Source organism: Elaeis guineensis, chromosome 7 (assembly GCF_000442705.2).
Source record: "Elaeis guineensis isolate ETL-2024a chromosome 7, EG11, whole genome shotgun sequence".
Taxonomy (NCBI): domain Eukaryota; kingdom Viridiplantae; phylum Streptophyta; class Magnoliopsida; order Arecales; family Arecaceae; genus Elaeis; species Elaeis guineensis.
In genome coordinates, this window is record NC_025999.2 from 23,444,093 (window position 1) to 23,516,181 (window position 72,089).

Here is a 72,089-nt window from a genome sequence, read left to right on the forward strand (position 1 = left end):
ATATTTGCCTTTCCTTCCAAACACCCAATCTTGAGTGTAAATCAAGGCCTCAGTAATATTTGATTTAAGTGCACCATGAAACTTATCAAATACTCGTCCATCAATACTAAAAGTAGATTCTAAGACAACTGTAAATATTAGAATACTTAAAATATCACGTGCCATAAGAGAGAGTTGGGGATATCGAAATTTATTAACTTTTCAAAAATCAAAAATATCCAAATTGGACTCCTATCAACTTGAGGCTCATCCAAATATCATTCAAATTGACACTTTTATGTAGTAGTAATAAAATCAAAGCTTTCAAAAGTATCAAAATCCTATATTATTGGAAAAATGAAATAAGTTATGTATCGAAACAATACCATATACAAGGACAATAAATTTGTTTTGATAAAAAAGTTTTTATGTTATCTTAAAAATATTTGCTTTTCTATTTGATCAGAAGTCTCACAAGAACTACCATTCTCCATGTCTCTATGACTTAATGTGCTAATTGTTGGAGCTTTAGAGGAAAAAACCATATATTGATTAAAAAGAGCAAACATATAAGCATGGATATACATGTTCTCGGTACAACCATTTCTATTTAACTTATTATAATGATACTCTACAAACTAAAATTTATATTAAGGATCTAAAATAGCTACCATGGTCAATATTAAGCAATGATCTAACCAATACTTTTCAAATTTTTGATACATCATCATGTCATTTTTTGCATGAAAACATCTACACTCTGTATTTCTTGCCTTAAAGTAAGCTCAATCAAAAAAATATATAAAAAAAATATAGGATTAATGTAGGATATTTAACTTCAGAAAATACTCGAGTAGCATCATAGAACATATTCAATAACTTACTAATCTTTTTAATTTTATTCCACTCCTCTTCATATGGATAATGCTTGTAATTAAAGTCACTTAATTTTAAATAAAAAAAAGTATGATGATAAAGAAGAGCACTTTCTAGTGTCAGAAAAATCAAATTCCATCTTTTAGGAACGTCTTACTTTAAGCATTGTTTACTTTCTAAAGAAACTTATCTAACATATTCCAAAAATTTCTATTTTTGAAATTGTGAACCTCTGGTATATTTAATACTTTCACGAACCTTAAAGATAGCTTTACCTATCTCCTTTAGTCCCTCTTATACAATTAAGTTGAGAATATAAGCATAATATCGGACATGAAAGAACTCACCATTTAAGTAAGTGCATTCTTCAAATTAAGTTAAATATTTAGCATATCAATAAAAATATTATTTATGGAGGCATTATCCAAAATTATGCAATACAAATATTTTTCAATCCTCCAATCAATCAACAAACCATAAATTGTTTCACATAAAGAGATGCTATCATGTGGAGGAGGCAAGAAGGTGAAAGTTAAGAACTTTCTTTTACAATATCCAATCTTCATCAATAAAATGGGTGATTAAACACAAGTACCCATTAGTAGTAATAGATGTCTATAAATCTAAAGTCAAGTTTATTCTAAAAGGAATTAAGTGCAGCCAAGATAGTAATTTTTCTTTTTTTTTATATATATAATTTAGCATATCTATCTTTACAGTATTCCTTGATACTAATTTGACATCCTCATAAATATACACAAATAAAGATCTAATGCTTTCATACTCAACAAACTGAAATAATAGATCATGCTTAATAATTGCATGAGTTACCAATTCACGAAATTTCTCGAAACCAAATTTATCAGAATGCATAGACATAGACTCTTAAGATTGTGATAGGATCATCTATTGCAGCACCCCATCCCTTATACCAGATGAGGGTACAACAAAAGCTGTAGCTGAGCTGAACTCAATTAACATTCTATGCTAATCAATTCAATCAATTTTTCAATTTGCTAACATAAACATCATAATTTAACTCATCATTTCTCAAATTAAATCTGTTGGTGCAAAAATCCGCCGGCGTCGGAGAAGCTGGAGTCGAGGGAGTCGCGGTCGCCGCCGGGACCTGCAAAGAAAGTCTAAACCAGAGTTGGAGGTGCTCTGACAAGACCCTCCGATGCTCAAGTCAGTTCTCTGCCTCAACAAGATGGAGTGCTCGAATGAAAATTTTAGCAGAGTTTCGAGATAGAAATTAGCGCTTAGAGAATAACGTATCTGGGATCCCCTTTTTATAGGCGGAGGGTGCAACAGACTGATAGCAACGTTTGTAACCACCTGGTAGTGGACCGTTCGAGGTCAGGAGGAGTTTGTTATGAAGAGTAGTGGGGTGGAGTCGTGGCCATCACCGTGGCCTGCCATGTGGAGCCTGTTGCGGGGAGTGGAGCAGTGTCCGTTGTCGCGACTTGCTAGAGAGTGGTGGAGCCACGCAGAATCCATCACAGGAAGTGGAGTAGAGTCGTGGCCATTACTGTGGCCTGCCAGGGGGTCCAGACCTGTCGGTCGAAGCTCGGTTGAGGTGTCTGGCTGAGAGAGGTAGCTATCCATCTGAGAGGAGCTCAGATGTCACTGGCGAGCCTTCTACCGTTGGGTGCCTTGGGCATTAATACTGCAGGCGAGGGCCATTTGCTGTAGGAGCTCGGTCAGAGGCTTTCCGTAGATGAAGTTCGGTTTCATGCAGAATTCGACAACGGATCGACCGGCAGTGGATGTCAGACGATGCTGGAGAGGTTCATCCGCTGAGGGGGATCTGGCTGCTGGAGTCTGTGTGTCGTAGGAGTTCGTCCGGAATCTGTCTGCTACAGAAGTTCGGTCGGAGTCCGATCTCCGTAGAAGCCCGGATGGGGATCATTTATCGAGGAAGCTCGATCGAAGCCTGCCTGCAATAGAAATCCAGAAGGAATTCATCCACAATGGAAGTTCGGGTGAAGGCTTATAGTGGTAGTCCGACGCGGACCACTCGTAATAGAAATTTAAAGTAGACCGCTTGTAGCAGAAGCTCGGAGTCCGACCCTTGTAGGAGTTCGGATGAGGTCTACTTGCAACAGAAATTCAGGACAGAAGTCCGGCTCCCGTAGGAGCTGGGACGGAGTCTACCTTCAGTCGGAGTTCGGAGACAAAGTCCGGCTCCCGTAGGAGCTCGGACGAAGTCTACCTACAGTTGGAGCTCGGGGAAGAAGTCCGACTCCCGTAGGAGACCGGATGGAGTCTACCTGCAGTCGGAGTTCGGGGAAGAAGTCCGGCCCCCGTAGGAGCCCGGACGAAGGCTACCTGCAGCCGGAGTTCGGGGAAGAAGTCCGACTCCCATAGGAGCCCGGACGAAGTCTAGAAGGTGGTCGACCACCGTAGAAACTTGGATGGAGTCCATCCGTCGTGGAGAATCTGGTCGACACTGGTGGGGGTTTATCCGTCGGCAGAACTCGGAAACGTTGCGGAGGCTCGACCGCCGGAGAGGTTCGGAAAGATGTCACTGAAGGTCGGACGTCGGTAGAATACCTGGAGGATCACTCCTGACACGAACTTCAGCTGGGGGGTATTTTATACCCAACACCAGTCTCCCTACTTCTGAGTTCGAGTTTCGAATGAAGGAAGTACAGAGAAATTTTTACAGCCGAAGTTGCCTCCTTGAATTCTGCGCACGACCGCCCTCGAAAATCCTGGCATTTAATGCGCGTATGTTGAAGTCTTTTTCCAATTAGGGCGATCCGAAGAGTCCTTTCGAAATTTTCACTGGAGCGTAGTCCCAAGCATCACACCATAATGGTCCCACCAGCAGTCAGCCCTACGCCACGGTGAGTGGGACAAGTGGCGGGCATTGGTTGACCTAGGGATATCCACCACCATAACTGTGCCAGGCCCTGTCGCTTATTTAAATCCCCTCCTTCCCTCCAGGGACTTCATTTTGCCTGAGAGTCCAGATGACGCCTTTCTTTTGGCTGAGAGTTTAGCCACCCATCGGTGCCCTTTTCGACCCTAAGCATTCTTCGCGCCAATCTTTGCCATCTCCGTCGGCTCCCCGCCGCCTTTAGTCTTCCGAGCCTTTTTGAGGAGTTCTCCCACCGGGGCTTCTGCCCCGGAGGTCAATCTCGAGAGGATGCTATAGATCGAGAGGAGTAGGAGCGGGAAAACAGTGGCCTGCAAGTTCAACGGCTGCCGAACTGCCACTGAGGGTTCCCACAGCTTCGAAGGGGGCTCGAGGGAGAATTTTTTCAACAACAGAGATTTAATAATGGAACCAGTCGGTGAGCGCATCCTGCCTGAGAATTTTGAAGTAGTTGAACGGGGTGACACCAGTCAAGGGGTAGAGTTGCCATCATAAGCTGTGGTGGGTTTCTTGACGTCGTCGGGTTCGAGGGACCAGAGGCGGTCGGCGCTGACGGCGAGACAGTAGAACTTGTTGCGGGGGCGGTGGAAATAGCGCATGCCGACTTCGCCGAAGTACCTAGGATGGTGGTTGTCGGGGAGCACACGGTGGTGGTGCATGCCTCCGGCATCATCGCGGCCTCTGGGGTACTTTCGATTCTTCCCGATACAGGTCATCGTTGCCGTTGCCGTCGCTGCCGCCGCCCCTTGAATTCTATCCCCCCCTTTTCCCCCTAGGGTTGGGGTTTCGGCAATGGAGCGAAACGAGGCGGGGGGCGAGAGCTGATGGATTCATCACACGCACTGGGAAATACTGTTGAGAAGAATGGAACCGGAAGGAGAAGTCGAAAGCTTGAAGCGGTTTCTAATGTATTCTTTTCAAGTCTTGTAGTAATGTTCTTTTTTCCTCGGTCCTCAGGGCTTTGTAACGTACGCCTTGTTAATCGAGAATGAAAAGGAGATTTTTGTTACCTTGTCTGCACTTTGCATCAAATTATCGCCTGTCGAACTTCTTTCATTCACTATTGTTATTGTTGTATTCCCCTTTTTTTTTTTTATTCGATGCTGATGTTGTCTGGAGGTTCCTGATCGTCGCCACGTCAACTTGCTTTTCTTGTCATCTTTCTTCTTCAGCCTCAAGGGCTCTGTAATGCATACTTAGTTAATGACGTGAGAAGGGAATTTTTCGTTACCTCTTTTACTCACGTGTTGAATTGTCGTTTGCCGAGCTTCTTTCGGCTTTTACCTTGTTTGATATCGACGCCGTTCGGAGGTACCCGATCGCCGTCGCATTGACCCATCCTTTTGTTTATGGCCACAGATTTATCCGGGACCATTCGAATTTGATGCCTCTTTTCAGAGTTCGAGCTCGGAGGTCTGAGCTTCTCGTCACCCCGAGGAAGCCGTCTTATCCTTGGCCTGTGTTGAGAGCTCTCTTGGAGATCGAAGATTTTGATAAGAACCTCAATCCTCGCTGAGACGAGGCTCCCTGTATCTTTGATGTAATTTGTTTTCCATTTGTCGCTGATGTAGTTCGTCGCTTTCCTTTTTAACCCCCCTCCCCTTTTTCTTTTTCTTTTCTCGAGTGAGGGTTTTCCCTCTGCTCTTAATGGGGTCGCGGGAGCGCGGAGGGGCCGCTGAGGAGGTTCCCTTTCTCTTATCTGGTCTTGAATGACCAGACCTTAATTGGTGTCAGGATGAGGTCCTTCCCCTATTTCTGATGTAATCGGTTTCAGCTCAGGTTAGGACGAGGTCCTCCTTCTGTTCCTAATTGAGCTGCGGGGGCACATATGGGCATTGCAGGACCTCTCCCCCCATCCGGTCTAAGGGTAACCGGGCCTTCGCCTTTGCTCATGTTAGGGCGAGGTTCTTCTTCTGTCTCTAACAGGGCTGTGGGGGCACATATGGGCGTTGCAGGGCCTCTCCCCCCATCCGATCTAAGGGTAATCGGGCCTTCGCCTTTGCTCATGTTAGGACGAGGTTCTCCTCCTGTCCCTAACAGGGCTGTGGGGGCATATATGGGCATTGCAGGGCCTCTCCCCCCATCCGGTCTAAGGGTAATCGGGCCTTCGACTTTGCTCCTGTTAGGGCGAGGTTCTCCTTCTGTCCCTAACAGGGCTGTGGGGGCACATATGGGCGTTGCAGGGCCTCTCCCCCAAATCCGATCTAAGTGTAACCGAGCCTTCGACTTTGCTCCTGTTAGGGCGAGGTTCTCCTCCTGTCCCTAACAGGGCTGTGGGGGCACATATGGGCGTTGCAGGGCCTCTCCTCCCATCCAGTCTAAGGGTAATCGGGCCTTCGATTGTGTCGAGATGAGGTTCTCCTCCTGCTCCCGATACGGTTTGTTTCGATTGTCCTGTCGATATAGGCTCGTGCCAAGAGAGAAGACATGTGGATATAAAACTTTTATTTAAAGTAAAGTTATCGGTAATATATTCGTAAATTTTTCGAGCTCCATGATCACGGGAGGTCTGCTCCTCTGAGCTCCTTGAGGTAGTAAGTTCCGGGCCGGACTACCTCCTTGACTTCGTATGGGCCTTTCCAATTTGGGGCAAGCTTTCCTTGATCCTGAGGTTGCGAGATAGTCGCTCGTCGAAGCACTAGGTCTCCTACTCTGAAGACTTTGTTTTTGACCCGAGAGTTGTAATAGCGGGCGACTTTCTGTCTGTAGGCTGCCATCCGAACTTGAGCTATCTCCCGCTTTTCTTCTAACAAGTCAAGGTTGGCTTTAAGACCTTGCAAATTGTGATGTTCGTTGAATGCCACGACTTGTGCCGACGGGAGTTTGAGCTCAATTGGGATAACAGCCTCCGTTTTGAAGGCTAGAGCGAAGGGAGTTTCCCCTGTGGGCAATCTTTGGGTAGTTCGGTATGCCCACAACACATGATAAAGTTCGTCTGTCCAAGTTCCCTTCACTTTTTCGAGCCTTGTCTTGATTCCTTACAGCAGAGTTCTGTTGGTCACTTCGGCTTCACCGTTGGCCTGAGGATGGGCTACCGATGTGAAGTTGTGGGAGATGTTTAGGTCTTCACAAAATTCAGTGAATCTCGCTCCAGTAAATTGTTGCCCATTATCAGTAATTAGGGTTCTCGGTAGGCCGAACTTGCAAACGATTGACTTCCAGACGAAGTCTTGCACTTTAGCTTCTGTGATTTTCGCCAGTGGTTCGGCTTCAACCCACTTGGTGAAATAGTCAATTGCTATCAGGAGGAACTTCCTCTGCCCCGACACCATAGGAAAGGGTTCAAGGATATCCATTCCCCATTGTGCGAATGGCCATGGGGCGCTCAAGGGTATAAGCTCGAAGGCGGGCTGTCTCTGGATGTTGGCATATCTCTGATATCGGTCACACTTTCTGACGTACTCAATGGAGTCACGATACATTGTCGGCCAGTAATATCCTTGGCAGAGCAACTTGTGGGATAAGGATCTAGCCCCCAGACGGCTTTCGCAGATTCCTTCGTGCACCTCCCACAAGGCATAATCAGCTTCCGAAGGTCGGAGATATTTTAAAAGGGGCAGAGAGTACGATCTCTTGCGCAACTTATCCTCATAAAGGATGTATCAGGAGGCTTGATTTTTGAACTTCCAAGCCTCTTTTGCATCATAAGAGAGAACCCCGTCTCTGAGATATGCCACCAGTGGGTCGAACCAACTGGGTTCATGGTCAATTTCCATCATGGGCCGTGATTCTTCTATACTTAGGCACTTCAGAACTTCAAAGAGAACATCTTTGGGCAATTCAGCCGGAGCCAGCGTAGCCAACTTGGAGAGAAGATCGACCCTGATATTTTTCGTTCTTGGAATCTGCCTGATGTTGAAGCTACTAAAGGCGAGGATGAGCTCCTTTACCTTTTCAAGATATTTAGCCATGCTGTCCTCTCGTGCTTCGTAGTTTTTGCTGACTTGTCCCACTACCAATTGGGAGTCGCTATAAACTTGAAGCCGATCTACTCCTAATTTTTTGGCGATCCTCAATCCTACGATCAGAGCTTCGTATTCTGCTCTATTATTCGTTGCGAAAAATTCGAAGCGCAGTGCGTACTCCACGACGATCCCCTCCAGACTGATCAAAATCAGGCCCGCGCCTGCGCCCGACATGTTGGAGAATCCGTCCACATAGAGGGTCCAAAAGTAATCAGAGGGGTCTGTTTCTTCTTCAGAGGAGTTCAGTCGGGACTTCAGGCCGTCAACTTCACCTTGTTCAGGTTCGACCTCCTCCAAGATAGTGCATTCTACTATAAAATCTATCAATATCTGGGCTTTTACTATCAGCCTAGGTTGATAGTTGATGTCGAATTCTGTGAGCTCGATCGTCCATTTTGCTATCCTCCCGGAAGTATCCGTCAGGTGCAGAATCGCCTTAATCGGCTAGTCGATGAGCAACGTTACGGTGTGCCCTTAAAAGTAAGGTCGGAGCCTCTGGGCTGCAATCAATAGGGCATAAGTTAGTTTCTCTAATTTAGTATACTTGGTTTCGACGTCCCTCAACGTGCGACTTATGTAGTAGATCGGCCATTGAATTTTTGCTTCTTCCTCGACAAGAACTGCTGCGAGGGCCATAGGAGAGACCGTCAGGTACAAGAACAACTCCTCCCCGGGCTCGGGCTTCGCCAATAGTGGAGGCGAGCCGAGGTAGCTCCTTAGTTCTTCGAACGCCTGTTGACACTCAGTGGTCCTCGCAACGAAGTGATTCAGGGCTGCCACCCTCCCTGTAAGGCGCTGAACCTCTTTTATCGACTTCGGGGCGGCCATCTCCTGGATGGTGCAAATTTTCTCTGGATTGGCTTCAATCCCGTGCCCCGATACCATGAAGCCCAGGAACTTCTCCGAGGTCACTCCGAAAGCACACTTAGTCGGGTTTAGCTTCATCTTATATTTTCGGAGGGCGCTGAAGGTCTCCTCGAGGTCGGCGATGTGGTTCGTTGAAGATTTGCTTTTCACGAGCATGTCATCCACGTAGACCTCCATGTTGCGACCGATCTGCTCGAAGATTTTATTCACCAGCCACTGATAGGTCGCACCTGCATTTTTGAGGCTGAAAGGCATGACCCTATAACAGTAAAGACCACGATTAGTAATGAAAGCAGTCTTTTCTTCGTCTTCTGGCACCATTCTGATTTGATTATAGTCGGAGAATGCATCCATAAAGGTGAGAAACTCATGGCCCGAGGTTGCATCCACCAGTTGATCAATTCTGGGCAGAGGGTAGCTGTCCTTTGGGCAAAATTTATTCAGCTTTTTGAAGTCTATACACATCCTCCAATTGCCATTTGCCTTTTTGACTAGGACAACGTTGGAAATTCAGTCAGGATAATTGACCTCTCTAATGAATCCGGCTTTCAGGAGTTTATCCACTTCCTCGGCTATCGCTTTTTGCCTTTCCGGTGCATGACCTCAGATTTTTTCTTTCGTCGGTCGATGCTTTGGATCAACGGTCAGACGATGTTCCATGACCTCTGCGTCAATCCCTGACATGTCTGCTGGAACCCAAGCGAAAACATCCACATTCTTTCATAGGAAATCAATGAGCTGCGTCCGCACCTCTTCCCCCAGATTGGAACTGATCTTCACCACATGCTCTGTATTCCCATCATCCAAAGGGATTGAAACTAGATCTTCGATTGGCCCACCCCTTTCCTCAGCGAGATCGTCGTCGGCGTCCAATCCATCGACCGGACAGAGGTCAGATTGGTCACTTCTTTGCAAGGCTATGCTGTAGCAGTGTCTGGCCAGGGCTTGGTCTCCCTTGACTTCTCCGACCCCCTTGTTAGTAGGAAATTTCAATTTCAGATGGTAGGTCGACACCACGGCCCGGAGGGCGTTGAGGCCAGGTCGGCCGAGGATTGCGTTGTAGGCTGACGGTGCCTTCACCACCAGAAAATCCACCAAAGCCCTGGATTGTCTTGGGTATCGACCTGCAGCTATAGTCAAAGTTATTACCCCCTCCATCGGGATAGCATCGCCGGTAAACCCTACCAGAGGGGAGCTAATCGGTCCTAAACGACCGTCAAGGATGGATATTTTTGAGAAGGCATCGTAGAACAAAATATCGGCCGAACTTTCATTGTCGACAAGAATGCGGCACACATCGTAATTAGCTATATTTAAAGAAACTACAACTACATCATTGTGGGGGAATTTAACTCTCCGAGCATCTTCCTCAGTAAAGGTTATGGATTCCTCAATCCTTTGTCGCTTGGGAGGTCTGGCCAATACACTGATTGTTCCCTGTCGGGATTCTCTCGAGATGGTGTTGGTGAAATCGGTCGGAGGCCGATCATCGGACTGCTCCATGCCGACTGCTGTCGTCAGAGGAAGAGGAGCCTGGGAAATCAGAGATGGGGTCGGGGCTTGCGGAGCTCGCTGAGATCTGGCCGCGGAGGCCATTGACTGCCTGGAGGATGTCCTTCGGAGAGGCATCAGGTGGAGATCAGACAGGAGACTGGAGGAGAGGATGTCGGAGAAGATGACCGGAGGCGGTCCTATTGAGCGCTCCTTTAAGAACATGGGTACTGCGAAGACACAGGCTCCTTCCTCTAGCGCCAATCCTGTTGGTGCAAAAATCCACCGACATCGGAGAAGCTGGAGTCGAGGGAGTCGCGGTCGCCACCGGGACCTGCAAAGAAAGTCTAAACCGGAGTTGGGGGTGCTCCGGCAAGATCCTCCGACGCTCAAGTCAGTTCTCTGCCTCAACAAGAATGGAGTGCTCGAACAAAAATTTTAGCAGAGTTTCGAGATAGAAATTAGAGCTTAGAGAATAACGTATCTGGGGTCCCCTTTTTATAGGCGGAGGGTGCAACAAACTGATAGCGACGTTTGTAACCGCCTGGTAGTGGACTGTTCGGGGCCAGGAGGAGTTTGTTATAAAAAGTAGTGGGGTGGAGTCATGGCCATCACCGTGGCCTGCCACGTGGAGCCTATTGCGGGGAGTGGAGCAGTGTCCGTTGTCGCGACTTGCCAGAGAGTGGTGGAGCCGCATGGAATCCATCACAGGAAATGGAGCAGAGTCGTGGCCATTACTGTGGCCTGTCAGGGGGTCCAGACCTGTCGGCCGAAGCTCGGTTGAGGTGTCTGGCGGTGAGAGGTAGCTATCCATCTGAGAGGAGATCGGATGTCGCTGGCGAGCCTTCTACCATTGGGTGCCTTGGGCGTTAATACTATAGGCGAGGGCCATTTGCTGTAGGAGCTCGGTCAGAGGCTTTCCGTAGATGAAGTTCGGTTTCACGCAGAATTCGACAGCGGGTCGACCGATAGTGGATGTCGGACGGTGCTGGAGAGGTTCATCCACTGAGGGGGGGTTCGGCTGCTGGAGTCCGCGTGTCGTAGGAGTTCGTCCAGAATCTATCCACTACAGAAGTTCGGTCGGAGTCCGATCTCCATAGAAGCCCGGATGGGGATCATTTGTCGAGGAAGCTCAGTCGAAGCCTACCTGTAATAGAAATCCGGAAGGAATTCATCCACAATGGAAGCTCGGGTGAAGGCTTATAGTGGAAGTCCGGTGCGGACCACTCGTAGTAGAAATTTAAAGTAGACCGCTTGTAGCAGAAGCTCGGAGTCCGGCCCTTGTAGGAGTTCGGATGAGATCTACCTGCAACAGGAGTTCAGGGCGGAAGTCCGGCTCCCGTAGGAGCTCGGACGGAGTCTACCTTCAGTCGGAGTTCGGGGACGAAGTCCAGCTCCCGTAGGAGCTCGGACGAAGTCTACCTGCAGTTGGAGCTCGGAGAAGAAGTCCGACTCCCGTAAGAGACCGGATGGAGTCTACCTGCAGCCTGAGTTCGAAGAAGAAGTCCGACCCCCATAGGAGCCCGGATGAAGGCTACCTACAGTCGGAGTTCGGGGAAGAAGTCCGGCTCCTGTAGGAGCCCAGACGAAGTCTAGAAGGTGGTCGACCACCTTAGAAACTTGGATGGAGTCCGTCCGTCATGGAGAATCCAGTCGACACTGGTGGGGGTTTATCCGTCGGCAGAACTCGAGAACGTTACGGAGGCTCGATCGTCGGAGAGGTTCGGAAAGATGTCGTCGAAGGTCGGACGTCGGTAGAATACCTGGAGGGTCACTCCTAACACGAACTTCGGCTGGGGGGCATTTTATACCCAACAAAATCCAAGAATTCATTCATCATATTATGTTCTATACAAATAGCTCCAAAATAATACATTTAAATATGTCACACTCTACTCTGCATATCTAGTTTAAAAAAAAATAACTATGTTTAATATTTACTGATTTCATAACTCAAGCACATATAATACATCTCAATATACATTCATCTCACATACTATCATGACAAGATGGAATACTTCTCTCACTTAACGTGGCTAAGAGTTTCTAAATCTGCAATAGAAAGAAGTGAGGGGGGATGAGACCTAAGAATAAACCATTTAATTATGGAGACACAGAAAACTAGCTATGATACTCATGATACATCATAAACAATTGTTATGCTTTCAAAACTTTGTATGCTAAACAAAAATAAAGCTATGTAAATGATCATCGAAATAAAAAACTGTCGAGCTACCACTGGTTACGCTACAGCGCACCCCTACTATGGGCAGTCGAAATGGTGCATCTGATACTGCTGGACCTCATTGGGCATAATATTTCGTAAGGAGGTCCCAGTTGGGCTCCCGCCAACTATATCACAGTGCGCCCCTACTATGGACAGTCGATATAATACATCTGATACTGCTAGATCCCACTGGGCATAATATTTTGTAAGAAGATGCCGACTGGGCTACCGTCGACGATACCATAGTGCACTCCTACTATGGACAGTCGATATGGTGCATCTGATACTACTGAGCCTCACTGGGCATAATATTTCATGAGGAAGTGTCGGCTGGCACACCCATAAGTTGATCACTCCTATGGGTAGCCTACTGAAAATATATTCGATAAATTTTTGAATGCTAAAAAGTTGATTTGAAATAATTTCAAGCCAAAAATGCTTTATTGTCCAAACTTGTAGCATACATACATACGTACTCTGAATAACATTTCAATAAGGTTCATTTTCTGTTTTCATGCTTGCATATATATATAAGCTGTAAAATAACAGAAATATAACTTTTTTTCTAGAATCAATGTTCTTATATAGCAAAATATAGTAAAAGAATACCACCATTAAATGGGAAACCCACTCATCTCATAATGGCTATGGTACTATCTTGATGCTTAACTCACTCAAGGCACCCCTTGAGTCCTTCTTCCCCTATAAAGTTGATACACATTGATTAATACCATATTAACATGATACATGAGCATAGGAATACCTACTTTGCTTTTTTATGCTTACTCTTTAATTAGTCTTTCTATCACTTGCTTTTATTCTATTCTATTTTGCCCTACTTAGAGTTAGCTGAACCCTAATATAAACTTAAGAATTCTTAGCACATTAATTGTATTTCATTTTCATAATTTATCACAACTTTAGTCCATATAAATTTCATCTATTTGCTGAAATAATTCAGACTGGTTTCATTAAAATTTTGACAGCAGTAATTACTCTCAAATTCTAGATTAAACCCGTAATTTAATTTACCAAAACATCAAATCTAATAATCATTATTCAAGATTAAAATTTAGTTCTAGTTTAGAGATCAAAATTCTTACCTCAATTGATCAAAATTCTGCTAAAATCAATACTAGTTCTTTTCTTTTCCCACAATTAGAAATTTCAACAACTTCCTTTCTTTCAATCCAAAACCACTTCTTCCAGCTGAATTCTTCTTATTTTCTAACAAAAAATATGACCCTCTCTAACTCCTCTTTCTCTATCCCTTCTGATTTAACTAAGAGATTAAAACTACAGCAAGAAAGAACCGATGAATAGGCTTGGAAGTAAAATAAAAAAAAGAGAGCTGCTTGCCACTGGTCACCCTCATAAAGATCTAAAATTAATGCATTTGCTGATGTGTTATCAAGAGAAATTTCAGTCCTTTTTCTTTATATAACAAGCCTATTGAGTTGTTCCCTTAAGAATCCATTTTTAAATCAAACCCAAAACATCTAGGACCCACTCTATTTTCGCTGTTTTGCAGTAGATGAGTTGGCTCATCTGAATCTTGAGTCGGCTCACCACACACTGTCACCTATTATATATATAAATTTATATAATTTTAATCTAATTAAATTCTTCAATTCTATCTCTGATTAATTGTTCATTTCAATCTAATTCAACTTTAATTACTTTGCATCTTCAATTTCATCTAAGCTATGACTTTCTCATCAACTCTAAGCTGATTTCTCCTTCAACTTACTAAGCAAATTTAATCTCAATTATACTATAACTCTGGTATTTCTCACTATTTCTTCATGCTACTAAGGTCCCAATGCCATGATATAATTCTGTACCTTTCCTCTATACCACTCTAATTATCAGCTCATTTTATTTTCAATAGTCAAAATTCAGCTTCACTATCACTTATTGATTCAATTTCTTAATCTCAAGAGTCAAACAGATTTATTCTTTATTAATATTAATCAATTAAAATTTTAATACCAAAGTATATCATGAATGAAATACCATGTCATATATATAAATAAATACCTCATATGAATACAAGTTTCAAATGTTACCATATTCTTGGTTCGGGGTGTTAGAATTCTTCCCTCCTTTAAAAAATTTCATCCCAAAATTCGGTTATCTTTAGTCTAAATATTTGCTTTTCATTTCATTTTCTCTTTCTTATACCATAGTTCTAGCACAAAATCTTAACTAATGGTATAATCCAAGAATGCAATTCTTTTCTTCTTTTTACTCAAGATTTGCACTCATTCTTTTGGATAAGATAATTTTTTTTTTTAATTCAACTAGTTTGAACTATATAACATATGATGTCTTATGAGATTAACCACTCTTGTCAACTTGTCCTGGTCTATCCCGACTTCATACCTTTATCTTCTACTGATGGTTACTCTTGATCAAGTCTTGATCTTGTCTGTATCATCTTTCTACAAAATATAATTCAAACAATCAAATTCATTATCCTCAAAAATGATTTAATAATTTTTAAATATTGAAACATAAGAGTATATTATTATTTCTCAAATTTTTTTAGAAATACTTTTGCAGATGAAAACCACCTTTAGTGTGAAATTAGAACCAATTAAGAATACCTTGAACAAATTAGACTTGAATTGGAAATAAATTCTATATAAAAATATCACTTGAAGAAATTGAGTCGGCTCATGATAGATTGGAGTCGACTTGGGCATAATTCTGAAACTGGCATATAGGTCTAGCACGGCATCGAGTCGACTCGAACTTAAGTCGAGTCGACTCGAACTTAAGTCAAGTCGACTCGAACTTAGGTCGAGTTGGCTCGAAGACCACTTATCTTATTTTTAAGTTATTTGTTAAACAACATAATTTGTAATCAATTATGCTATGCATATACCCATGCAAACTATATCTTTTGTTTGAATCCTTACTTTTCTCTCCACAACATTACCATAATCAGAAAGTACCAACTTCTTTCAAAGAATGATAGCTTGATTCTTACTCACCACGTACTAATAACATACATAATTATACTATTTTTTTAAATGCATGAATACCACTTTGAGTTTTTCAACACAAGCTAGCACTCAATATAAACTCAAATTAGAATATTTTCAGTTATCAAGTGTGCAAAACTTAATCTGAATAATAATGAATCATACCTTTCCTAGTTCCTCTGATTCCAGTTGCTTTACTCCGCTTGACTACCATCGACTTTCAGCTTCATGAGACTCCTTTTTCATCATAATATTTACATAAGATTGCACATACAGCCCATACCGCCCTTTATCTTATTTGTGCCCACATACAAATCCAACTAGTCTTAAACTTCTAATTATCTTAACCAAAATAATATTTAGGGATATCTCGACCACCTCTATTGCTTTATAATTACCATCATAGAAATTTAATTATCGATACGAAATGACTATCATGATATACATATGAGGATGAATCCCAACTAGATTATAAATATATACAAATCGATTCTCTTCTTTTAAGGTTAATCATCATATATCAAAGATTTTTACATACTCAATAGGTCATAATTCCATCACGCTTTCACTACACTACACTAACTCATTTATCTTGCTAAACACTAAATACTTATGGAATTTATTCATATCTTCGAATATTTATATTGTACTTGCCAATACCATGTCTTAAACATCTGAGTTCATCTTGTCTTCTTTTAGTTTGAAACTATAAAACATAACCTTACAAATTTTGAAACTCTCAATACATCGCAATCCTTAATGGTTGTCATCTAGTTTTCTATCTATCAACATAAGTCATACCAACTATCATCCACATAAGAACACTATCCCAACTTCCACCAATTGATAAACAATATTTAGTATAAACAGAGAATATAAAAATTCACATGTTTCATTTATCATAAGAACTATCAACAATTTAAATATACTTGCTCAACTTATGCTCATTAGCTAAAATATCCTTTTCCTAAATTGAGCAAGAGAATGACAATCGAGCAGAGGTCCGCTAGCATCTTGTGCTCGGGATCACAGGCTACCAGTAATCCTGTCCGTCTAGCATAACTTGTCATACTTCAGATCATTATATCTCAATCTGTAGAAAAACTTGTAATCTTATTTATCTCAAAGATATGCATAAGAATTCATAGTATCACTAGAGATTGTATCTTAATTTTTGATAACCATCCAGCTTATGCTCAAGATATATCATCTTCAAGGATCTAAAAAAATACTTATAATTGGACCACTACTTTCCATATTACTTACATCATAATCTCTAGCAATCATAACCCAAATTCTCATACCACTTAAATCATAATCCCAACTGATCATAAACCTAGGCTTTGATACCAAACATACAGCACCCCACCCCCTGACCGGATGAGGATTTGGTACAAAATCATAGCTGAACTGAGCTTAATTAACATCTTTCATAAAATACTATAAACCTCGATCATCTTCTGACAATCTGCTCTCATTTAATTCAATTAACTTTCTCAATATGCTAACACAACCTTTTCAATTTATTTTATTATTTCTCAAAATTAAACCCAAGATATCATTCATTAAACTATGCTTAGCACATATAGTTAAACTATAAAATACATTTAGTTTTTACTGATTTTCACAACTCAAACACATAATATACATCTCCAAATACCCTCCTCTCACAAGCAAATATGAATAATCTTTTCATATAACACCCCACCCTTAGACCAGGCGAGGGTGCCCCAAAACAATAGTTGAGCTGAACTCAATTAACATTCTATGCTTATTAATTCAATCAATCTTCCAATTTGCTAACACAAACATCACAATTTAACTCATCATTTCTCAAATCAAATCCAAGATTCATTCATCATACTATGTTCTATACAAACAGCTCAAAAATAATACATTTAAATATGTCACACTCTGCTCTGCACATACAGTTTAAAAAAAAATAACTATATTTAATATTTACTGATTTCATAATTCAAGCACATATAATACATCTCAATATACATTCATCTCACATGCTATCATGACAAGATGGAATACTTCTCTTACTTGGCTAAGAGGCTCCAAATTTGCCATAAAAAGAAGTGAGAAGGGATGAGACCTAGGTCTTAGTGAGTGAATAAACCATTTAACTATGAAAAAATGAAAAACTAGCTGTGATACTCATAATACATACATCATAAACAACTGTTATGCTTTTAAAATTTTGTATGCTAAACAAGAATAAAGTTGTGTAAATGATCATTGAAACAGAAAATTATCGGACTACCACCGACTATGCCACAGTGCACTCCTACCATGGGCAGTCGATATGGTGCATTTGATACTGCTGGACTTTACTGGACATAATATTTCGTAAAGAGGTACCAGCTGGACTACCGCCAGCTATAGCACAGCACACCCCGACTATGGATAATCGATATGATGCATCTGAGACTGCTAGACTCCACTGAGCATAATATTTCATAAGAAGGTATCAGCTGGACTACCATCGATCACACCACAATACACCCCTACTATGGACAGTCGATAGGTGCATTTGATACTGCTGGATCCCATTGGATATAATATTTCGTAAGGAGGTGCCGGCTGACTTTGGCACATCCACAGGTTGATCACTCCTATAGATAGCCTGTTGAAAATATGTTCAATAAATTTTTGAATGTGGAAAAGTTGATTTAAAATAATTTCAAGCCAAAAATACTTTGCTGTCCAAACTTGTAGCACATATACATACATACTCTGACTAATATTTCAGTAAGATTTATTTCATGTTTTCATGCTTGCATATATATATATAAGTTGTAAAATAGTAGAAATATAACTTTTTTTTCTAGAATCAATGTTCTTATATAGCAAAATATAGTGAGAAAATACCACCATTAAATGAAAAATCCACTCACCTCATAATGGCTATTATACTATCTTGATGCTTAACTCACTCAAGGCACCCTTTGAGTCCTCTTTCTTCCCCTATAAAGGTGATACACACAGATTAATACCATTTTAGCATGATACATGAGCATAGGAATACCTACTTTGCTTCTTTATGCTTACTCTTTAGTCTTCCTATCACTTACTTTTATTCTATTCTATTTTGCCCTGCCTAGGGTTAGCTAAACCCCAATATAAACTCAAGAATTTTCAGCACATTAACTGTATTTCATTTCTATAATTTATCCCAACTTCAGTCCACACAAATTCTAACTATTTGCTGAAATAATTCAGACTGGTTTCATTAAAATTCTGGCAGTAGTAATTACCCTCAAATTCTAGATTAAATCCATAATTTAATTTACCAAAATATCAAATCTAATAATCATTATTCAAGATTTAATTTAGTTCTAGTTTAGAGATTAAAATTCTTACCTTAACTGATCAAAATTTTACTAAAATCAATATCGGTTCTTTTCTTTTTCTACAATCAAAAATTTCAGCAACTTCTTTTCTTTCAATCCAAAATCACTTCTTCCAGCTGAATTCTCCTTATTTTCTAACTGAAAACATGACCCTCTCTAACACCTCTCCCTCTCTATCCCTTCTAGTTTAACTGAGAAATTAAAACTACAGCAAAGAAGAACCCGTGGATAGGCTTGGAAGAAAAATAAAATAAGAAAGCTGCTTGCCACTTGTCACCCTCACAAAGATCTGAAATTAATGCATTTGGTAATATATTATCAAGAAAAATTTCAGTCTTTTTTCTTTATATAACAAGCCTGCTGAGTTGTTTCCTTAAGAATTCATTTTTAAATCAAACCCAAAACACCCGAGACTCACTCTATTTTCATTGTTTCATGGCAGATGAGTCAGCTTATTTGAATCTTGAGCCGGCTCACCACACACTATCATCTATTATATATATAAATTTATGTAATTCTAATCTAATTAAATTCTCCAATTCTATCTCTGATTAATTGTTCATTTCAATCTAATTCAACTCTAATTACTTTGCATCTTCAATTTCATATAAGCTATGAATTTCTCATCAATTCTAAGCTGATTTCTTCTTCAACTTACTAGGCAAATTCAATCTCAATTACACTGTAACTCTAATATTTCTCACTATTTCTTCATGCTACTAAGGTCCCAATACCATGATATAATTTTGCACCTTTCCTCCATACCACTCCAATATCAGCTCATTTTATTTGCAATAGTCAAAATTCAACTTCACTATCACTCTTATCGATTCGATTTCTTAATCTCAAGGGTTAAATAGATTTATACTTTATTAATACTAATCAATTAAAATTTTAATGCCCAAGTATATCATGAATGAAATACCATGCCATATATATAAATGAATACCACATACGAATACAAGTTTCAAATGTTATCACATTCTTGGTTCGGTGTATTACATCCATTCTATATCACGATTCTTTCTACAACTCTCTATATGCTATTTCAAATTTTTGGTTCCAACCTTACAACCAAATGCATATTCCATACCACATTTTATGCATTTGCATCTTTGGGTTGTTTCATGTATGTGGAAAATTAATAAACGGAAGAAGTTAACTTTCTTTTATGTTTACTATTGGTGCAAAAATCCACTCGCGCCGGAGAAGCTGGAGTCGAGGAAGTCGCGGTCACCGTCGGGACCTGCAAAGGAAGTCTAAACCGGAGGTGGGGTTGCTCCGGCAAGACCCTCCGACGCTCAAGTCAGTTCTCTGCCTCAACAAGAATGGAGCGCTCGAACGAAGAATTTAGCAGAGTTTTTGAGATGAAAGATGAGAGCTTATTGAATAACGTATCTGGAGCCCCCTTTTATAGGCGGAGGGGGCAGTAGCCTGACAGCGACACCTGTAACCGTCTGGCAGTAGGCTGCCCAAGGTCAGGCGGAGTTTACTGCGAAGAGTAGTGGAGTGGACCCGTGGCTATCACCGGGGTGTGCCACGTGGAGTCTGTCGCGGGGAGTGGAGCGGCGTCTGTTGTCGCGACTTGCCAGCGGATGGGAGAATCGCGCGGTATCCATCGCAAGAAGTGGAGCAGGATCGTGGCCGTTATTGTGGCCTGCCAGGGAGTAGTGGAGCTGCGCGAGATCCATCGTAGGAAGTGGAGCAGTGCTGTGACCGTTACTGCGGCCTGTCAGGGAGTGATGGAGCTGCGCGGAATCCGCCGTAGGAAGTGGAGCAGGATCGTGGCCGTTATTGTGGCCTTCCAGGGAGTGCAGATCCGTCGGCTGAAGTTCGGCAGCGGTCGGAGCTGATGACGGAGTCTGGCTTCCGTAGGAGTCCGGGCGGAGTCCTCCTTGCGGTTGGAGTCGTGGGCGGAGCCCGGCTCCCGTGGGAGTCCGGGCGGAGTCCTCTCGGAGTTGAAGTCACGGGTGGAGCCCGGCTCCCGTAGGAGTCCGGGCGGAGTCCTCTGCAATCAAAATCAGGTGCGAAGTTCGGCTCCCGTAGGAGTCCGGACGGATCTTACCGGCAGTCGAAGTTGACGACGGAGCCCGGCTCCCGTGGGAGTCCGGGTGGGGTCCCCCTTGAGGTCGGAGTCGTGGGCGGAGTCCGGCTCCCGTGGGAGTCTGGGCGGAGTCCTCTCGGAGTTGAAGCCGCGGGCGGAGCCCGGCTCCTGTAGGAGTCCGGGCGGAGTCCCCTGCAAATCAAAATCAGGTGCGAAGTCCGGCTCCCGTAAGAGTCCGGACGGATCTTACCGGCAGTCGAAGTTGGCGACGGAGCCCGGCTCCCGTGGGAGTCCGGGCGGGGTTCCCCTTGAGGTCGGAGTCATGGGCGGAGTCTGGCTCCTGTGGGAGTCCGGGCGGAGTCCTCTCGGAGTTGAAGTCGCGGGCGAAGCCCGGCTCCTATAGGAGTCCGGGCGGAGTCCCCTGCAATCAAAATCAGGTGCGAAGTCCGGCTCCCGTAGGAGTCCGGACGGATCTTACCGGCAGTCGAAGTTGGCGACGGAGTCCGGCTCCTGTGGGAGTCCGGGCGGGGTCCCCCTTGAGGTCGGAGTCGTGGGCGGAGTCTGGCTCCCGTGGGAGTCCGGGCGGAGTCCTCTCGAAGTTGAAGTCGCGGGCGGAGCCCGACTCCTGTAGGAGTCCGGGCGGAGTCCCTTGCAATCAAAATCAGGTGCGAAGTCTGGCTCCCGTAGGAGTCCGGACGGATCTTACCGGCAGTCGAAGTTGGCGACGGAGCCCGGCTCCCGTGGGAGTCCGGGCGGGGTCCCCCTTGAGGTCGGAGTCGTGGGCGGAGCCCAGCTCCCGTGGGAGTCCGGGCGGAGTCCTCTCAGAGTTGAAGTCGTGGGCGGAGCCCGGCTCCCGTAGGAGTCCGGGCGGAGTCCCCTGCAATCAAAATCAGGTGCGAAGTCCGGCTCCCGTAAGAGTCCGGATGGATCTTACCGGCAGTCGAAGTTGGCGACGGAGCCCAGCTCCCGTGGGAGTCCGGGCGGGGTCTACTTGCGGTTGAAGTTGTCGGCGGAGTCCGGCTCCCGTAGGAGTCCGGACGAAGTCTGTCTGCAACCGTTGGAGTCGAGGACGAAGCCCGGCTCCCGTAGGAGTCCGGGCGGAGTTTTCCTGCAATTAAAGTCAAAGGCGAAGTCCGGCTCCCGTAGGGGTCCAGACAAGGCTTACCGGCAGTTGATGTTGAGGACGGAGCCCGGCTCTCGTAGGAGTTCGGGCGGAGTCTACTTGCGGTTGAAGTTGTCAGCGGAGTCCGGCTCCCGTAGGAGTCCGGACGAAGTTTGTCTGCAGCCGTTGGAGTCGAGGACGAAGCCCGGCTCCCGTAGGAGTCCGGTCGGAGTCCTCCTGGAGTTGATGTTGCGATCGGAGCCCGATTTCCGTAGGAGTCCGGGCGGAGTCCTCCTTGAGCTGATTCTGCTGAGGACTTCGGCTGTGGGTATTTTATACCCAACATTTACCATTTATAGAACCACCTACTACAATTGTATTAAAACCAACAGGCGTTGATTCATTTGTCCTGTCATCGTCATTCCCCAAATCTACATCTATGGTGAACTCTTTATCCATCTATATCATATAATTTAATTATATTAGAATGCTAATCTAGAAAAAAATGATTGGATTTTAGAAGAAAAATAATATAATTCACTCTTGTACTAGAATTATAAGATGTTAGATCTATAAAGAAAATTAATCATGCTACAGAAATTTAAAAAAAAAAATAGAGACCAGCATATATAATTATTAAATAATTAGAATAACAAAGAAGGAAAGCGGAAAAGAAGGCTCAGATTTATTATTTAATATATAGCTAAATCAAAATGACTGCAGCCAGTTCACTATAGGAAAAGAGGGAATTGCCAACTTTTATTTGGTGATGCTAGGTATAAGCATCAAAAATTTTTAAGCCTTCCATAGTTGGTAGGTGGGAGTTTACAATGACTCTTATAAATATCATCGGGATCCATAAACCCCAGCATCGTTCGGAGCCAATAAAACCCAGTCCACCCTACCCTAAATATTCTCATCTTCCTCAATCCTCTCCTCCTTTTGCCTTCACTATCGATCTTCCTCTAGTGCCCTAGATCCTTCTAGTGCCATATGTAAATATCTTTCTAGTGCCCTAAATCTCCACTACCACCCCATACCTCTCCCATCTGGTCTTCTTCATCTCTGTCGGCTTCTCCTCCTTCTCTGGCTTCTTCTTCTTGTCCTGAGCATGGTGGAGCTCCTTCACTATTGATCAGGCATGATTTTTTTTATTTTGTTCATCTTATTTATATATTTCTATTTTTATGCTATTTTTTTTAATTTATGATTTTATGGTTTATGAAGGATCACTGAACTCCATTAGTGGAGATTGCGAGGTTTTGAAAATCGGATAGTCTTTTTCCCTTGTATACACTCAAGGTGAGAGCTCCAATGATCATGAGTGATGATCTAGGGCTTCTCTCTATTTATAATGCCATAGGATGTTATTTTTTTAGAGTCATCCCTTACTGCTGATCTTGTGAACACTTGAGGCCCCTCCCCTACCATCGGACCTAAGAGCCCTTCCTTATTGTCGGGTTAAAGAGCCATCCATTGCTGGCTTCTTGTCCTTTGCCACCAAGCTTGAGATCATCCCCTTGTCCATTGCCATAGAGCACCTTCGATCATCCCTTTAGACAGCCATTGTCATTGAATCTGAGAGTTATTTTGATGTTCGATTAAAATTTATTCATAGATCTAAGAGCTTATGATGAGGATATTCTGATCTGGTAAGGATCTATAATTACTAGTGTGAAAATACCCCCTGATCTTTTTTTTTTTTTGGTTTCTTAATTTGATCTGCAAATTTTTCTTCATTGTTCCATAGCCCTTGACCTTGGCAAGCTACAAATTTTCCTTTTTTTTTCATAATCTTGAACTGATTCTAGAGAAATTCTCATTGATCAGTGTTCTCATTCTCTAATTTGATCTACAAAATTATGAAAAAATTCTCTGATTTTGAAGTGAGTTGTGCTGCAGTGCTCTTCTAATCTGAGTTCTCTTCTAACCTCAGTTTGTGAACATATTTTTTTTTTATTTTTGTTTTTTTTCTCTCAAAAGTTTATTTGTGAGCACTGTAGAAGTGGGTGCAAGAGTGAGTTTCCAGGGAGGTTTCAAAGTGGAAATTGTACTGCAGATGGTATTATACTAGTATTGGTAGAAGTTTGAACTACAGGTGGTAAAACATTCCTATCCTATTGTGTATAAGTCCAATCAACAGTTTAGGATTAATAATGCCCATCCTGCATGCCTAAGTATGAAGACTTGGCAATGCAAATGTTAAATTGTCATATAGAATTAAAGCACTGGGTATCGAGTATAAACTCTTGCATATGTGGATAAGTAGTGAAATCCTAGGATCATTTGTCAAGAGATTTCCCCTATTATGATTGAATATGCTTTTACCATAGGTCATGTTTGTGACAAAATGGTTTGGCTAAAAATAATCTGTGAGGATATTACTGCATATCCTGAGATGAAAGCAGAGTAAGAGATTTTTTTCAATGGATCATAAGCAACCACTTCACCTCAATTTACAAGTGCATCTAAAAAGAGTAGACTGTAGTTGTACATGAGTGGAATGGAGCATATTTAACCAGTATCTAGTATTGACCATAATTTTGGAGTTTCTTCATTTTCAGCTAATCTTTGCCAATTTGGATGAGATGGAACTGTTAGATGCCAAATAAAAGAGAAATTGAAGAAAATAAAGATTAATGCAAACTTAGGATTTACGTGAAAAATTCTTTGAATCAAAGAAAAAAATCACGGACAGAGATAGAAATTTTTCACTATCTTCAATATTAGAGATTATGGAGTACTATGCAAAATATCCTTAAAAAGCACTATATCAATAAAACCATCCAATAAGATGGAAAGGCCTCTATTAACTCTCTAGCCAGTGCTAATCTAAATGCAGAACACCTCTACAAATCTCCATCTTAGCTTACATTTATCCAATTTACATAAAATGTTAAACCTCTCACCAACTCCATGTCAGCCCCCAAGGGCTCCATCTCAACAGTTGCAAACTCCAACCAAATCCAAGCAATGCCTAAATTTGCTTGTGGTTATGGGCATTGTCAATATGTCTACAGGATTGTCATCTGTACTCACTTTCTTCATCAAAATTGTTCCCTGACTTACAACTTCTCGAATGAAGTGAAATCTAATATCAATATATTTAGTCTTCTCATGGTACATCTGATTTTTAGTTAGGTACATAGCACTCTGATTGTTAGAATACACAATAAACTATCTAAGCTGAATATCCAGATCATCAATAAAATCTTTCAACCATATTCCCTCCTTCACACCCTCTATCAATGCCATGTACTCAACCTCTATTATAGATAAGGCAATGGTGAATTACAAAACTGCTTTCCAACTAACTGTACAATCAGAAAGAGTAAAGATATAACTTGTCATAGACTTCCTTCGATCTTTATAAGTTGCATAGTTAGAATCTATAAAACCAATGACACTACCATATATATATATCAATATCGCTGCAGTTAACCAACCCAACATTCATAGTATCTCTGAAATAACAAAGAATCTACTTCGCATCTTGCCAATGTTCTTTTTTAGGATTTTCCATAAACCTACTAACAATACTAGCAGCATGTGTAATATCTAGCCTAATGCAAACTATAGCATATATAAATATTGCCTTCAGCACTAGCATAAGGAACTCTAGATATATACTTAATCTCATCCTGATTAAGAGGTGGCAAAAAGGTAGAAAGATTAAAGTGTGAGGCAAGTGGAGGACAAACTGGCTTTGAATCAAACAAATTAAAATACTATAGTATCTTTTCTAAGTATTTTCTCTATGACAAATACAACTTATCTGTAGCTCTATCTCTACTTATCTTTATATTCAAAATCTTCTTTGCTACACCCACGTCTTTCATCTCAAATTCACTATCAAGTTGAGATTTTAGAATATTAATATTTTTTATATCATGAGCAGCAATCAGCATGTCATCAACATATAACAAGAGATAAATAAAGCTGCCATCTTATAATTTTTTATGATAAATACAACAATCAAAAATATTTTTAGTAAAACTATGACTAATCATGAAAGTGTCAAATCTCTTATACCATTATTTGGGTGATTGCTTAAGGCCATATAAAGACCTTTGTAATAAGCATACATGATCTTCCTTTTCAGGAACAACAAATTACTCTGGCTGCTATATATAAATCTGCTCATCAAGCTCCCCACATAAAAATACTATTTTGACATCTAACTGTTCAAACTCTAAGTCATACAAAGCAACCATGGTAAGTAAGACTCTGATTGAACTATGCTTCACAACTGGTGAGAAAACTTTATTAAAGTTCACACCTTTTCTTTGAATAAAGCCTTTTTCCACCAAATATGCTTTAAACCTTGCACTCTTAACTCTAGGGATTTCTTCCTTCTTCTTGAAAATCCATTTACTCCCAATAATTTTTTGACTACCAGGAGGTTTCACCAACACCCATGTTTTATTTTTTTGAAGAGACCCCATTTCTTCTAACACGGCAACACTCCACTGTGCATATTTATCATAAATAATAGCCTCACGATAGTAGCTTGGCTCCTGTCCATCAATTTTCTCTACCACATTCAAAGCATATGCAATCAAAGTAGTATATCCAAATCTCTATGGTGCTTTTATCTCTCTTCTATGCCCACTTCTGACAAGATTATAGTCCCTCAAACTCTATGGTTATTGCTTCTCTGAAGCTTCAATCCAAACATCCTATACTCCAGACTAAATCTCAGGAGCTTGAATTTCATGCTCCACCTGCTTTTCAATGCTACAGTCTGAATCTCCATCAATGCACTCCTTGTACTCTTTAAACATAGCTAATTCATTGAAAGCAACATCTCTACTAATAAGAAATTTGGAGGACTTACCATCAAGACACCATATTTTGTATTCTTTTACTCCATCTGCATAGCCAAGAAAAATGCACTTTCTTGCCCTTGGCTCAAGATTGCCTGCCTCACATGAGTGTATGCTAGACATCCAAAAATTTTCAAATCAGTATGGTTTGTAGAAGAACCTGAGCACTTCTCTTCAGGAGTCATGCACTCAATTGATGTGTCAATGGAGACTTGTTTATCAAAAATACTACAATATTACAAGCTTCAGCCTAGAATTCTTTTCCCAAACCTACATTAGATAGCATATATTGAGCTCTCTCCAAGAGCACTCTATTCATCCACTCTGCTATACCATTCTACTATGGTGTTCTCACAATAGTGCAGTATCTCACAATTCCATGCTCATTGCAGAACTGGTTGAATTCATCACTATAGAATTTTAGTTCATTATCTATTTTCAAGTGCTTAATTGACTTTCTTGTCTACTTTTCAATCATTATTTTTCAATACTTAAATTTCTCAGACATATCTTTTTTTTTTGTTTCAAAAAATATGCCTAAATCTTTCTTGAATAATCATCAACAAAGGTTAGAATATATCTGAGACCACTTTTAGATAGCACCTAAGAAGGATGGCATAGATTTGAGTGAATATAGTCAACTATTCCTTTGGTTCTATAAACACCTATACTAAACTTTTGTTGGGGATCTAGTACTATTTGTTACAGCAGAAAGAAAGAAGAAATAAAAATAGGACACAATCAAGTATGTGGATTAGACCAAAGTCTACCTCTACGGGGCATGCAAATGCTTCACTATGAAAGAAAATAATTACAAGAGGAGATCACATACTCTCAACTCTTATAAATCTTTTTCTTTCAACAAGAAGCTTTCACCTTTCATCGCTTACAAAAGCTCTCACAAAAATCTCAAGAAGACCCTCTGTCGACTCTACCTAAGGCTCCAACCGCTGCTCCTACTCTCTCTGTAGCTCCTCTGCCTCTCAAGTGCTAACTGCCAACTCCAATCGACTACACTGGCATAGGGCTATCGGGGCCCTTTTATACGTATAAAATTCAACCTCAATCAAAATCTTACCTTCGAAAGGATCCAAATTACCTTCTTAGCTGTTGGATCTTCCCCGCTCGTGTGCCTGGCCGCTAGATTGTGCAAAAAGCCTCCCAAATCACCTTCCAACTGTTGGATCACACTGTGAGCCACAAGTTTTGACTTATGAATCGGGTCGATCCACGACACTCACATGGACCGCACCATCCCACGTAGTCCATCATGGACCACACCAAAACTAGCCTCAGGGAAGCACCGCATGGCACCGCATGGGCATGTGCGTGTCCTAAGCCACACACCCACACTGGCTTGGGCGAGCCTAGGCCGTGGGTCCCGCTAGCCTGCATGCACTTGTGGGCCCTGCCTTACTGTGGGCCTATGCACACTGTATCTCCGGGCTCCTCCACATCATGGGTTCTCCTACAGACTTCTCCGTCTTGAGTTTTTCTCCGGTAGATCAAATTTGAGGTGCCAAATCCCAACAACTTTACCCTGCATTATTTTTCGAATGCACAATGCTTACAGAAGTCCAGCTTCCTTATTTTCTAACCATATAATAGTCTTCGTTTGCTTAGTTTTGCCAACCCACTCTCACTTATGTGTCCCAGATGCATGTGCCACAGCATATTAGTAAGAGACTCTTGCTCTATAGATCCAATTATAGTAGACCCTATAGCAGTATTGTTCCAGAGAAAATACAGTTCATTTCACTTAATTCCCTTCATCACAACAACAACACCTTTAGAAACCTTCATGACTCCACCTCAACCTCTAAACTCATAGCCAATAGAATCTAGCACACCCAAGGAGATCAGATTTTTCTTCAGTTTTGGTACATATCTAACATTTATCAATATCCTCTTAACACCATCAAACATCTTGATTCGAATTGTCCCTATTTCAATAAACTTACAAGCTTTATTGTTTCCCATTAAAACTTTGCCACCATCTATTGATTGGTAGGTAGCAAAAGATTCTCTATCTGAGTATATATATGATAAGAACAACTGGAATCAAGAATCCACTCAAAGCTAGATTATACAACATTTATTGTAAGAATACGAGTGCTTACATACCCATAAAAATTCTTCTCAGTCACTATTTTTAGAACATCACCACTAATAGACTCATTAAAACTCTCCTCAGCAACATTACTAGAAGATTCAGCTTTATTTTTTTTGCACTTTGGACAATTTCTCCTGATATGGCCATTCTCCTTATAGTACCAGGAACTTACTACTCTCCCCTTAGATTTACTTCGAGACTTTTCTTTGTTATGTGACCCTTTATTCTTGCTTTTGCCTCTAACCATCAAGCCATCTCCATCATTGACCTAATTGTCTATCACCTTTTTCTTCAACTTCTTAGAGTTCAAGGATGATTTAACATCTTTCAAGGTGATACTTGTTCTACCATATAGCATATAGTATCAACAAAATTTTCATATGGTTCAAGCAAAGAACACAATAGTAAAAGGGCCTGGTCTTCATCTTCAATTCTTACATCAATATTATGAAGATCTATAATAACCTGATTAAATAGATCTACACGATCACTCATAGGAGTACCTGGTCTCATCTTCAACTGATATAGATGTTGCTTCAAATACAGACGATTTGTTAGGAATTTCTTCATGTACAATACCTCCAATTTCTTCCAAATCGTAAGAGTAGTGGTCAGATCGCATTTCTCGTGAATTGGATAGACTCAATTGGATCACACTATATATGAGTTCTTACCATAATCCCTTTCTTCTTTGTCACCGTCAAGGTTGCAAGCAGACTGTCCTCTCCCTCCAGTGCTCTTTCCAAACCATGTTGCACAAGCAGTACATGCATCTTGATCTGCTACAATCCAAAGTCATTTGCTCCATCAAAATTTTCTACTTCGAACTTCACCACAGACATCTTCAATCAATGATCTATAACTAGGCTCTGATACCAGTTTGTTGTAGCAAGACGCCAAATAAAAGAGAAATCAAAGAAAACAAAGATCAAACTTTTTGAATCAAACTGGTAGAGATAGATGAAGATTTTTCACTATCTTCGATATTAGAGATTACAGAGTACTATGCAAAAAACCCTAGAAAAGCACTATATCAATAAAATTGGGTCGGGTCCACCCAACAAGATGGAAAGGCCTCTATTAACTCGTGACCAGTGCTAATCTAAATACAAGACATCTCTATAGGAACAACTTTATTATGGAAGCAATTCAAACTGTCCATAGTTTAGGTATTTCATCGGTTGTTTTGAAGCATGTTTCTGAGCTTAAAATCATATTCTAATATATCTAAATGTACTTTAATGTTGGGATTCTAGACATTTAAGAAACACATATTTCTATAGAGAAATTGCTATCAGTGTTATAACTTTATAGAGACTAAGAAAAATACCGTAGACCTTACAATTTGTAAAAAAATCACTTTGATAGGGAAGGAATATATTTTGTAAAAGTGGGATTCTTTTCCTATTATTTATTAAGATTCTCATCAAAGAAGGATCATCTTTATTTTTTCTGTTTTTCTAGGTATTTTGCATTTTTATTTTTGAAACCATGTTGATAAGTTAACTGGCAATGACCACCAAAATTATGTGACACATCCAAAGTTTCAGACAATTCTATGTATTCTAATTTCTAAAATAATGTTATATATGTTTTCTCTTGACTTAATTCACCTTTTTAATGAAACTGTTGATACTAGAATTGAAAATGCTATAGTCAAATGTCTGAGATGAAACCTCATGCCTTGTCTGGCATCTTGTGTTTGCAACTAGTTGAGATCTAAATCTGTTATATATTTTTTTTTTCAATCTTGTTGTTTTCAAGAAACATTCCATATGCTCGAACTTGCTTCCCAGCATATTCTACCTTGCATCCTGTCATTGATTAGGAGGGACACGTCATATGCTTTTTCACATTGCAACTATTGGTCATAAATTAAACTGGTTTCCTTCCATTTATATTAGAAGGGAAAAAGATTAAAATGTTTAATTAAGTCTATATACCCCACTTCTCTCATTTATAGAGTTATCATCCCCTAACTACCAAGATGTGATAGATTGTTTCTAGATAGTGAAAGTTCCAGGAGAGTTTAGCTTGAACCAGTTATTGTCTAGATAGTGAAAGCTTTTATCCTTGTGCCCAAAGCTCACAGTGAATAAAGAGAACAAAGAAGTGGTATCATGTATAATCAGTGGTTCGATCTTTTTTCCTTCCCATTATATCTTTTCATCCTGAGCTTTTGTTATATGTTTGACCTGCTTCTGCTAATTTTTGTTATATGATATTCATAGGTCAGCTGCCTACTGGATTTGATAGTTCATAGTTTGCACAGCCACAAAGAAGTGTTTCTTCATGAGTTTGTAAGGTTGGTATGGGTAATTATGCTAGATATTTAGTGGACTTTCAAAAATCTGGCATTACAGTCATGTGGAATATATGGTTTCATTAATCTGATTTTGTACTTGCATTGCCCAATATTCTTCATATACTTCTATCCATCCTTTGCATCAAGTAGTAATAGGCCAGTCAATGGGTATTTCCAATACTTTGTTCAGTATATGGATTTCAAGAAGCTGGAATACCCTGGAAGATTGAACTAGTTCTTTATATATTTCTTACATTTTGAAAGCATTATTTTACTTGTCTATTTCATTTCTAAAATATGCTTCAAAGATGAAATTTGAATACTTACCAGTGATAGATGAAAATAGTCAAATAAATGATTGTTTCTATGTTTCCTCTTCTAGTTATGCATCTTAATCAAAGGGTTTAGAATAATATATTCTTGTTGACAGTTTTCCTATCTATCTCCCTTTTTTTCTTATTTTAGAAGAAAATTATATCAAGTGATCGTGGTGGGCAATTTTTTGTGGATCATAAATTTCTGGAATCTTAATGGCATGGGGGTTGATTGCCACCACCTGTTAGTTAACCAATTGTCAAACTTCTCATCTGAATGTCAGCTATCATTATATTGATGCTCAAGCCTATGCATGAAAGAAAAGTATATCATCTCATGCAACATATCTCATGTTACTATAAAATCCTGTTTGCATATTGTATGTTTGAAAGATTTTAAGCACAAATTAATAACAAATCAAATTTAGTATTATGATACGACAAAAAATACCATAAGATGTGCTAAAAACAGAATAACAACTATAGTGGATTTTGATATTTTGATAATAACTATAAATCTTCAGTCCTAAATCCAAATATTTTGATGTCATGTTTCATTTTTATTTATAATCTAAAAGCATCCATAGGTTGGGGAGTGTGTGTAAGTAATGTTGAAATTAAGATTGAATTTTTAAATTTCATTGTTGATAATATAAATTTGTTCATTAGTTATATTGCTAACACTTATTTGAAATCTATTTGGGAACATAAATTTTAAATAATAAGAGATGGAAATGGCTGAAGAACAAGCTAAGGTATGAATCAATATACATTTACATAGTTAAGATATATAGAACAAGATTAGTTATCAAAGATAGTGTGACGCAATGCATCATTATTTCACCAAGTTTCATGAAACTGAGAGGGGCAATGCAACAAATTACTCGGTTAATGTTTCCTAAAAGATTTGGGATCTTGCTTTTCTATTGGTCATTTGACAATATCCTGTGAGTTAATAACCAAAAAGAGGAGGCAACAAGATTAATTTCATAGAGGTACAACTTGCATCACATTACATCACTTTTAGGGAATGGCTCAGGACTGATGGTAGGTGTTCAGAGGTAGACAGGTCTTTCAGAAGCAAAAGGTTCCATCCATCTTTGTAAAAGAAGGAAATATGCCATTTATACTTTATAGAATTATAATTACAGAATTACAGTTATAGAAGTGATCTTGTTTGTTTGTATAATTGAAACATACTACTATAATTATATCTTTTTTTTATTTGCATGACTACTAGCAAGATTGTTTCTATATTGATTTAGTTCAAGCGTACTATCAATTCAGATTTATACTTTCAACTTTGCTATTCATTTGAGTGCAAAATGATATGTATTTTTTTTAGTTTTTCAATTCAATTACAATTTCAATCAATTTTTTGCTTACAATAAATAAAAGTTGGATAAATAAACCAAAATCTAGTAAAGATTATTTAGATAGAGTTCAGAATTTTATTAAATTTGCTTTTAAGAAATCTAATATGAATGAGAAGATTCTATGTCCATGCTGAAAATATGTAAATTATTCTTCTCTTGATTCACAAACTATTGAAGAATATTTGGTATAGAATGATTTTTTGAAGGGTTATACCAAGTGGGTATTTCATGGAGAGTCTATGTTATCATCTTCATGTACTCAACCCTCCTATGCAAAACATATATCTGCTACAGGATCCGATAACGTACAAAGAAATTCAGTAAGAGAAGATGATATGAGGGACCTGCTTAGAGATGTTCTTGAAACGATATTAGAAATTTAGGAGAATCCAGTGGAGGACAAGAAATAGTTAAGAAGCCTAAGGGATTTATGCCTACTGATACTATGCATGTTGAGGAGCCGGTATGTTTATTTAATGATGAGATAGTTTGATATCGCTATTTGTTGGAAGATCATGATCAAGAATTATATCTAAGTTGTAAGAATATTTCAAAAATTTCTTTTCTTGTGTATTTATTTCATTTAAAATATTTGAATGGATGGTTTAATAAGAGTTTTACTATGATGCTCTAATTATTAAATGATGTATTTTCAGAGGTACTACTTTACCATCTTCCTCTAATAAAGCCAAGAAATTAGTAAAAAAATTGAATCTTAGATACCAGAAGATTCATAGTTGTCCAAATGATCGTATATTATATTGAGACAATAATGTTAATCAAGAGTTATGCCATATGTGTGGATCTTTATGATGGATAACACATAAAGAAAATGAGGGTGATCTATTAAATGATGTGAATGCAATATGGAGTAAAAAAGAAGGGGCCAAAGTATTGTGTTACTTTTCTCTTATACCTCGATTGAAAAGAATCTATGCATCATCAAAAATAACTTCTTCAATAAGATAGCATGATGAAAGGTGTACGAAGGATGGAATGTTGAGACACCTAGTAGATAGTTTAGCCTAGAAAGTATTTGATGATAGACATCTTGATTTTACATCCGATGTTTGCAGTATTAGGTTGCTTTAGCTACTGCTAGTTTCAATCCATTTTAGACTCTAAGTTATATCTACAACACTTGGCCAGTTGTTTTGATTCCTTATAATTTGCCACCATGGATGTACATGAAATAATCTTTATTAATTCTGTCAATGGTTATCCTAGGCGCTAAAAGTCCAGAGAATGATATTGATATTTTTCTATAATCTTTAATAGAGAAACTGAAATAACTATGAGAGGGTATCGATGTACCGGATGCTTCCACCAAACAAATATTTAAATTGTGGACAACTTTTATATGAACTATCAATAATTTTCCAACATATACAAATTTATCTGGTTGGAGTACTAAGGGGCATGTTGCATGCCGTCATGTGGGGATTCAATCCATTTATATTGGTTAAGATATGGAGGAAAGTTTTGCTATATGGGACATCACAGATGGTTGGAAGCAAATCATTTATTTTGATTTCAGAAAGATTTGTTTGATAGAACTATACGATTGAGATTTACCCCTATTTCACCTTCTAGATTCGATGTATGAGATAAATGCATAATATTAATCAAAGTTATGGTAAGATATCCAAATCTTCAAAGAAAAAAAGAAGAAGGGAGGATGCTGAAAGCTCAATGCATGAAGAGTTACCAAAAGAAGTCAGTACTAGTAATCTAGATACAGAGGTGTTTGAGGATGCTAATAATTTCTTCGAAGATGATGAAAATATTGATGGATATGAAAATAATGATATAACAATGGTAGTATCTACAACTAGTACTACTAAACAGTTATAAAAAAAAAGAAGCATCTTTTTGACTTATCTTATTGAGAGCATAATCTTCTTCAGTATAATCTTGATATCATGCATATAGAGAAGACTAGTTATAATTTAATTAGAATATTATTAAATCTTGATAAGAAGATCAAAGATAATATGAAGGCATGTTTTAATTTAAAAAAAATGGGCATCCAATAGGAACTTCATTCTAAAGTGCTTGTTAATGATAAAATTTACATGCCTCCTATATGTTGCACAATATGCACTCAAGGAAAGGTCTTTTCCTAATAGTTTTAAAAATATCAAGATTCCTGATGGGTATGCATCAAATATTTCACGATGTATCAATCTAAAAGAGTGAAAACTTTCAAATCTAAAAAGTCATGATGGTCATATACTGATGCAAGATATTATTCTACTGATTTTAAGATCATTAATGCTGAAATAAGTTATTGTAGTTGTTTCCTAATTGTTAGTACTTTTTTAGTCATTATATTCTAAAATCTTTGATCCTCGAAAACTTGATCAATTGGAGTCTTGTGTTGCACTTACGTTATACCAAATGGAAAAAGTCTTTCCTCCAAGTTTTTTTCATTATTATGGTTCATCTAAATCATTTACTTAGCTGTAAAAGCTAAACTTGGTAGACCGGTGCACTATAGATAGATGTATCTTAGTGAGAGGTAAGCTACTATAAACTTTGTAATTACAATTTAGAATTTTTTAGTTCTGAAAAATGTTATGCTGATATTGATATTTTATAATTTTTTTTGATTTCTAAAGGTATCTTGTGCACTTGAAAGATTATGTATGCAATAGAGCTCATCCCGAGGCCTTAATTATAGAAGGATATATTGCTGAAGAGTATTTGATATTTTGTTTAAGATATCTCGAAGGTGTAGAAACAACATTCAACCAATCTCAAAGAAATTATGAGACTATACGAAATGTTGAAAAGTATAAATTCTTATATGGTAAGAGAGTTTCGGGAAGGATTGTGTAATATCCCAGCCTAACTTGAAATCGAGCCCAAATTAAAACAGAAGCCAAGTAAGAAGAGCATGAATTTTAAAGCAAAAAAATAAAGGAAAAAAAGAAAAAGAGGATGAACAAGAACAAGAGGAAGAAGACTCTCAACGACTCCCTTGAGAGTCTTCTTTCGATCCCAATAAGGAATCCCATCTTAGCTAAAACCCTAATTCCTCCCTGTAAATTGAAAACCCCTTTCCCCTATGGCCACCCATCACCGGATCCTTCCTTCTTGATTTTTCTTTTGATTCTCTTCCTCTTTTGCTTCTAGTTACCGTCACTGTGTTCAATGAATCATGGGCTGAGCATTGCTAAGAACTAGGTAAAATATCCTAAGAAAGTTCTTCATCAAGTTCCTTTGATTTATAAGATGAATTGTAGATGGTTTATTTGCTGATTTTTGAAAAGAAAATTGGATTCCAAAACACCCTATTTTGGCCATCCACTTTTATGGGTTTTTCGGTGCCATCCATCACCGTCGAGCACCCGATTGGGGAGCCACGACTGCACCACCATGAGCCGAGCCCCCAGCCATCAATTTCAGACGAGATTCCTATATATGGAATCGAGAAAGCGAAGAAGGGGATCATGGATCCCCTGTTCTATCTAATCGAAGGGAGAAGAAAAGAGGAAGAAAAAGAAAAAGAAAAGAAAAGACAAAGAAAAAAAAAAGAGAAAAGAGAGAGACTCTCTGTCTCCCATCTTTCTCTCTCTTCCATTCTTCTCTCTCTAATTTCTCTCACTATTTTCTCTCTCCACCTTCTCTCTCTTGTTTTCCTTTCGATTAGGATTCTTGGATTTTAGGGAATAAAAAGAGAGGATTTTCTTTAATGGCCTAGATTGATTAATCAAAAATCTTGGGTGCTATCACCTAACCTGTCTTTATGGAGATATTGAATTTTAAAAATTTTATTTTAAAATAATTATTATAAAATTTGATCAAAATATGATATTTTTATATTAGATCTAGAGAAGGATTTTCAGGATTAATTGGATCCATGGTTGAATTTGCTTTTGAGGTAAGTAGTGTTTTTACCTTTACTAAATTTATCTAATAAATCATTAATTAATAAATTGATGAATTTTGAATTGTATTAAATCACGATATGCATGTGATGCAAGATATATGAATACTAAAAATATTCTTTTCTTTCTAAATGATTATGATGACATGTGATCATCATGGGTGATCTGATGGATTGATTTGATATTTTATTATTTTATACTCATACTATTGTCAAACAAGATATGAAACTAGATGATGAGATGAATGTCAAATAAGATATGGAATTAGATGATAATATGAACTGTCAACCTAGCTATATAAAGGATTATATCGCAAAGCAAATACACAACATGTCGTCAGTAAATTCACGACAAACCATCAGTAGATTCATAGTTTGTATGATTTATGCTGTAAGATGATATACAGCACACTGCAAGATGATACACAGCAGGCTATAAGATGATATATAGCTAACCATAAGTTGGCATGCAGCCCGTCATAAGATAATACACGGTCCACCGTAAGAGGATACACAGTGTTATGATCCTGCCACAGAAAAATATGGTCATAGCTCAAGGTTGACAAGAAGAAGTTGAAAATTTGATGAAAATGTGATTTATGAACTTAAGTTATATGACTTGAAATCCGATAAATAAATGCTTGATACTATATTATATCAAGATATGAATTTTGAATTGACATCCTTATGATGCTATCTTGGTTAATTGATATATGTATATAATTATTGCTTGATTTATTTAGTTAAAGGTATTCATTACTTACTGGGCTATTAGCTCATAATGAATTTTTTATTTTTTTATAAATTCAAAAAATTAGCTTGATACGAAATTTTCGATATGGGAGTGCGATTAGAGATGGAGTTAGTTTTCTTATTTGATTTAGGATTTATCAAAGTTGATTCAAGACATTGTTTAATATTGACTTTGTCAAATACTTATTTTCTTTTTGTTGACATTAAGTTTTGATTCAGTTATTTAAATTAAGGTTTGAACATTAATTATTTAATTTTATTTTGCTATTTGATATCATGATGAGATGTCTTGCATGCTTATAGGAAGAGTTTCTTATAAGCATGCAGTAGTTGCCATGACCCCGGCTTATAATCTTGAGTCAGAGGCATGACAGATTGAAACTGTTGCTCTTGACAAAAATTCATTGGCACAAGCACATCATTATATCTTACTTCATAGTGACATAATATTTGATCATCGTAGGTTCTGATGGTTATAATATGATTTAATTTACTATCCTATCATGCATAATGTGCTTAACCAATGATTTAACTTTTATATAGTAAATTTTTAGTTGCTCGGTGACAAATCAACAATAATATTTGACCAAATTCAAGGGTTCAGCAAAGATGGTTGGCCAAAATATTCTCTAAATAGTTTTTCAGATAGATTAGACATATATATATATAGGTGTATGTTAATTTTGATTAATATTATGATGCATGATTTAATATTTAATTATGTCATATTTTTTAGGTATCAATAATGATGGAAGGCAATTGTTTAGATGAGTTGATAGCTATTGCTCGAGGTTCTAATAATATTATCAAGAGATATAATGGCTTCATCATCAATGATTTTAAATTTTATACTAAAAAATATGAAAAATTTAGAAAAACTTAGAATAGTGAAATTATGGTGGAAGCAGAGAGAAAAATTTATTATGATGCATTTATAGATATTTATGAGTTAGATTAGTGTGAAAAGTTTAAGATAGTATTATTTTGATATGATTGGGTTAATGTAAACTCACCAAGAGGTTTAAAGTAAGATACAAATGGGTATACACTAGTAAATTTTTTACAATTCATGCACACCGGTATTTTGTTAAAGGATAATCCATTCATATTTTCATCTCAAGCTCGATAAGTATTTTGGATACAAGATTCAAAAGATAAGGAATGAGCTATTTTTATCAAAACAAAATCTAGGGACTTGTATGATATGGAGAAAGGAATAGTTTTGGAAGACGAGGAGACTTATACTTAATGTATAACTTTACATATTTTCTCAATTGATGATCTAAATATTTCAACAAATTGGATTAGGACAGATGTTCAAGGACAAAATAATGCTTGACTCTATTGATACAAAAATATTTAATATATATTTTTATTTAATAAATTATATTTATTATTAGCAATTTCTCTATTAGTGTATGTATAATTTGTATTAACTGATATTATATTCAATATATGCAGAGTAGAAATATTATACCTTAAAAATATTTTAGAGACGTAGAGTTTCAGCATTCTCAGACTGGATCTTTCAATCAATCCGATAAGCCCCAACAATCTCAGTAGCCTTGTAAACTGCAGCATGAGCCTCCTGATGATTGAGACGATGAGGTTGTTGTGAATGACCTACAAATTGAAGATAATTTAAATGAATAAATTCTATACTTATTTTATTTTAAATTTATTATTTTTATATGATGTATGTTTAATACTTTTGATTAACTTTTATTTTTATTTTTTTTTTAGATAATCAAGGATGAGTGAGGATGAGATAAGGACCGACACGAGCTAGGAATGTATGATAGCTCAGTGAGGGTGAGAGAATCATAGTCACATGCAACAATTTAGGACAATCCATTAAGAGGTCAAGAAGTCTATTATTTAGTTTCTTAGGATCAGTTGCATGAAAATATCAACTATGTCCGATCAACTATTCAAGATGCAATGATATGCTTTCTTTATATAAAGTTAAGCTATTACAGGTTGTAGAGTTAAAAAGATGAAGTTGAACTGTATGTTAACTAGCTAAAGATTATAATATTTGATTCGATCTGACATTTATTTTTTTTATACTTTGTTGCAGACTAAGTTTGTAATCCCTCTAGAGAGTCATGATTGGGTACTAAAATCCCTAAATCATAAATGGAAATAATATAAGACCAAGTTAAAGAAGGATTATGAGGAGGGGATGACAGAGGAGGAGATTGCTTGTACCTATCCTCTTGATGTATAACCTCATCAATGGATGGAGCTTGTATACTATTGGTTTTCTTAAAGAGAATAGGTTATGTATAATCTACATTTAGTCTTTAATTTATACATTATCAGTATGAACTAAACATTTATACAAGATAGGTCATATTGTTTATTTTATATGATAGACATACTCCAATATTGGCATAACTGCACGATCATCTCAGTTGATGCCTCACACATCAAGATCTAAGAGTTACGTAAGGTGTAGAGCTGAATTTGTATGTTATACTTTCCTAAATAACAAATTTCTAAATCTATTATACTATTACCTTTAGATTTATCATATGATCTATTCTTATAGATATCTTTATCATATAATCTAATTCACTCAAGGGCAGACTGGGTATTTTTCTATTATAAATTTAGGTTCTTTAACTCCAGTTGCTTATTGATCACTAAAACTATAGTTAACCATATAAAACACAAGTACATTCACAGATGCTGTCCAGAGAGTTTAAAGGAGAGTGTAGACAAATGCCCTAAAACTACATGCCTAGGATCGTAGTGGTATGACCAAAATAAATAGCAGAAAGAAAAGGTTTGGAGAAGCACACAAACACTCAAACTTTTATTAAACAAAATGAGATTATAGTGGACTGATTTAGAGACACTTGATACATCATTTAATCACTCGACTGCCCTTTGCACAAAAGTTGATTATAAGGATTTATATAGATACAATATGACTCTTCATATGACCTTACATAAATGCATCAAGTATTAGATACTTACACGGAACTCTAAGAGACATCATTAAGAAACATATTTATAAGCACTCCATTAATCAATGCACGTAAGTAATTAATGCTTCTAAGAAATTTGGATAATTAAACAACATGATGAATCCCCTGTATTGGAAAAGTCCTTAATCCCTCCCTTATCTTTCTTCCTCTCCACGTAAATGGATATCTTATGCTCGCAATTAGATTCTCAATTTCCATATATTTCAAATGAAAAAAAATAATGTTAAAGTCATGATAAAGATTGTAAGTTTAGAGGACATCCTCAGACGATCAAATAATCCTCATAGAGAAACTGAAAATGATTTTATAGTATGTACTCTCCTTAAATTCAGATAAACTTTAATCAAGGTCTTGATTAAGGCTGATAACCTTGTGACAATTTATGTTTGATATAAGATATAATAAAGTCCTCTTACTTTAATGTTTGTAACTATTCAATAACTAAGAAAATAAAGATAGCCCCAAAGTAGAAGGGAGATTGCCATGACCAAAGATTCTTTCTATTTCTCTATGGTTCTTTCCAATACAATTCTCTGATACTTCTTTGCAACAAATATCATAGAAGTCCAAGGGCGGTTGGAAATTGGGTGCTGAATCATGTGTGGATGAAGCTTCTTAAGTATGATGATATGATAAGAATAGCAAATACTTTATTTTCTTCAGAAAGAGAGTTCAATTGATGTCTTCTTAAATATTTAGAATTTATTCTTTGTGATTTCATCCTAAGTTGAGGTATTGTTTGCTATGCTGGTAACATTATTGTTTTACAATTGTTGTATAACATTGTTTCATCTTGTTGTACTTGAATTATTGTCTTGAAGTTTTAATAATGGTTTGTTTGCTGTACTACAACTTCGAGATTCATTACTTGATATGTCAATACATGTTTGTTTGATGCAAGGTTTATGTTGATGTATATGCATCATTAATACTTCATCTACTTTTATAAAGTATTTTCTTAGTAAGCATACATTGATGTAGGGGTTGTTTGGTTGTAGGTGTGGATAGTAATAACAATCTGATGCACAATATAAATTAAGATAATATAAAGAACTTAGACCTAGTTTTCTTTTATCTTAATGTATAGTTATGCTTTCAACTATTAATTTTTCAAGGATATTTCCATAAAAGTAGTGTTTGTAGAATATTTGCTAAATGATACTTCTATATATTTGATGGTAAAAGAATATAATGCATTAATAGGCTACAATGTGTATACTTTTTTCTATACATCTTGTATGATGATATATCTTATATCATATATCATATATAATGGATCATATAGCATGCAACATATACCTTTTTTCTATAGATGGAAGAGCATGGAAGGGAGCCTGGTGAAGTTGAGTTCTATAAGATAACTCATACCCATCGAGACGTTAGTTTTGTATAAGAGGAGTATAGAGATCTGATCGTATGTATTGATCTATTTGTTGAATTATTTTTATTATCATTTTTTTATCATTAATATGTAAATCTTTTCTTTAATATATATAATAGGGCAATAATGATTATTGCAGAGCATGTTGGCAAGTCATTATCATCTACAGAGTACAGTTGCGTCGAAGCTTAGGTGTTCACTGAGCTTATAAGACCTGAGCATTATGACCAAATGAAGAGTTATAGAGTTGGAGTCATCTCCACTTAGTTGTCTGTAGTGAGCAGATATACTCAGGAGCATAGGTAGAGTAGCAGCACTATAGAGATCCGTAGGCTAGAAACACATGTACAAGAGATGATGTAAAGATAAGAGACAGTTATAGGAGGTAAGTTAGAGACATGACCTATAGATAAAGGAGCTGAGGCAAAGCTATCAGATAGAGATTGTGTCATTGAGGACTCAGGTTGATAAGATTATATCTTTTTTACGGATTTTGCCCGGCACTAGATAATTAGCTACATATAATTTTTAGATTTTATATTATTTTTATGTATATTTTAATTGTATAGACTTTATGAGTTGTACGTACAGATTTCTATATTCTTAACTTCGAAAGTTTATTTTGTTTCTTACAGGATCCCACTACTTCCAGCAATTGCCAAGATGATGATGATGATACTGTAGATAAGTGATTCTCTCTCTTTTTTTGGTGTTTTATATATGATGTATCCTTTTGTATTTTCTCTATAACTTGTTCTGGTTGTAATGGACATTCATTAATCTTACAATGTAAAAACTTGTCATTTTGATATGCAATACAAATATCTTTTTGAAGTTCAGATGTTGTGTATATGCAACACAAATTTTTCGGCTCAGGCCATATCGAGCCTAGACTGAGATTTGCAACAGTGATTACGGATTGAGTAATTGTCTTTACTCCACATCCCAGATATCCTCCAAATTGAACGAATAATAACTCACTTCAGCCAAACAAGGTAGAAATGATATGATTCTCTGCAGCAATCCTATCCTTCTTTCCAAAACTAGTCAGCTGCCCATCACTAAATGTAGGAAATAGGAGACCTTCAAATAAACTCTTAAGCTCCACCCTCTCTTTCCTTTCCACAGTTCTCTAGTGACTAATTTGAGCATCGAAGGGTCTCCACCAGAAATAATTCTAGTAAGAGACTTGATTTGTAGGTTGTCCTCTATCCGGTGTAATGACAAACTCCAGCCACTATAGATCCGTCTACTCCAGCACCAAGTTGGCCGCCAATAGCAACACCTTTCTTTTTATCTCTCTTCTTGTAGAAATATTTTTCAAATAATATTATCAAATACTTAAATACTTTTTTGTTTAAGATTTTGCAAAAGCAATTTTCTTCAGCAACACTGAACATGTTATGGTCAAATAAGAAATATTTTGATTTGGCAAAGATAAATCATTTGACCCTACCGGCTTCTTGATCCTTTTCTATCAAACTTTCTAATTTTCTCTATAACTAGATTTGATGGGCTTGCTTGAAGCATTCTTTAATAATGTAGTGGACATTAGTAGACTAAATTTCTCCTTTATTTTTTTTTATTTCAAATAAAGAAGGCACTTCAATTATTATGACTATAGGCCAATTAGCATTATTCATCAGATAATCAAAATTCTCTCCAAGATTTCAACCAACTGACTGAAGGAAGTCAACAAAAATCTTAGTAGCAATTCTCGATATACTTTTCTCTAGAACAGATTCATGTTGGATGGTTACGTTACAGCTAATGAAATCATCACTCAGTGTAGAAAAGAGAAAATTGAGTGGACTCTCCTTGAACTTGGTTTCAAAAAGGCTTTTGACAAAGTTGATTGAAAGTTTGCCCATAAATTACTCTCTACCAAAGGCTTTACTGTTAAGTAGTGCTCATGGATAAGCAATTTTAAACTCTAGCAATTCCACAATTTTATCTAATGATTAGGATCTTGGTTCCATCATGATCGTGGTCTGCGATGGGGAGACCTACTATCTCCTTATCTTGTTGCAGTGCTTAGTGATCCTTGCTGTCGATAAAGATCATAAATCTTTATTCTAAAAAGGGAACCATAGCCTTAGTGGCAGCCATTGTCTGATCAATAGGAAAAAGAAAGGACATCCATTCAAGATCCAAGACAAAAGGAATATAGCTCTCTTAGGCCCATTGTGATCGAGATTTATGAGAAACCACATCCCAATCTTGGGCAAAAATAGTCTCCTACAAGCATTATCTAAGGAGGTCCTTGCTCACAAACACCAATAGCTTGAAGATTATGGCTTCAGACTTTTAATTTGGAGATCAGACTGAGCTCTTTTTGACCCATCAATCAGCTATATCAGGATCTTTGATTGTGAGGGGAAAAGTATCACGTTTTGGAAGAACCCTTAGCACCACTAACCGATCCTCCAATCCGCCTTCCCAGCCCTCTACCACTTCCTAAGAATATAATCATTTCGGTCCATAGATTCATCAAGAACTATCATAGATTGCCACCTCTCGCCACAAGTTAGACTCGAGCAGTAGCAGCTACAGGCCATCACCTCAGCCAATCATATGAACTGAGTACTGTGGAGATGGATGCTGGATCATACCGTCACTGTCAAATCTTTCCACAACTTCCATATTGTTGATGGAAAAAGCTACTCTTGGGCATTAGTTATTTGGTAATTTTCATTTCCTGGATAAAAATTATTATTTTCTCTTAGGTAAATTGCTCACAGCAAATAACCCCTCGAAAATGCATGAGATGGGGAAGAAAAGGCTAATATCATTCCATGCCTCCCAGCTCAATACACAAACCCCGGTTGACCTCTTAAAAAGCCCCCCTTCCACCCTAGTGCTTTTAGACAAAGTATCCGTTTTCACTATGGAGACTCAGATCACCTCAAGAAAGCTGGCTGAAATCCTATCAAATGCTTCAATTGCCTATGCTTTGGTCACTCTTTTAGATCATGTAGAAGTCCTAAAAAAGCCAAAGTCACTACACAACTCCATTAGAACCCTCTCTAATTCTTCTGAAACCAAACAACCACCTCCAATCTTCATGCCCGTATCACTACAAGAAAAAGGTATTTTTGCGATGGACTTATTTGCGACGGTTAATTTACCATCGCAAAAAATTTATTTGTGACGGCAAAAATCCTTCATAAATAAGATATAAATTTTAATTACTATTTGCAATGGCAATCAAATTTTGTAGTAAAAAGTAGAGTTTTTACGACGGCAATACACCATGATAAATAATCTATGATTTTTACCACGACAGTAGATCGTGATAAATAATTTATAATATATATATATATATATATTTTTTTTTTTTTTTTTTTTTTTTTGAGATGGTATTTTGCAGTAGTAAAAAATCGAACCATAATTTTTATATTTTGTCTGCGACGGCATTTTATCGTGATAAAAAACCTCCCGCCTACACTTTTTAACATCGCACCTAATTTTCTTTTTTGCGACGGCATTGTACCGTGGTAAAAAAAAAATAAAACCCCATCCCACCGCCCGCGCTCACCTCTTAGCTTCCCCTCTTCCTACCGCAGTCTCCTCTTCTCCTCTCCAAACCCTACTGCGCCTCCTCCCCTTCTTCCGCTCTAAACCTCGGCGTGCCCCCCGATCTCTCCATCGTGCCGCTCCAAACCTCGACGTGCCCCCCGATCTCTCCATCATGCCCCTCCCCACGGCGTGCCCCCCAATCTCTTTGGCATGCCCCAGCCCGATCAGGTACGATCCCTCCCTCTCCTTCTCGATCTCTCCCTCTTCGATGTCAACCGAATAGAGAGAACAAATGGGGAATATATAGTTTGTTCCATCTTCCAGTCTTGGTCTCCGTTTAACCCTTAATTTTTCCTTCCGATTATTGTTCTGATTTTTTGATCATTGCAAGTCCTCATTAGGTTCTTTTTAGTTGGAATTCTGGTAATTTTGTGCTGTTTTACAGCCTCGAAAAAGGACATATCTAATTGATTTTTTATTATCCATCCTGTCAGAATTTTTGAAGGTAAGCAGGGAGGAAGTGAGAAGGTTCCCCTTTGCATATAATATTATATAATAATTATTGTTACAGGCAGAGGAATGTGTACAGGGTTATAGGATTTACATTTGTACCGATGAGGGAGACAGAGTTTGGAAAGAACTGGATTGTATTAAGAGGCTGTCTCTCACCTGCTTTCGATACTAGCAAAGAGGCTGCATATTATCCTGTCCTCATCATCTGAGAACTCCCCATGCTTTATGTTAGGCCTCAGGTAGTTGAGCCATCTCAGCCTGCAACTCTTCCCGCATCTCTTTAGCCCTGTCAACAATCAAACCAGCCAAATTACCATCATCCACATAATGACACCAAATCTCTCTCTCCTATTAAAAGAAGATCATGTCTATTCCCTCTTAAACAGGTAGCCAGAAGAAAGGTATAGAAAAGGAAAAGAGATAAGGACCTCAATCACTCTCTTACCAGCCTTGTGAGGGAGGGCAATCCAATTGCCACCAGTCCCATATTTCTCTATGAACTCCTTAAGCTTGGAGTCCTCCTCAGGAGACCAAGGACCCTTCTTCATGTTGGCTTTGTCACAGCATGGAGCCCTCCCCATCTCTCTCGGCTACCCACTCCAACAAATTAATCTCTCTTCACTCCTCTCCTTTTGTCAAGGTTCCTTTTATTATGCTAGTATGTCATGTCATATATGTGAAAGAGATTTGCCAATATATTTTTCTTTTTCTTTTGAAAGGTCTAAAATTAGATCCTCCTGCTTAAAGTTTACTTAGTATTTTATTCTTCTTTTATTTTAAGAGATCATCTTCATATTACTAAGAAGTTTGTATCTGTTTCGATATTTATCCTCGTAAATTTTATTTTTTTATAAATTTTATTTTTTTTGAAATTTATAAAGAAATTATTATATATGGTTTCAGGGAATATATAATGATAACAGTATCAGTGGATATTAGTTATGGATAAAAGTTGGATTGATTTGCGAGAAAGGACTTCACCTACATACATTGAGGGGGTCAATAAATTTTTTGACTTTGCATATGTTAATCAGACAGACGATGCAAAGATTTATTGTCCGTGTAAGAAGTGTAAAAATTATTTTCTTGAGGACCGACATGTAGTGAAACAACATATTATTACAAAAAAATTTTTGACAATATATAAGATTTGGACTTATCATGGAGAGACGTACTATTCTACTAGGTCTAACCAAGACTGTGAAAGTAGAGATTTTTTTGATACGGAAGATGATATGATTGGAATGATACAAGAGGCAACTAGAATCTTAATATCAAATGACAATATGAAATTTAATCATTTAATGGAGAATGAGAGTCACAAGGGGTCTAATCAAGAAATAAAAGATTTTTTTAGACTTCTTGAAGATGCAGAACGTCCACTTTATCCAAATTGTATGAAATTCACCTCACTGTCATTTATTGTTCGATTACTACATTTGAAAGTGCTAAGTGGATGGATAGATAAGTCATTTACATTGTTACTAGAATTGTTGAATGATGCATTTTCAAAAGGAGTATGCTTCCCAAATTCATATTATCAGGCAAACAAAATCACCACAAATTTGGGTTTCACTTATGAGACATGGGATGCATGTCCCAATAATTGCATGTTGTTTAGAGGCAAAGATGAAGGACATGATAAATGTCAAATATGTCAGAGCTCTAGATACAAATAATTTACAGAAAATTCAAATGATGATACTACTAAGAATAATCAGATTGCTGCAAAACAAGTGCGGTACTTTTCATTGAAGCTGAGGTTGCAGAAGTTCTTTATGTCATCAAAAACTACAGAGTTAATGAGATGGCATGAGGAGGAACGAACAAAAGCTGGTGAACGAAATCCATCTTTTGTTGCAGATTGTCGAAATATTAGACTTGGTTTAGCAGCTAACGGATTTAATCCATTTAGATCAATGTCTATAGCTCATAGCACTTGGCCTGTTGTTCTAATACCATATAATTTACCATCGTAGATGTCTATGAAACAACCTTTCTTTATTCTTTCTGTGCTTATTGATGGACCAAAAGGACCGGGCAATAAGATTGATGTTTATCTACAACCATTGATTGAAGAACTAAATGAATTATGGGAGAGAGGGGTACTTACGTATGATGCATCAAAAAAAGAGATGTTTCAACTTCATGCTGCATTATTATGGACAATCAGTGATTTTCTTGCATATGCAAATTTGTCTGGATGGAGTACAAAAAGTGAACTTGCATGTCCTTCTTGTTACAATCAAACAGAATCAACATGGTTGTCACATGGTAGAAAATTTTGTTATAGAGGGCATCGACGGTTCTTATCGAATACCCATAGATTTCAAAGAGATAGAATATCTTTTAATGGTCAAGGAGAATACAGAAGGAAGCCTGTTAAATTATCAGGTTATAATATACTAAATCAATTGAATGGAGTGCTCACAGAATATAAAAAGAATGACCTCGTAAAGAGAAAAATTGAAGAAAATCAAAAAGGCACTTCAGGTGGAAAAAAGTCTGGATGGAAAAAGAGTATATTTTTTGATTTACCATATTGGGAGCATAATTTGATTCGGCGTAATCTTGATGTCATGCACATTGAGAAGAATGTATGTGACAATATACTTTGGACAATATTGGGGGTTATGAAAAAATCCAAGGATAATTTAAATTCTCGATATGATATGCAAGAAATGGGTATAAGAAAAGCATTACATCCACAACAAGTGTCTGGTAAGGCTTATTTGCCTCCAGCTTGTTTTACAATGTCCAAAGATGACAAAGATATCTTCCTAAAAGTGCTAAAAAATGTCAGAGTCCCTGATGGTTATGCATCTAATATCAGTCGCTGCGTACATTTTAAGGAACGTAGTATTTGGGGATTAAAAAGTCATGACAATCATATTTTGATGCAACAGTTACTTCCTGTAGCTGTACGCAAAGCATTAGCTAAGGATGTGGTTGAGGCATTGATTGAGTTAACAAATTTCTTTAGACAATTATGCTCAAAGGTGAACAAGATAGCTGACCTAGAGTATATTCAAGGTCGTATTGCTTTAACACTTTGCCAGCTTGAGAAGATCTTTCCACCTTCATTTTTTGATATAATGGAGCATTTACCTATACATTTAGCAGAAGAGGCACTTATTGCTGGAGCTGTGCAATTTAGGTGGATGTATCCTATTGAAAGGTAATATTATTTATATAAAATGAAGCACGTCATACTCTTTCGATTTTAATTTATTGTTATGTAAATTTTATTTAATTTATATCTATATAGGTATCTACTTCGCTCAAACTTTATGTGCGTAATCGAGCTCATCCGAAAGGCTCAATTGCCAAAGGATACCTAATGGAAGAGTGTATGAATTTTTGTTCAAGATATTTACAGGATGTTGAAACTAGATCAAATCGATCGATTCGAAATAATGATGGTGGAAATAATTTAGATCATCCCATTGGAAAGGGAGCCAAATTATATATTGATGAAGTCACATGGGAGCAAGCTCATCGTTATGTGCTGCAAAATATTGATGCTATAACTCCTATTCGAATGTAAGTTTTATAATCAACTTGTAAGATATACTAACAAATTTATACTTATTCAAGGTATTGTTTATAATATTTATAGGAAGCACATTGAATATTTAAGAAGACAAATGTCGTTCATCAGATGATCAAATTGAAAAGATCCATGTATCAACTTTTCACACATGGTTGATGGAGCATGTAAGTAATCATATTTAATTTTTCTAACAATTCAAATTCAAAACTTTTATTTATCATTTAATTTTTATATAATTTGAAAGTTTAAAATATTATATTGAATATAGGTAAGAACATCTGAAATTCAGTACTCAGATGAAATTCAGCATTTTACTGGAGGTCCAGACCAATTTGTACGACGTTATGGTGGATATATCATCAACAGCTTTCGATTTAGCAAACTTGATAAGGATAACGAGAGAACCACTCAAAGCTATGGTATTGTTGTCAAGGCGCATACAAGTATTGGAGATATAACCTATTATGGAAGATTGATAGATATTATCAAGATTCGATATACCAATGATATGCAATTTGTGCTATTTAAATGTGATTGGATTGATGATATCAAAGGGAAGAAGATAGATGAGTTTAAGATGACACTTGTCAATTTTAGTCATCTTTTATATAATGACAATGATGTTTCAAATGAACCATTCATTCTAGCAAGTCAAGCAGAACAAGTATGCTATATTCCAGATCCTGTAGAATCAGGATGGAGTGTTGTTCTCAAGATGACAGTTAGAGATTTGTTTGATATGTATTCAAAAGATAGTTCAAATAATGTTAAATCAGTACCTCAAGCAGAGCCTTTTAATGAGCAACATTTAGATGAGACAATATATACTCGTGATGATGATGTTCATTGGGTGAGAGAAGGTGTAGATGGAACAACTGTAGATGATATGAGATCCATCGAAGATGATGTTGAGATGGATGAAGATGAATGACCATTGTTATTATGAAAATTTGTATGTAAGTTATTATTATTCATTTGTTAGTTAAATTCTGTATATTTACTTTTTGTTAGTTATTATTGTTCATTTGTTAGTTAAGATGAAGATGATGCTTATTTTTTATATTTTATATATAGGATGGCTCCAAAGAGGAGACGTGGTGTATCCATGTTGGATAGATTACAGGCTTATTCATCATCTCAGTCCAATCATAATGAGTCACAGCAACAATCATTTTCAGCATATAATACTCAGCCACATAGACAGCAATCAGAGACCACATTATCTCAGCCACAGTCATCAGATGTTGCAGGTAAAATCACTTATTCTACTTATGTAAAGTTAAAATTATTGTCCTATCTTATCTGATTATTGTATTTGGATACTAATTAGATATTTTGAGTTAGTCAACTTCTAGACGAAGAGGTCGAGGCACGGCTCACGGTATTGAGTTTTGGGGCATGGGTCAAAAAGTTTCTTTGGTATTTGATGCTCATATGCAACCTTGTGGGTCCAATGCAAGTAAGTTCAAGAGTTAATTAGGGGTAATAGTAAAAAATGAGACATATGTCCCATTGACATATGCATCTTGGACAGAAATACCCCAATATATTCTAGACCACATTTGGAAAGAGGTGCAGGTAAAATATATTTATAAGTTTTATTTTATAATTATGTATTTAATTGTAGATTATATTTGAAAGGAGATACAAAATAAGTACTCTTGTCCTTTATATTCATACATTTTATATGATTACTAATTTTGTTAAATTTTAATTTTGTAGGATAACACAGATGCCCCTAGTGAATATAGAGAAAATTGTTTAAGGTCAGTTGGTGAGATGTGGAGGAATTGGAAGTCTTATATCAAGCATCATTACTATGATGAGCACCAGAGGGAAGAAAATCTTATCTCTAGACCTCCTCTGCATGTGAAAGCTGATCAGTGGGAGATACTTGTTCGTTATTGGGGACAAGAAGATGTCCAGGTACTTATTCTTTTATGATTAGTTTCCTTTTATATAATAAAATTATATATTATATTTTTAATTACATTAATAACTTTTGTAGGCACAGTGTGCACGAAACAAAAATAACAGGAAGATGTTGGGAGGCTTGCATAAGATAGGGAGAACTTCATTTTCTGTTATTAGAGCAAATGTATATTTAAAATATTATAAGTTTATACTAAATATAACTTTAGTATAAATTCTTATATATATTTAGATTATTTATGTTAATAGATGGAAGCAGAGGGATTAGAAACAGATCGACTAAGTGTGTTTATTAGAATATGTACTTCAAAGTTGGGTGTCATCGATGCGGATGCACAAGAGTGTATAGTAAGTACATAATTTAAATTCTCGTTACATATAGTATATTTTATATATTAATATCAATATTATAATTTTTTATTACAGGAGGAGATGAAATGACGACTTGAGGAGGTACCTGAGGATGAGCGCACACCAGAACTAAAAGATCGTATCTTTGTGGAGGTGATGGGAGAAAATGGACAAGGACGGATGCGTACTTGGAGTTCGAGCATGACAAAGCGACGTTTGTATCAGCAATCTAATCAGGCACCATCAGAGGAGACCATTAGGAGGATTCGGGATGAGCTTTGGACTGAGTTTGATGACAAGATTTTTTACTTGGAGGCACAGCTCCATCAGATGCGTACTCAGATGGCGAGTGGATCTTTTGCGCATAGCCCAGTAGGTACTCCTCGTTCGGTGCCATCCAGTAGTGGACAGGTATGATTTATTTATTTAGTTAGATTTATATTATATATTAATTGATTATTATTTATAATTAATTTTATATCTTTCAACTTTTTATAATACATAGGTTCCAGATGCATCTAGTGCTCACCAAACACATGCATCGAAAAATGAGAGATTCACTCAGGTGCCTGATGAGGTTTGTGATGATATTCTTGTTGTCCGGATTCTCTTTTCTTTTAGTATGACAGGCTGCATCATTTTAGTTGTTTAGAGGATCCTCGATCCTGTGAAATAAAGGTCACAAGCAGACCCCACTTGGTTTTTTTGGTGAATTATATTATTGTTGGCACATGTTCATATTGTTGGCACAATGATCATATTACATTGCTAAAATTGTTCTATTAATTTAGACTCACTGGCAGATGATGGACAAACGGAACCTTTCATCATTGCACCAAGCTATATATACAAAAGAGTACATACATCAAAGCATGCATCATGCATATGTGGATTTAGTCGCATGTATATCGCATGCATAATATTTTTTTCCCCCTCCCCTCTAAAGTTCCCATTTTGTTGAGAAAAAAGAGAGATTTTGAAGGGTTTGCTTGGTTTTTGGGTCCTAAGAGGACTCACGAATAGTTGTTCCTGGGGTTTTAAGTCTCTTAGAGGTGAATGGAGTAAGGACTAAGAAATTTGATTGGAGTTATGCAAATCTTTCAATTTAGAATCACTAGTCTGGCTTTTCTTCTTGTTTATTCTTTGTCTGGAATTTGTAGAAGTTAGGGATTTAATGATTCCTTATTTTTTCACCAATAAGTTTGCTTTGTAAGGTGTCTGTCTCCTGATTCTGTTAGTTTGTTTTCCCTGTAGCAAATCTCTCTAATCAATCTTGCAGCCAAAGAAGTGCAACTATATATATAGGCTTTTTTTTTTTAATAAGTAAATGACTCATATCAATTTAGGAACAAACTATGGAATACTACTTTCCATTTGGCAGAGACCAAAATTGAATCTGTGATGCAATTTTTGCATGCTGTTTACTTGAACCACTTCCTTACAGTGATAGCGAACCACCTCTAATTCTTTTACTATATTATCTTCAGTATTTTATCTACTCCTATTTTTTTGTTTTCACCTCTTTCTTATTGCTTCTCACCTGTTCTTGAAAATGTTAAGTATAAGAATGGAAATATTTTTAGCTTGCCAACAATTTCCTAAAGTCATTGTGGCCTAATCCATCCCAATCTTGCTCAAACTACTTTTGCTTACTCATGAACCCAGATTCAAGAATGTATTCTCTTAGTTTTAACATGATTCCCTGTGTTGTTTCAGAAGCATAGAATCATTTTTTGAGGTGAATGTGGTGGGATATTTGCATGGTTCCTGTGATTAAATTAAAAAACTTGTGCTTATGAGCATAATGATGATTCGTTGAGAGAAAGCATTCGTAGTATTGGTCCATTAAAAATGTAGGTTGGGTTATTGCCTCACTGTTGAATCAATACTTGCAAGTGATTCCAGAGGCCTTTAGCTCATCACAGTTCAGAATATCTTAGGTGGTAGAATTGATTTCCCTTTCAAGTCTTTTGTATTGGAGCACGATCCCGGCTCCTCCCATGGACCTTGGGTGCAGCGGAACCAGCAACGAACAAATCTGGAGACTTCTGGACTCGATCTAAGGCCCTTGACGAAATCAGCCTGGTTGCTGTCTTCTTCGTCAGCCTTTCATTCCAGATGAAGAACGCCTCTAAAATAACCTCTGAAAAATCCAAGATCTGGTACCCAACCAGATCAGGCCTGGACCGAGGTCTTTCAATTTGTAGATCTCGAATTGGGATATTCTAGATGGGGAAGAAGGTAGATAGAGGCAGACCTTGCAGATCTGTCCTGCTGCAGCCTTTCCTGTAGATCTGTTGATGGAGATCTCACCCGTGCCTCAAACGACCTCAGATCAACTCCAGATCTGAGAGGGACTTGTATCAACCTCTTCTCAAGAGATTTCAGGTCCTGGACCTGATGCTTGGGTGGCTGCAAGAGAGGGAGAAGAGAGAGAGTCGGCGGCTACAAGGGGGAAGGGGATAGCGCCTCCTTGCTTTTCTTTCCTTTTATGGACCTGGCGGCAAGAAACCCTAGGGTTTCTTGCTCCTGGGGCGTGGAGAATGGCTGGAGAGAGAGGGAGAAGAGAGAGAGAGACCTGGAAGAAAGAGTTCTGTATTTTTTTGGCTTGATCAAACCTATACAAGTATATGTATATATAAACACAGGGTCAAGTGACCCAAACCCAAAACTCCCTTAACCAACTCTATGGGAGATTAGGTTAACCCAAGCCCATGTACACCCATGACTCAACCTAATCTCATCTATCCTGGGCCCAGACCTGGCCCATAAAGAGTTGGTCTCTTGAGGCCCACATAACCTAGACCTCAAGAACCTGAAAGGCCCACAGCCTTTCAACCTAGGGCCCAACTAGCCCTAGAGCCTCCATGAAGCCCTCATGAATGATGGACCTTGGCCTTAGCCTTGGTCCCCTGGGCTTTGGGCACACCACCTGGATCACAACAATCTCCACCTTGGTGTCCCAAGGCCTCAACCAGCTCTACTCTGTCCATCAGCCGAATCAGCTCAACACATCTCTGAAAGCTGTCCCGTGGAAGTACCTTCGTAAGTGCATCAGCTGGGTTCTTCTTGGTGTGTACCTTTACCAGCTCCACCTCACCATCCTCCACAAGCTTCCTGATCCGATGATACCGAATGTCAATGTGCTTTGTCCTTGCATGATAGACTGAGTTCTGTGCTAGTAGAAGTGCACTCTGACTGTCACAGTGCACTCTAATGGCCTCCTGAGTAAGGCCCATCTCCATCAACAAATCCTTCAGCCAAATTACCTCCTTATCTGCTTCTGTCAGCCCGATGTACTCCACCTCTATAGTGGATAGGGCCGTGATAGGCTGCAGACTCGATCTCCAAGAAATAGGACCTCCATACAGGCTAAAGATGAAGCCTGTCGTAGACCTCCGGGTATCCACATCTCCACCGAAGTTTGCATCTACATAACCGCCAATCAGACCCTGAGCCTCCCTGGACATGTCAGAGTATCCCACTGCACCTCATCGCTGTCCGTAGTAGATGCCAACTCCAACTGAACCTGCCAGGTATCTGAATATCCACTTCAGAGCTCTCTAGTGCTCCCTGTCAGGCTGCACCATGAACCTGCTAACCTGACTCACTGCATGAGTGATGTCTGGCCTACAACAGACCATCGCATACATCAAGCTCCCAACTCCTGAAGCATAAGGAACCTTCTCCATCTCCTAAGCCTCCACCTCAGTCTGTGGCGCCATGGTCTTCGAGAGTCTGAAGTGACCGGCAAATGGCAGCTCCGCCGGCTTTGCTCCCTTCATCCCGAACCTCTCTAAGACCTTCTGTATGTAGCCCCCCTGAGATAGATGTATCACCCTACGGGCTCGGTCTCTGAAAATCTCCATGCCTAGGATCTTCTTTGCAGGGCCTAAATCCTTCATCTCAAACTCCCGAGATAAGGATGCCTTCAGATCCTGCACAACCTTCCTACTCTTGCATGCTATAAGCATGTCATCCACATACAAGAGTAGGAACAACCTAGAACCATCCTCAAGAGACTGAACATAAACACAGGGATCAAACTCGCACCTGGAAAGTCAATGCTGTGCACATAGGAGTCGAACCGCTTGTACCATTGCCTCGGCGACTGCTTCAGTCCGTACAGCAACTTCTGCAACAAACAAACCTTTTCCTCTGATCCTAGATTCCTAAAACCGGGTGGCTGCTCCATGTAAATCCTCTCCTCCAAATGCCCATGAAGGAATACCGTCTTGACATCCATCTGCTCCAGCTCTAAATCCTGAGCTGCTACAATGCTCAGTAGTACTCTGATGGAAGTATGTCTGACGATGGGAGAGAAGACCTCGCTGAAGTCGATGTCTTCCTTCTGGGAGTATCCCTTGATCACTAACCTCATCTTGAATCTGATACCTCCCTGCTCTGAAGGTCCTTCCTTGCGACTGTAGACCCATTTACAGCCAATAGGCCTCTTCCCCTGTGGCAACTGCACCAATTTCCACGTCTGGTTCTTGTGGAGAGACTGCATCTCCTCGGATATCGTCTGGACCCACCGCTCTCTGTTCTGACTCTTAATAGCCTTTTGATATGTATATGGGTCTCCATTCACTGTCACCAGGGCATATGACAGCGTCCCCTCGAAGTCATATCGGTTCGGTTGCCTGATGGTCCTCTTGGGCTTGTGTAGGGCAACATCGATATCAATCCTCGATCCAGCTCGCTCCTGTTGGACCTCTCCATCTCGATCATCCGTCCGAGTCCTCTCCACCTATGGAGACACCTTAGGTAGGTACTCCACCTGAATGTCATGTCCTCCAGTAGTACCTGCAAGAGGCAAAATCAAAGAGGTTAGCTATCCAGCAGCGCCCTGCTAGACCTCCTCCTGCTCCTGCTGCTCCTCCATGCCTGCTCGCCTCCGTAGGACTGACTCCTCATCAAAAGTCACATCCCGACTAATGATGACCTTCTTTTTCAAGGGATCCCACAGCCTGTATCCCTTGACTCCTCGCAGATAGCCTAGAAACACCGCCTTGCGTGATCTGGCGTCTAGCTTGCTCCACTCACCAGCTCCAATGTGCACATAGGCCGTGCACCCAAATACCCGTAGATGGCCCAGCCCAACTGTCCTCCCAGACCACACCTCCTCTGGAAGCCTACCATCCAACCTGGTGTGAGGTGACCGATTGACCAAGTAACTCGCTGCATCTACTGTGTCAACCCAGAACTCCTTTGGAAGCCCTGCCTATAGCCTCATGCATCATGCCTTTTCCAGAAGTATTCTGTTCATCCTCTCGGCCACCCCATTCTGCTGTGGAGTCTCCTTAACTAAGAAGTGTCTCCTGATCCCACACTCCTCACAGTAGTCCTGAAACTCTCTGCTGGTGTACTCCCCACCATTGTCTGATCTCAGGCACTTCACGCTCCTCCCCTGCTCCTTCTCCACCTCAGCTCTCCAGATCTTGAACTTGGTGAAGATCTCTGACTTCTTTCTCATGAAGTAAATTCAGAGTTTTCTTAAAAAATCATCAATTAGGGTCATGAAGTATCTAGCCCCATTCCTAGCTAAAACTGGGGCTGGTCCCCACACATCCGTGTGTACTAACTCCAGAGGGACTGCACTGCGAGCTGTACTAATGTTGAACTGAACTCTCCTCTGCTTTCCCATCTGGCAAGGCTCACAGATCTCCCCTGTAGCACCATCCTCCAGATCAGAGATGCATCCTCTCCTACTCAACTCCCTCAGCCCCTTGTCACCCATGTGGCCTAAGCGGTAGTGCCACATCCTGTAAGCCCCCTGCTGGTCCTGTGTTGCAGCTGCTGTATCAGACTCTTCGATCACCACAGATCCCTCCATGCGATAGAGGTTATTGTCCAACCTCCTGCCTCTCATCACTACCATAGCTCAATTGGAGATGTTCAGTACTCCGCTTCTAGCCCTACTGCTGAAGCTGTATCCACTGCGCTCCAAGTAGCCTAGTGACACCAGATTCTTTTCCAGCTCTGGGATGTGCTTTACATTTGTCAATGTCCTCACAATCCCATCAAACATCCTCATCCTGACTGTCCCCATCCCAGCCACCTTGCAAAGATGATTGTTGCCTAGAGTCACTGATCCCTCATCTGTCTTGGTGTATGTTGCAAACCAAGACCTGTGTGGTGTGTAGTGATGTGAGCACGCAGAGTCTAGTGTCCACTCTTCTGTGTAATGCCTGTGAACATCTGATACCACAAGTAGATCATCCTCCATCTGCTGCCCAGCAACTGCACTCACTGATTCTGAGCCACTTCTTTCTCCCTTCTTGCTCTTCCATAGTGGACATTCTCGCTTGAAGTGCCCGAACTCGTTGCACTTGAAGCATTTCACCTCTTTCTTTCCCTTCCTAGACTTGGACCGCCCCCTAGACTTGCTTCTGCCTCTGCCTCTACCTGTCCTCTCCCTACTGCCAAACCCTCCTGGGGAGTCTGATCTCTGGTCAACTTTTTTCTTTGCTCATTAGACTTCAGCACCGAGACCATGTCCTCATATTCCAGAGTCTCCTTGCCATAGAGCAGTGTAGTCACCAAAGAATCATATGATCCTGGGAGTGAACACAAAAGCAACAGGGACTTGTCCTCCTCATCCAGCTTCACCCCGATATTCATCAATTCCATGCACAACTGGTCGAACCTCTGAATGTGGCCAATCACATCAGATCCCTCCTGCATCCGAAGACTGTACAACCTCTTCTTCAGTATCAGCTTGTTGCACATATTCTTCTCCATAGATATGGTGTGCAACTTGGACCAAAGGCCCTTCGGGGTCTTTTCTTCCAGCACCGAATACAACGCCGCATCCACCAAACATCCTCTGATCATCGAGCATGCTTTCTTTTCCAACGATGCCCACTGTCTATCTGTCATTCCCTCAGGCTTCTCATCCAAAGCCTGATCCAGATCTGCTTGCACCAGAAGATCCTCCACCCAGATTTTTCACATGAAAAAATTTTTCTTGCCATCAAACTTCTCGACATCGACCTTCATATTACTGTCCATGACTGGATCCAAGCCAAACAAGCAATATAAAATCAAGAAGTATATAATATACCTTGATGGTACCTTGCTGAAAATTTTCAACACTTGGGATCTTCAACTTCTCGCGCTTGGAACAGCTTCCTCACCATTGTGGCTCTGATACCAACTATTGGAGCATGATCTCGGCTCCTCCCATGGACCTTGGGTGTAGCAAAACCAGCAACGAACAAATCTGGAGACTTCTGGACTCGATCTAAGGCCCTTGACGAAATCAGCCTGGTTGCTGTCTTCTTCGTCAGCCTTTCGTTCCAGATGAAGAATGCCTCTGAAATCACCTCTGAAAAATTCAAGATCTGGTACCCAACCAGATCAGGCCTGGATCGAGGTCTTTCAATTTGTAGATCTCAAATCAAGATATTCTAGATGGGGAAGAAGGTAGATGGAGACAGACCTTGCAGATCTGTCCTGCTGCAGCCTTTCCTGTAGATCTGTTGATGGAGATCTCACACGTGCCTCAAACGACCTCAGATCAACTCCAGATCTGAGAGAGACTTATATCAACCTCTTCTCAAGAGATTCTAGGTCCTGGACTTGATGCTTGGGTGGCTGCAAAAGAGGGAGAAGAGAGAGAGTCGGCGGCTGCAAGGGGAAAGGGGATAGCGCCTCCTTGCTTCTCTTTCCTTTTATGGACCTGGAGGCAAGAAACCCTAGGGTTTCTTGCTCCTGGGGCATGGAGAATGGCTGGAGAGAGAGGGAGAAGAGAGAAAGAGACTTGGGAGAAAGAGTTCTGTATTTCTTTGGCTTGATCAAACCTATACAACTACATGTATATATAAACACAGGGTCAAGTGACCCAAACCCAAAACTCCCTTGACCAACTCTATGGGAGATTAGGTTAATCCAAGCCCATGTACACTCATGACTCGACCTAATCTCACCTATCCTGGGCTCAGACCTAGCCCATAAAGAGTTGGTCTCTTGAGGCCCACATAACCTAGACCTCAAGAACCCGAAAGGCCCACAGCCTTTCAACCTAGGGCCCAACTAGTCCTAGAGCCTCCATGAAGCCCTCATGAATGATGGACCTTGGCCTTAGCTTTGGTCCCCTGGGCCTTGGGCACACCACCTGGATCACAACATTTTGAACTTTTTTGGTTTCAGAGCTACCAACTTTGGTGTCGGCAGGGGGTACAAGATGATACTCGAATAGTTGCAGCCATTTTAATGAGGAAGATAATAAAAACTGAAATGTTATGCATGATTGGTAGCTTCAAGCTGGCTGCTAGTTTTAAAGTAAATCTGACCATTGTGTAGTGTAAAAAATAATAATTTCTTGCATTAGATCTTTGTGCCAACAATATGAACATGTTCATATTATTGGCACCTCCTTTGGTACATGAAGTCGGAAATTGTAAGTGGATTCCATTGTAACCTTTGTTCTAAAAAATTTATTTTTATTGGTGATCTCATTTTATATTTTTTTATAATAATTTATTAAATTAATATATATTATTTATTTATTTTCAGGTTTAGGTACAAGTCCATGAAGACGAAGCAAGCAAATTTCTTGATTTATTTTGCTTTTTATTATATTTTGGACAATGGATATGTACTTGAATACTTATGTTATGTTTGAGTAAAATCTGGATGAATTTTTAATATTGAGTAATACATTTCAAGTTATTTTTGGTTGAATGGATTTATTTTCAATATTTGAGTATTATGCTTTATTTTCTCTCTAATTGATAAGTAGGTGTATCAATAATGGTTACAAGTTCATAGGCACATTTATATAAAAAGAATAAAAAAATAAATATAATTAATAAAAATATAATTTATATTTTTTACGATGGTATTTGTTATCATAAATAATGTATTGAAGATAATAAAAAAAAATTTTTGCTATCACTATTTGCGACGGTAAAGTGCTGTAAAGAAAAAAATTTTTTTGCTACCACTATTTGTGACGGAAAAATACTGTAAAAAAATTTTTTTTTTGCTACCACTATTTGCGACGGTAGATTGCTATAATAAAAAAAAATTTACTACCACTATTTGCGATGGTTATAGTTGTCATAAAAATAAAATACTTATTTATGATGGCAAAATATGGTGGCAAAAAGTTATTTACAACGGTATCTTCTATCGCAAATAAATGTCACAAATACATCTTATATGATGCTTTTTTATAATGCAAGCAATTATCGTCGTAAAAAATTATTGTAAAAACTTTTTGCGATGGTGTTCCACCATCGTGAAGTTTTTACTGCAGTCGAAATGACGACAGTTAAAATACCATCGCAAGACCGTCGCAAATATGCTTTTGCGATGGTAAGTCATTATTAGCGATGGTAAAATACCGTCGCAAAAAATATACTTTCTTGTAGTGTATGTCTACCTAAAACTCTTCTAAACTTATTAGCCGGTCCTCTGCCAAGCCACCACTGCAGTTTTCAAACATCCTTTCTGATAACGTTCCAATGGCATCCACCACCACTACTGCAAGCTACTACAAGGCATTCCTATCTTTCTCTACTGAGATGGCCGGCCTCTCCACGTACCTAGGTAGAGTAGCATTTATAAAATGCTTCGGCATGTTAAAATATAATATTTATTTTTTTTAATTTTTAAATTATATAAATTTTGATTTAATTGTATGTTGGGTTCATGTATGGGCTCATATATGGTTGGGCTCATATTGTCATAGTGATTCATGTATTGATATATGAACTTTTGTAGGATGTAGTAACCTCACACATAAGAGGCCTTATGTACTAAGAAAAAAGAAAGAAAGAATTCTAGATCTATATTCTCCCTCAATTTTTTATCTCATTCTCCACTTCAATCTCCTTCCAAATCTTATCAAATTGGTAAACAAAGCCAACAAAAATGGTATCAGAGTAAGAAAGATCAACAAGATTTGAGTTTGAAGATAACAAGTGGGAAAAAGAGCACCATTCAAGAAGATCTCCATGGTAAGTTCAAGTAACATGGGTATGAGCATTAATCAACCTTCTATTCCTATTTTTGATGAAGAAAACTATGATTATTGGAGTATCAAGATGAAGATCCTCTTCATTTTACAAGAGATTTGAGATTTGATGGAGAGTGGGTATGAAGAGCCATCCACTCCAATTAACCAACAAAGGGAGCAAATGAAGAACTATAAAAAGAAGGATGCCAAAGCCCTCTTCTTCATCCAACAAGCGATGTCCAAAAAGATTTTTTCAAGAATCATTAGAGCCACCAAATCAAAGGAGCCATGGAAAATCTTACAAGAGGAATTTCAAGGGAATACCAAGGTGAGAACTATCAAACTTCAAACTCTAAGAAGAGAGTTATATAATTTGAGAATGCAAAAAAATGAGAAGTTGAAGAATTACTTCTCCAAAATTATGGAGATTGTTAATCAAATGAAAAGCTATGGTGAAACCATCACCGAGCAAAGAATATACAAAAAAATTTTGGCTAGTTTGCCTCCAAAGTTTGATACCATAGTTACTATTGTTGAAGAATCTAAAGATCTTTCTACTTTAAGTGTTCATGAGTTGATGGATTCTCTTGAAGCTCATGAGCAAAGATTGTTTAGGCACAAAGAATCATCATTAGAAAGTACCTTTCAATCTGAGCTCAAGGTGTTTGACAAAAGTTCTCAAAGAGAACCGTCTAGTCATGTATAAGTTAAAAGGGAGTCATTTAAATGTGAAAACCAAAATAGAGGAAAAGGAAGAAATATGAGAGGAAGAGGAAGGAGAAAAAATAACTTTTCAAGAAATCAAAATGATGAGAGCACTCAACCTAGGTGCAATATATGTAAAAGGTCTTCTCATATTGAAAAAGATTGTTGGTTTAGGAGGAAACCTCAATATTATAATTGTAAAAAGTTTGGCCATATTCAAAAAGATTATAGGTACCAAACAAGTGAGCAAGTACACTTCTCCAAAGAAAATGAAGATGGTCAAAGCACATTCTATGCATGTCAAACCGTGGAGGAGCAAAGAAATGATGTATGGTATCTTGATAGTGGATGTAGCAACCACATAACCGATGACAAGTCCATCTTTGTTGACATTGATAGTTCTTCAATCTCACAAGTCAAGATGAGAAATGATGCACTAGTCCAAGCAAGAGGCAAAGGGACAATTACAATTGACACAAAAAAATGGAGGAAGTTCATCCAAGATATTTTACTTGTTCCAGACTTGACATAAAATCTTCTAAGTGTTGGACAATTGATTGAGTATGGGCACATAGTGCACTTTGAAAATAATGGATGCAAGATATATAACAAAGGGGAGAAAAAGCTACTTATGGCAAATATCAATATGAAGAAAAATAGAAGCTTTCCTCTCATTTTGCACTATGCAAAGAATGTTGCATGGAAGATAGAGGTGAATGATGAATCATGGCTATGGCACAAAAGGTATGGACACTTGAACTTTCAAAGCTTGAGAAGTCTATATCAAAAGAATATAGTGTATGGTCTACCGACAATACAAGACAAGAAAGAAACTTGTGAAGGATGTACACTTGAAAAACAACATCGAGAGGTATTTTCAAAAGAGCATGCATGGAGAGCCAAAGCACCATTGGAGCTTGTTCATACCGACATATGTGGACCTATGAAAACTTCTTCTCATACCGGTAACATCTATTTCATTACTTTTATTGATGACTACTTAAGAATGATATGAGTGTATTTTATAAGACATAAGTTCGAGACATTCACCATCTTTAAAAAGTTCAAAAATCTTGTGGAAAGACAAAGTGAGCACTACATCAAAGTGCTAAGAAGTGATAGAGGTGGTGATACAACTCAAATGAATTTAAAAAATTTTGTGAAGATATTGGTTTGCAAAGATAATTGACCGTTGCCTACACACCGAAATAAAATAGAGTTGTCGAAAAAAAATCGTACTATTTTTGAGATGGCTAGATCTATGCTCAAAGACAAAGGTCTTCCAAATTTTTTTTGAGCGGAAGCGGTGTACACGGCGGTGTACTTGATGAATAGATATCCAACAAAAGCTCTCCAAAACAAAATACCATTTGAAGCTTGATCCGGTAGAAAGCCTTCGGTGAAGCACTTCAAAGCCTTTGGATGTGTATGCTATGCATATATTCCAAAGGAAAGGAGGCACAAACTTGATGAAGTAAGTAAAAAATGCATTTTTGTTGGCTATAGTTCTAAATCAAAAAGCTATAGATTTTTTAGCTTGAAGCACAATAAGGTGATCATAAAAAGAGATATTCTTTTCAATGAGAAGGCTACTTGAGATTGGAAGGATAAGAAAAATGAAGAAAATATTGTTACTCTTGATGAAAAAATTCATGATGCTCAAAATGAAGAAAATGAGGATGAAGGTTCACCACAAACTTCTCCAAGTGTAAGTCCATCACCAACTTTAAGCTCAAGCTCATCTCTAAATTCTACTCCTACAAGAATGAAAAGCCTAAGTGATATTTATGTCACTTGTAACTTTTGCATGATCGAGCCTAAAATTTATGAAGAAGATATACATGAAGAAGTATGGAACAAGACAATGCAAAAAAAATTGATGTAATTGAGAAGAACAAAACTTTGGAGCTAGTGGAGAAACCAAACGATAAAGATGTCATTGACTTGAAGTGGATCTATAAGATAAAACACAATCCGGATGGGTCCATTCAAAGTTACAAAGCAAGATTGGTAGCAAAAGGGTACTCTCAACTATCCTGGATTGATTATCAAAAAACTTTTGCATCGGTTGCTCGACATGATACAATTAGAACTCTCATTTCTATGACGGCACACAAAGGTTGGAAACTACACCAACTTGATGTAAAGTTGGCATTCTTGAATGGGATATTGGAGGAAGAAATTTATGTAAAACAACCTCAAGGTTTCATCATCAAAGGTCAAGAAAGCAAAGTGTACAAATTGAAGAAAGCATTGTATGGGTTGAAGCAAGCACCCCGAGCATGGTATTCTCAAATTGATGCCTACTTTAATGAGAAAGATTTTTAAAGAAGTTCAACTGAACTAACATTTTATGTGAAAAAGTAAGGTAATAACATTCTTATTGTCTCTCTTTATGTTAATAATTTGATCATTACCGGTGTTGGGTGTAAAACCCCCCCAGCCGAAGTTCGTGTCAGGAGTGACCCCATGGGGATTCCACAGGCATCCAACTTCAACTGCAAGTAAACTTCATCCGGACTCCGTCTCCAACTTCGACTGTAGGCAAACTTTGTCCAGACTCCTACAGGAGTCGGACTCTGTCTCCAACTTCGACTGCAGGCAAACCTTGTCCGGACTCCTACGGGAGTCGGACTCCGTCTCCAACTTCAACTACAGGTAAACTTCGTTCGGACTCCTACGGGAGCCGGACTCCGTCTCCAACTTCGACTATAGGTAAATTTCGTCCAGACTCCTACGGGAGCCGGACTCCGTCTCCAACTTCAACTGCAGGTAAACTTCATCCGGACTCTTACGGGAGCCGGACTCCGTCTCCAACTTCAATTGCAGGTAAACTTCGTTCGGACTCCTACGGGAGCCGGACTCTTTCTCCAACTTCAATTGCAGGAAGACTTCGTCCGAGCTCCTACGAGAGCCGGACTTCGCCTCCGACTCCAGCTACAGGTGGGATTTGTCCGGGCCCCCACGAGAGCTGGACTTCCACCCTGAACTCCTGCTGAAGGTCTCGGCCTAGATTCCTTGACAAATGATCCCCATCCGGGCTTCTGCAGAAATCAGACTCCAATCGAACTTCAGCCAACAAGTCTGGACCCCCTGGCAGGCCGCAGTAACGGCCACGACTCTGCTCCACTCCCTGCGGCGGATTCTACGCGGCTCCATTACTCCCTGGCAGGCCGCAGTAACGGCCACGATTTTGCTCCACTTCCTGCAACGGATACTCTGTGCAGTTCCACTACTCCCTGGCGAGTCACGACAACGGACGTCGCTCCACTCCCCGTAACTGATTCTACGTGGCGAGCCATGATGACAGCCACGACTCCACCCCATTACTCTTCATGATTAATTCCTCCTGGCCCCGTACGGCCCACGATGAGGCGATTATAAACAGTCGCTATCAATCCTCTGCTCCCCCCGTCTATAAAAGGGAACCCCAGATACGTTATTCTCTAAGCTCTATTTTCCTTCCCAAAATTCTGCTAAAATTTTCGTTCGAGCACTCCATTCTTGTTGAGGCAGAGAACTGACTTGAGCGTCGGAGGGTCTTGCCGGAGCAACCCCACCTCCAGTTTAGACTTCTTTTGTAGGTCCCGACAGCGACCGTGACTCCCTCGACTCCAGCTTCTCCGACGCAGGTGGATTTTTGCACCAACAGAATTGGCGCTAGAGGAAGGACGTGTGTCTTCGCAGTACCCTTGTTCTTAAAGGAGCGCTCAACGGGACCATCTCCGATCATCTTCTCCGACATCCACTCCTCCTTCCCCTACTAGATCCTCGCCCGATGCCTTCTCGCGAAGCATCCACACGGCGACCCACGGCTTCCGTGGCCAAATCTCAGGCTCCAGCCTCGCCTCCAGTTTCCCAGGCCCCACATCCTCCGGCAATGGCCGCCGGCATGGAGCGGTCGGACAATCGGCCTTCGACAGATTTTGCCAACACTATCTCAGAAGAATCTCGACGGGGAGCGACTGGCATATTGGCCGAACCTCCCAAGCGGCAAAAGATCGAGGAATCCATAACTTTCACCAAAGAAGATGCTTAGGGAGTTCAATTCTCTCATAACGATGCGGTCGTAGTTTCCTTGAATATAGCTAATTACGACGTCCGCCGCATTCTTATCGACAATGGGAGTTCGGCCGATATTTTGTTCCACGATGCTTTCTCAAGAATGTCCATCCTTGACGGCCATTTGAGGCCGATTAGCTCCCCTCTAGTAGGGTTTACCGGCGATGCTGTCCCGATGGAGGGAGTGATAACTTTGACTGTGGCCGCGGGTCGATATCCAAGGCAGTCCCGGGCTCTGGTGAATTTCCTGATGGTGAAGACACCGTCAGCCTACAACACGATCCTCGGCCGACCTGGCCTCAATGCTCTTCGAGCCATCGTGTCAACCTACCATTTGAAGTTGAAATTTCCTACCGACCAGGGAATCGGAGAGGTCATGGGAGACCAAGCCCTGGCCAGACACTGCTACAACATAGCCTTGCAAAAAAGTGACCAATCCGACCCCTGAACAGTTGATGGGCTGGATGCCCGCGACGACCTCACTGAGGAGAGGGGCGGCCCAATCGAAGATCTGGTTCCGATCCCTTTGAACGATGGGAATGCGGAGCATGTGGTGAAGATCGGCTCCAACCTAGGGGAAGAGGTGTGGACGCATCTCATCGACTTTCTACAAAAGAATGCGGATGTTTTCGCTTGGGTTTCAGCAGACATACCGGAGATTGACACGGAAGTCATGGAGCACCGTCTGGCCGTCGATCCCAAGCATCGACCGACGAAAGAGAAAATCCGAGGTCATGCACCAGAGAGGCAGAAAGCGATAGCCGAGGAAGTGGACAAACTCCTGAAAGCTGGATTCATTAGGGAAGTCAGTTATCCTGACTGAATTTCCAACGTTGTCCTAGTCAAAAAGGCAAACGACAAGTGGAGGATGTGCATAGACTTCAAAAAGCTACATAAAGCCTGCCCAAAGGATAGCTACCCTCTGCCTAGAATTGATCAACTGGTGGATGCGACCTCGGGCCATGAGCTCCTCACCTTTATGGATGCATTCTCCGGCTATAATCAAATCAGGATGGCACCGGAAGACGAAGAAAAGACTGCTTTCATTACTAATCGTGGCCTTTACTGTTACAGGGTCATGTCTTTCGGCCTCAAAAATGCAGGTGCAACCTACCAACGGTTGGTGAACAAAATCTTCAAAGAGCAAATCGGCCGCAATATGGAGGTCTACGTGGACGACATGCTCGTGAAAAGCAAATCTTCCATGAACCACGTCGCCGACCTTGAGGAGACCTTCGGCGCCCTCCGAAAATATAAGATGAAGCTGAACCCGACTAAATGTGCTTTCGGAGTGACCTCGGAGAAGTTTCTGGGCTTTATGGTATCAGGATGCGGAATCGAGGCCAACCCAGAAAAAATTTGTGCCATCCAGGAGATGGCCGCCCCAAAGTCGATAAAAGAGGTTCAGCGCCTTACAGGAAGGGTGGCAGCCCTAAATCGCTTCGTCGCGAGGTCGGCCGAACAGTGCTTACCCTTCTTCCAAACCCTCAGGCGGCCGAAGAACTTCTGTTGGACCCCTGAGTGCCAACAGGCGTTCGAAGAACTAAGGAGCTACCTCGGCTCATCTCCGCTGTTGGCGAAGCCAGAGCCTGGAGAGGAACTGTTTTTGTACCTGGCGGTCTCTCCCACGGCTCTCGCGGCAGTCCTTGTCAAGGAAGAAGCAAAAGTCCAATGGCCGATCTACTACGTCAGTCACGCATTGAGAGATGCCGAGACCAGGTATACTAAATTAGAAAAACTGACTTACGTCCTGTTGATTGCAGCCCGGAGGCTCCGACCCTACTTTCAAGGGCACACCGTAATGCTGCTCACCGACCAACCGATCAAGGCGATTCTACACCGGACAGATGCCTCCGGGAGGATGGCAAAATGGGCGATCGAGCTCACAGAATTCAACATCAACTACCGACCCAGGCCAGCAGTGAAAGCCCAGATATTGGCAGATTTCATAGTGGAGTGTACTATCCCTGAGGAGGCCGAACCTGAATAAGATGAAATTGACGGCCTGGAGTCCCGACCGAACTCCCCCAAAGAAGAAGCAGATCCCTCTAGTTGCTTTTGGGCCCTCTACATAGACGGGTCTTCCAACATGTCAAGCACAGGCGTGGGCCTGATCTTGATCAGTCCAGAGGGAATCGTCGCGGAGTACGCTCTGCACTTCGAGTTCCCGCAACAAACAATGGAGCAGAATATGAAGCTCTGATCGTAGGACTGAAGATCGCCAAAGAGCTGGGAGTAGATCGGCTCTAAGTCCACAGCAACTCCCAACTAGTAGTGGGACAAGTCAATGAAAACTACGAAGCACGGGAGGACAGCATGGCTAAGTATCTTGAAAAGGTAAAGGAGCTCGTCCCCACCTTCAGTAGCTTCAACATCAAGCAGATTCCGAGGATGGAAAATATCAGGGCCGACCTTCTCTCCAAGCTGGCAATGCTGGCTCCGACCGAATTTCCCAAGGATGTTCTCTTTGAAGTTCTAAAGTGCCCGAGTACGAAAGAATCGCGGTCCGTGATGGAAATTGACCACGAGCCCAGCTGGATCGACCCACTGATAACATATCTCAGAGACGGGGTTCTCCCCCAGGATGCAAAAGAAGCTCGAAAGCTCAGAAATCAAGCCTCCCGATACATCCTTTATGAGGGCAAGTTGTACAAGAGATCATACTCGTTGCCCCTTTTAAAATCTTCGGCCTTCGGAAGCTGACTACGCCTTGTGGGAGGTGCATGAAGGAATCTGCGGAAGCCATATGGGGGCTAGATCTTTATCTCATAAGTTGCTCCGTCAAGGATATTACTGGCCGACGATGCATCATGACTCGATTGAATACGTCAGAAAGTGTGACCGATGTCAGAGATATGCCAACATCCAGAGACAGCCCGCCACCGGGCTTACACCCTTGAGTGCCCCATGGCCTTTTACGCAATGGGGGATGGACATCCTTGGACCCTTTCCCGTGGTGTCGGGGCAGAGGAAGTTCCTCCTGTTAAAGATTGACTACTTCACCAAGTGGGTCGAAGCCAAACCACTGGCGAAAATCACAGAAGCTAAGGTGCAAGATTTCGTCTGGAAATCAATCGTTTGCAGGTTCGGTCTGCCAAGAACCCTAATCACCGATAACGGGCGGCAGTTCGTGGGAGCAAGATTCATCGAATTCTGTGAAGGTCTGAACATCTCCCACAACTTCACATCAATAGTCCATCCCCAGGCGAACGGCGAAGCTGAAGTGACCAACAGAACCCTGCTGCAAAGGATCAAGACAAGGCTCGAAAAGGTGAAGGAAACTTGGGCAGATGAACTTTATCATGTGCTATGGGCGTATCGAACTATCCAAAGACTGTCCACGGGAGAGACCCCCTTTGCTTTAGCCTTCGGAACGGAGGCTGTTATCCCAATTAAGCTTAAACTCCCATCAGTGCGAGTCGTGGCATTCAACGAACATCACAATTCACAAGGTCTCAAAGCCATCCTCGACTTACTGGAAGAAAAGTGGGAGGTGGCTCAAGTTCGGATGGCAGCCTACAGACAGAAAGTTGCCCGGTATTACAATTCCCGGGTCAAGAATAAAGTCTTTAGAGTAGGAGATCTAGTACTTCGACGAGCTGCTGTCTCGCAACCTCAGGATCGAGGGAAGCTCGCCCTAAACTGGGAAGGCCCATATGAAGTCAAAGAAGTAGTCTGGTTCGGAACTTATTACCTCAAGGAGCTCGGAGGAGCAGACCTCCCACGACCATGGAGCTCGAAAAACTTACGAATGTATTACCGATAACTTTATTTTAAATAAAAGTTGCATATCTACATGTCTCTCCTCTTAGCACTAGCTTATATCGACAGGACAGTCAAAACAAATCGTGTCAAAAGCAGGAGGGGAACTTCTTCTCTACAAAGTCGAAGGCCCGGTTCTCTCTAGACCGAATGGGGGGAGAGGCTCTGCAACGCCCATATGTGCCCCCACAGCCCTGTTAGGGATAGGAGGAGAACCTCGCCCTAACTTGAGCAAAGTCGAAGGCCCAGTTCTCTTTAGACCGGATGGGGAGAGAGGCTCTGCAACGCCCATATGTGCCCCCACAGCCCTGTTAGGGACAGGAGAAGAACCTCGCCCTAACTTGAGCAAAGTCGAAGGCCCGGTTCTCTTTAGACCGGATGGGGGGAGAGGCCCTGTAACGCCCATATGTGCCCCCACAGCCTTGTTAGGGACAGGAGGAAAACCTCACCCTAACTTGAGCAAAGTCGAAGGCCCGGTTCTCTTTAGACCGGATGGGGGGAGAGGTCCTGCAATGCCCATATGTGCCCCCACAGCCATGTTAGGAACAGTAGGAGAACCTCGTCCTAACATGAGCAAAGTCGAAGGCCCGGTTCTCTTTAGACCGGATGGGGGGAGTGGCCCTGCAACGCCCATATGTGCCCCCACAGTCATGTTAGGAACAGGAGGAGAATCTCATCCTAACATGAGCAAAGTCGAAGGCCCGGTTACACCTAGATCGGATGGGGAGAAGGGCCCAGCAGTGCCCATATGTGCCCCTACAGCCGCGTTAGGGACAGGAGGAGAACCTCGTCCTAACCAGAGCTGAAATCTGTTATGACAGAAATAGGGGAAGAATCTCGCCCCGACACCAATTAAGATCTGATCATTCAAGATCAGATGAGAAAAAGGGAGACCTTCCCAGCGGCCCCTTCGCAATAAGACTCCGTTCGGACTTCTACGGGAGCTGGACTTCGTCCTCGACTTTGATCGCAAGAAGACTCCGTCCAGACTCCTACGGGAGCCGGACTTCGCCCCCAACTTCAATCACAGGTAGACTTTGTCCAGACTCCTACGGGAGCCAGACTTCGCCACTGACTTTAAGTGCAGGTAGACTTCGCCCGGGCTCCTACGGGAGCCGGGCTCCATCCCCGACTTCAACCGCAAGCAGACTCCATCCGGACTCCTGTGGGAGCTAGATCTCGTCTCCGACTCTGGCTACGGGAAGACTCCACCCGGACTCCTACGGGAGCCGGGCTTCGTCCCCGACCTCGACTGCTGGTAAGCTTCGTCCGAACTCCTACGGGAGCCGGACTTCGCCCTTGACTTCAATTGCAGGAAGACTTTGTCCGGACTCCTACGGGAGCCAGACTTCACCCCAACTTCACCTATGGAAGCCGGACTCCCGCAACCCCACCAAGAGCAGAGGGAAAAATCCCACTCGAAAAAAAAAAAGAAGAAAAAGAGAAAGGGAGAAAGAAAGAGAGAGAACGGAATACAACAATAACAACGGTAAAGGGAAGAAGTTCGGCAGGCAGCAATTCGACGCAAAGCGCGGACAAAGTAACAAAATCTCCTTCTCATTTTTCGATTAACAAGATGTACGTTACAAGACCCGGAGGGCCAGAAAAAGAAAACATTACGACAAGACTTGAAAGGGATACACCGGAGACCACTTCAAGCTGTCGACTTCTCTTCCCGATTCTGTCCTTCTCAGCAGTATTTTTCAGTACGTGTGATAAGTCTCTCGGCTCTCGCCCCCCGCCTCGTTCCGCTCCGTCGCCGAAACCCCAACCCTAGGGGGAAAAAGATGGGATAAAATTCAGGGGGCAGCGAAGGCAACAGCAGCGGCGATGACGACCTGCTTCAAGAAGAACCGGAGGTATCCCAGAGACCGCGATGGCACCGGAGGCATGCGCCACCACCGTGTGCTCCACGACAACCACCATCCTAGGTACTCTGGCAAGGTCAGCATGCGCTACTTCCATCATCCCCGCAACAAATTCTA

At 39.9% G+C, this 72,089-nt stretch overlaps 1 long non-coding RNA gene and 1 pseudogene across 1 annotated transcript; both read left to right on the top strand.

Moving 5' to 3' along the window:
- Positions 1–22,614: 22,614 nt before the first annotated feature.
- LOC105061454 (uncharacterized) lies at positions 22,615–42,569 on the top strand. Its single transcript, XR_003798608.2, has 3 exons — positions 22,615–22,923; positions 30,955–31,028; positions 42,376–42,569. It is a non-coding gene; the product is annotated as an uncharacterized lncRNA (long non-coding RNA).
- Positions 32,213–39,635, top strand: LOC109504869 (uncharacterized; annotated as a pseudogene).
- Positions 42,570–72,089: the final 29,520 nt, after the last annotated feature.